The sequence below is a fragment of the Gordionus sp. m RMFG-2023 genome, chromosome 2 (assembly GCF_954871325.1).
Source record: "Gordionus sp. m RMFG-2023 chromosome 2, tfGorSpeb1-WG-v2, whole genome shotgun sequence".
Classification (NCBI taxonomy): Eukaryota; Metazoa; Nematomorpha; class Gordioida; order Chordodea; family Parachordodidae; genus Gordionus; species Gordionus sp. m RMFG-2023.
The window spans coordinates 25,672,204-25,744,292 of record NC_088776.1 but is presented as its reverse complement, the minus strand read 5'-3'; the positions used below and the strand labels follow the sequence as shown (position 1 = coordinate 25,744,292).

The 72,089-nt window shown below is 26.0% G+C and overlaps 3 protein-coding genes across 4 annotated transcripts; 2 read left to right on the top strand and 1 right to left on the bottom strand.

Annotated features, from left to right (window-relative positions):
• The first annotated feature begins 25,051 nt into the window (after positions 1-25,051).
• LOC135923617 (vesicle transport protein GOT1B-like) lies at positions 25,052-35,886 on the top strand. Of its 2 annotated transcripts, none has more exons than XM_065458462.1 (5): positions 25,052-25,159; positions 25,227-25,318; positions 32,726-32,904; positions 35,407-35,488; positions 35,526-35,886. In XM_065458462.1, exons 1-5 carry the CDS (start codon positions 25,135-25,137, stop codon positions 35,535-35,537), a joined length of 390 nt encoding a protein of 129 aa, XP_065314534.1. In that variant the 5' UTR covers positions 25,052-25,134; the 3' UTR covers positions 35,538-35,886. The 2 variants fall into 2 exon arrangements, with proteins under 2 accessions (XP_065314534.1, XP_065314533.1); XM_065458461.1 differs by having other exon boundaries at positions 35,548-35,870.
• A 2,675-nt stretch (positions 35,887-38,561) lies between these two features.
• Positions 38,562-42,820, bottom strand: LOC135924214 (uncharacterized). Its single transcript, XM_065459261.1, has 7 exons — positions 42,764-42,820; positions 42,652-42,714; positions 41,280-41,350; positions 40,619-41,067; positions 40,118-40,417; positions 39,351-39,524; positions 38,562-39,157 (listed from the first exon to the last, which is right to left on the bottom strand). Exons 1-7 carry the CDS (start codon positions 42,818-42,820, stop codon positions 38,562-38,564), a joined length of 1,710 nt encoding a protein of 569 aa, XP_065315333.1.
• Positions 42,821-46,392: 3,572 nt separating this feature from the next.
• Positions 46,393-64,371, top strand: LOC135924213 (small ribosomal subunit protein mS29-like). Its single transcript, XM_065459260.1, has 12 exons — positions 46,393-46,557; positions 46,602-46,709; positions 46,750-46,861; positions 46,978-47,073; positions 52,344-52,480; positions 55,387-55,467; positions 62,194-62,273; positions 62,359-62,437; positions 62,669-62,728; positions 63,647-63,745; positions 63,849-63,963; positions 64,236-64,371. Exons 1-12 carry the CDS (start codon positions 46,393-46,395, stop codon positions 64,319-64,321), a joined length of 1,218 nt encoding a protein of 405 aa, XP_065315332.1. The 3' UTR covers positions 64,322-64,371.
• The last annotated feature ends 7,718 nt before the right edge of the window (positions 64,372-72,089 follow it).

Below are 72,089 nucleotides of genomic sequence, written 5' to 3'. Positions count from 1 at the left end.
TATAGTAATAAAAATAGTTAAAATAAGTCCTTACATTTATTATTTACACTATTCATTCACATAATTTAGATAAAATTATTTTAAAAATTCGTAAATTTTAAAAAACTTATAAATACATCAAAAAAAAATATATTTATATTTAAAATAAATAAAAAATAACATCATGAAACAATCGATTCCTTAAAATTAAAAAACTAAACAAAAAAAAATTACAAAAAAAATAAAAAAAGAATAATATATCTCCCGAAAAAAGCGAGAAAATTATGAAAACTATTTGTGAAGCACTCTACTCGTTAGTGAGTAGTCGCGTACCTGTGCGCTAGCTAATTAAGAAGAGATTGGACTAAAAAAAGGCCTATGAACATTAAATTTATTTACTTTATGGAGTGGGGGGGGGGGGTTTAAGAAGCATAGCGATGGGATTTCTCCCTCTTAGAGCAAATAAATGGTCCAAATGCTTCAAAAATTGATGTTATTAAATAGATGCCTTTTGAAATTATTTGTCACAGTTGGGTGTTTTTGAGATTGGGGGATTAGAACCTAAATATATAAAATAGAAATAAAATATACACTAAAACTATAGTTTTGAATCCTTTATCAAATACTAATACCAAAAAATAATTATAAATTATATAAATTAATATAAAGATAAAACATAACCAAAAAAAGAAAAATTAAAAGTATAAAATACTAAAAATTACATACGAAAAATTAAGTAAAATTAAAAAAAAATTAAATAGTGGAAATGCTTTAAATTATAAAAATTGTGTCTTTTATATATAAAATTAACATCATCCGAATAACGTAATAAATTTTGTCTTATTATAATCAACTTCAAATCATTATCCAAATATTTTTTCTTTCTATAATATAATACTCATTATTAACGTACATATTCAAATTTTACAGGAACTCTAAATATTCAATTTTATCTATAAAAAAAACTATTTTCCGTAAATATTAAAATTTATATACACAAGATTTTAAATTTTAAATCAAAATAATGCAATCACAACTTCCACTTAAGTTAGATCCCTTCCGTGAATGAACTCCTTTCTTTCGATCTTGACTTTACTGATCCTGTATCTCTACCAAATAAGTTCTAACGATGGTTGTCCATTGTCTAGTATTCTTCACTTCTAAGGACTGTTTGTATCCGATTACAACCTGAAATTATTGAATCCTTCTGTTTCATGTCAACCCCCTGGTAAACGATTATCTTGATCTCTATCGGCAATTGACGAACTCGATTCACGCCTGCTATCACGATTCACGATGACTTCTTCAAGTCTCTTTTTTAATTATATTCCGTCTTGATTCTCTTGGTAAATTACTTTGCTTGTTTCTAACGGTTTCTGGTAATTAATAATTAGCATATTATCTGGTAAACGATAACGACTTTTGTTAACTATTGTAGCTTAACAGCATTGACTTGTTATTCTTGCTAGTCACCTATTTCTAACGTTCTTTTGTATTAACCGATTGGCTCTTTAACTTTGTAAACGTCTGACGATAATTTATCTGCTAATAACGATTGTTTCCAAGAATTGTGGTCTCTATGATCATCAACTTTCGTTTCTTAAGCTAAAGTTTCCGTCAAAAATTGGCGATAGTAGTAAGCTATTAACAATTGCAGCATGAATGTCTCGAACATCTGTTCTATCTAGTTGTTTAAAATGTTCTCTTGTAATTGATTAACGCTTTTTCTCGGTAAATAATTACTATGGTTACCACGAATTCTTGTCTCTATGATCTTCGACTTTTATATCTTAGACTAGAGGTTCAGTAAACACTTGGCTATATTGGTCAGCAATTAACGATTGCAGCGTGAACGTCTTGAACATCTATTCTATCTAGTCTCTCGTTCTCTTGTAATTGTTTAGCTCTTTTCACCTAATTCTTGTAACTGTATCGATCTTTTAGATTTCCTAATTTTCTACGACAGTTTGCACTTGCCAGGATATCGACTTTGTCTTAAGATATCTTCTCATTGATCTTTGTCTTAAGGTTTCAGGTAATCGCATCTAATACATCTACCTAAAATAATCTATTTAACCCTTTATAACTTCTGAAATATCTTTTTCTTACATTCATTCTCAAATTTAAAATGCATCTAATATATCAATAAAATATATAATATGTCCACTTAGTCTTAATGTATAAGGTTATCGCCTCTAATCTAATTTTTCCTTACATAATCTATTAAATACCTTAACTTCGATATACTTTTTTTTTATAAATTAAATCTTAAAATTATAATACATAGTCATAATACGCTAAATGAATTATACCATTATGTCAAATTCTATCATTCCTCTACCCTCAATGAAGCCCAAATCCATATCTTCAGACATTTGCTTGTAGTTGTCTTTTAAATCTAAATTTCTTTTGATAATCTTGAATCTATTGTAACATTATTTTCTCCTACTTTATACACCTTTGGGCGCTCACGTCTTTAAAGCAAAATAGTATCTATTTACGTTCTTCTCCTCTATAGCGTTTACATCCTTTGAAAAAAAACTGCTGAAATATATAATCTCTTTTCGCACATACGTTGTTGAAAAACTAATGAAGTCTAATCATTATAGTTTCACACCTACGTTGTTGAACAACCACTGAACTCTATCATTATGGTTTTCACACCCTCGTTTTTGAACAACCAATGAAATCTAATCATTAAAGTTTTCAACTTCCGTTGTTGAAAAGCAAGGGACATATATTTGTAAAGCATGTTTTTCTTTCTGCTATTATTTGAATAATGTTGCATAATTAATATCAAATCTTATTACTGATTCAAAAAAAAATTAAAATCCGATCTCTAATTAAGCTCAATTGCGGCATAAATTTCCTAATGACGAAAGCCGTTTCTCCTTATGAAGATTTTTGGTTAATCAAAAACCTAACATTCCTATATCAAATCCTTAAGGCTGTTTTATCTCTTGCAGCCCTTAAAATAAAAGTTAAACGTAAATCTTCAATAAGATTTTAATACAACATCAACTATTTTCTAACAATAAATTTATATTCTAATCTTATTCCCCTAATTTTTAAATTATTATATCTTAGCAAACTATTAGTTTAATTTTAATCTTCGCAATTAATGTTTCTTTTTCTTTGTCATAGTTATTTCTAGTGATCAATTTATAATAATTCTAAAATCTAAAATATCATAGTCTCTATTAGTTTCAAAATTCAAATGGTTTTTAGTTTACCAGTAACTTCTAAATATAAAATTCCTAATTATCACCTTTAAATAACTAAACACAAACTTCTTTATATCTTGTCTATTATGAATGCTACCTTTATAATTCTTTGTTTTTAATTTTAGATATTATATTCCTACATAATATTACCTACATCTTTAAAAATAAATCTAAATCTCTTTTTTTATCCAAAGATAAATTTTCTTCTTTTTAGAATACTTCTTTAAATATTTTTCCTACTTTTATTTACATATTTTCTTACGTTCTTCTGGAATTTTTTTTTGTATTAGAATACAGTTTGACACGTCTCTTTGTCCCACTGTATATGTTGATTTGCATTAGACTGAAAAAGAGAACCTGGTTTTATTTGTTAACAAATCCTCTCTCCAGCATCACTGTCACAGTTGGGTGGATTTGGTATTGGGATATTAGAATCTAAATATATAAAATAGAAATAAAATATATACTAAAATTATAGTTTTGAATCCTTTAATAAATACTAATACCAAAAATTAATTATAAATTATATAAATTAATATAAAGATAAAACATAACCAAAAAAATAGAAAAGAAAAAGTAAAAGTAAAAGTATAAAATCTACGAAAAATTAAGTGAAAGTAAAAAAAATTAAAAAAGTGGAAATGCTTTAAATTATAAAAATTGTGTCTTTTATATATAAAATTAACATCATCTGATTATAACATAATAAATTTCGTCTTATTATAATCAACTTTAAATCATTATCCAAATATCTTTTCTTTCTAAATGTAATACTCATTATTAACAATGTACATATTCAAATTCTACAGGAACTCTAAATTTTCAATTTTATCTATAAAAAAACAATTTTCATAAATATTCAAATTTATATACACAAGACTTTAAATAAGTTCAAATCAAAATAATGCAATCACAACAATATTTTTTTTGTAGATTTTATTGAATATTAAATATTTTATAGTGTGTATTCTGGAAAGGTATCACTATTGAATTTATATCAATCTTTCTACATATAATTATCCTTCTCGGATCATAACAAAGGTCTTTTAAAATCTAAAAATCATGCTTTTTCCTCAACACACATAATTATGTAGCTAGAATGCCAAAGAATATTTAGCTATCATGATGGTTATTCTGACCTCTCAATATAATTCCTCCCAAAATTACGCTGTACTCAACGATAGCCTATTATTCAGAAAGAAAAGGAGGATCTAGATCACTCATACTAGAAATGATATAAACAAAGGCTCTGAATTACATAGGCTTAACTACTTCACCTCAATTAGCCACACAATCAAATGGATAACAATAAATCAAAATCCAGCAGACGAGTTCTCAAGAATCTAGTCCACAAGATAGCAAATCGCCCTCAAAATAGATCTCTAACACCATCATTTTACGATACAATATTAAACTTCTGGGATCATAAAGATCCTTTTTCGTTATTATATGTCGTAGATTTACAGTATATCTAATTTATCAATTATCATATGACAATCAAGTAACCAATATAGCAAAATATATATTTTACAGAAAACTATAAAATATTGATAAGGACATCAGAAAATATCTTTTAAAAACATTGTGGGATAAATAATATGAAGATTAATTTTTTATAATTTTATTTAAATAAATAGATGGCGTTAAATAATTGAATGCAAATTGTTGCTATATTTATTATCAAGAGCATTGATTAGTAAAATTTGTTAAAATATTAACTGTAATATATTCTCTAACTGTCAAATATGTCTGTGTAAGTGGAATTTTACCTTGTATTTTGTAACTAATTCTATATAATAGAGGAATATCAACTATATGCCTATTTACTTTTTCTAAATAAATTTCTTATACTTGTTTTTGTTTGGAATAAATTATTACCATGCTTTTATATTAATGTATATACAAGTAATTTATTATATTTTATATAAACTAATAAAAAATATATTTCAAATTTGTTTCAGGCTTATTTTTTTTATTAAAATTAACTTCCTATCTTGTAGTCGAAAGGCTTTGGAGGGATATAAAAGCCAACTACAAAATACATGGGGATAATGATAATATTCATGAATATCTACTAGAATATAGATATTTTAGAAAATATAGATTGTTAAATCGTTTTGATATTTTTATTCTTTTATGAATCAACGAATTAATTTCAATTTAATGAATAAAATTGGGCATTTAATACTATATTTCGTATATAAATTTTAATATATTTAATTGCGTCATTTAATACTATATTTCAATTTAACCCTTCACTAGAAAGGTTAAAAACATTTAAACTTCAAAGGTGGGGTCTATTTTATCCCTAATACAAAATTAAATAAAAATTTGTAGACTTAAATAAAAAATTAAATTTGTAGGCTAAATTCTCCTGCTCCCTCCACATATATAAACGATGCGGAATTAAGAATTCCTATATTTTTTTTACCCCTAATGCAAAATTTTGTAGTAATAACTTTTTCAAAATATCTTAAATAAAAATTAGTAGAAAAAACTTTTTTAAAATATTTGAAATAAAAAATTAAATTTGTAGGCAAAATTCTCCTAAATAATCTTAAATAAAATTAACCCAAAAAACAATATTATAAAAAAAATAACATAAAAAAATACTATAAAAAAAATAACATAAAAAAAAAAATAATATACCCCCCGAGAGTGGCAGTGCCCGATATATAAACCAACATAATTTTATTTTAAAATATAATATTTTTATTAAAATAAATTTTTTTTTTAATTTTAAAAAATTGATTACTTTTATAAATTATGGATCAGGATGACATTATTTTCACCTCATCAGACAGTTTATCATTCTTGGATGATTCCACAAATTTCTTTGAATCTTCACTATTGAATAGTCAATCTCAATTTGGTGAAGATCAACAGGTAATGTTAGCTATGCTATAAAATCATATAAATGATAATTTTTTAAAGATATTAGATGAAAGTTTGATCCCGTTGAAATTTAGCAATGATCTTTGCAAAAAAATATTTGTGGAAACATCGAAGAAAGGGCATAGGTAATGCTCCCTGTGTAATAGAACATATTGCATAAGTACATAAACAAGTAAATTTTACTTTAATACATAAAAGACATAAAATTATTAGGCCAAAAATTTGTAACGAACTATGATTATAATTAATATATTTTTTTACCTTGTTTAACCTTCGTTTTTAAGTAATAAGATTAGTATTGTTAAATAGCTGAGCCAAGCCAACTTAGCCCTAAACTCAGTCAGTTTTCGAGTCGAAAAATCGACTCAGACTCAAGTCGGCTCAGGAGTTGGCTCAAGCCGACTTTTGAGCAGAAATTTATTTATTTGTGAAAAAGACATTTTATTATTATAATTATGTAGAAATAGTGTGCCATCTCTATTTTGAGAGAAAAAATTTAAGCTAGCTCGATGAGCAACATGAGTGGGCTAGCTAAATTTGTTCCATAACTTTTAGATGGCACTATACCCCTGGCCCCAACCCTATTTTTAAAAAAATAATTTCGGTTAGGGCCTAATATATTTTTTCGAACAGGGTCGGGCTTAAATTTTTATCTTGCGATATCATTACATTTTGTCAAATAAATTGATATATTTAATTCTTGTTAGAAGCCAGGCTCTAGAATATATTTTTTATTTTAAATATTTGCATATAACAAAATTTTAGAGAATATTTTCATTATAGATTTTTATTATTTAAAATAAACTTCAAAATGTAGATATTTTATACAGATTATAATATTAAAAATTTTTACTGTATAAAAACTCTAAAAAAATCGAATTTAACAATTACATAAAATATAAGTGATTCTTATGCAAATAATGATAAAAATATGACGATATTATCAAATATAAATAGTACACAGTACTTTGTATTTGACCGGACAAATACGTTTCGGTATGACAAAATTCAAATAAATGTTTTTTTAAGTCAATATTAACTTTATTTTGAATATACTAGTAGAATGAATCGATATTATCAATTTTTTAAATTCACTGTAATAACTAACGTTTATCTCTCGTAGCAGAAATTTGTTCTGATTCATATTCAATATTATCATCTTCTTTAATTTTTTTAATCAATTTTCCTGATGTCAAGATCTTCAATCGATTTTTGTTTTTGTAAGAATATCACAAATCAACCTATTTCTTTCTAAAGAAAAAGTAAAACTAGGAATTGTTAGTCTCTTAATAGGCATGGTTGGCAAAGTATTCCACGAACCTTAGGTCGGAATTGATTATTTCTTACGGAAATTACTGATTACCATATAACTATTAAACATGTCGTTTATACTTCTGAAATTAATTATATCACTTAAAATATTTTGGTCACCACCACCTTGTAAAATAGCTACTTCACTGCCAGTGATGCTCCTCTTGATATCGGGGACCTAAAAATAATAAGCATTATTATCACATGTATTTATATCATTTTTCTCTTTTTAAATATAGTTTTAATATTTTTTTTCTCCAGATTTTTTTAGAGTGTTTGACCAAGTCAATTGACTGAATTTGACCTGTCAATTGACAGACTTGCCAACCCTGATTAATTGCATAAATTTTAAGAGTTAATACAAAAATTATATAAATGTTATAACGAATTCATTTTACGAAAAAATTTGATTATGAGGTTGTTAAATAAAGAAAAGTTAGAACTAAAATATGATACTAAATCTTTATAAAATACTTAAATATAAAGTGAAAACATAATTATAACTAATAAAAAAATTAAAATAATATAAAAAAATTAAAATTAAAAGATTAAAAATTAAGTTCGCAAAATAATCATTTTTAACAAGTAAAATATCCTCGATTATATATACTTTTCTATCCTATTCATTTACATCGTCTTCACTCAAATAATATAATTCGTTTCGTTTTTCTGTTTAACAGTCGATTTGAATATTACTTCTTTTTTCTCGATTTTATTTTAAATTAAATTTACATATTACAACAGAGGTTACTTTTCTTTGAGATTTGGCTAATTCATTTAGAATCAAATTTTTATCTAGAATAATCTCCTTATAAATATTTAATAGGGGCTACATTTAAATGTTTTTCACCGGTGTTATCTCTAAAATAGGTTTTTAACCTTTTTAAAGTTGAAAAAAATCTTTCATTAGTGCAGATACGAATTGGTAAGGAAGCTAAAATAATAAATAATGTTTTGATATTTTAGGTAGGGAATCTAAAGTTAAATACTTAATTTAGAATACTCATTCTAAAACCTCCTAAATAACATTTTTAAAACTTAATTGGTGAGACTAAATTTAAATATTATGCTTACAAAACAAAATTTATAACAGTTATTGGAGTTAATATAAATATTTATTTAACATTTAAAAAAATAGAAACCTAAGAATTTATAATTAATAACACATATCGTTGCAAAATAGGCATTTTTAAAATAGGTTTGTTACAAGGTTTTACAAAGGATTCGATGATATAATAATTAGTTAATTTAAATATTTTATATCAAGGAATGCGTACATTGTACCAAATCTAGCTACAGAAGAAATCGAAGAATACCTAGCAGATCCGGTAACTCAAACGTCCGTTGATATAGTGGATTGGTGGTCTAGAAACTCGAAACGTTTTCGAAAGCTCTCGACAATGGCCAAAGATTACTTATATCTACGTCCGTAGCCAGCGAACGTATCTAGGGCCGGCGCCACTATTACTAAGAAAAGGAATCAAATGTCAGCGACAACTTTAAAACAATGTCAATGTGTGAATTCGTGGGATGTTAACATTTTAAATTTGCGTGAAGAATATTTTATGTAATTTATTAGTCAATTTATGAATATAAATTTTTATTTTTTATTTATGAAAATAATAAAGATATTGATAATGTGGCGTATTATATATTTTGTATTTGCAAATTTTTTTTACTTATAAAATGTAAAAGCCTATTTACGATAAATAAATTATTCTAAAGATATCTTATAAATTAAAAATTGTTATTATAATTTCCAAAAGAAGGGAGAGGGGTTCATAAATAAAAATAATTTAATTCCTAATTAGTAGCATCTCTTAAGATCTAAATATTTCAAAATTTTGTCTATGATAATATTTTTAAGCACGAATATTATGCTTTTGGATAAGTCATTTACACAATTACCAAAGAAAAAAAAATCAATTTAAAATTATAATTTATAATGATGCATTAATAGTAGATAGTATTTATGGGGTAAGGCCTGTAGTAGTGTTGTTAAAACGTCGCGAGTCGCGACCCCGACCCAAAATATGGGTCGTTTTTTTCGACTCAGACTTGAAGTTTGGGTCGTTTTTTATGACTCAGACTTGAAGCTTGGTCGTTTTTTCTACTCAGACTTGAAGTTTATTTTTTAAGGCAAATATGTAAAAATATATTTTGCATTGCAAACATGTTAAATTAAAATTTCAGTGAAGATGTACCATAGGAAAGTGACAATTGTCATAATCGTCATTTTTGAACCTTTTTCTATTTTTTTAAGGCAAATGGGTAAAAATATATTTTGCAAACATGTTAAATTAAAATTTCATTGAAGATGTACCATAGAAAGGTGACAATGGTCAAAATCGTCATTTTTGAACTTTTTTCAATTTTTTTTAGACAAATGGGTAAAAATATGTTTTGTAAACATGTTTTAAAATTTCATTGAAGATGTACCATAGGAAAGGTGGCAATTATCATAATCGTCATTTTTGAACACTTTTTGAATTTTTTTAAGGCAAATGGGTAAAAATATATGTAAACATGTTAAATTAAAATTTCATTGAAGATGTACCAGAGGAAAGGTGGCAATTATCATAATCGTCATTTTTGAACACTTTTTGAATTTTTTTAAGGCAAATGGGTAAAAATATATGTAAACATGTTAAATTAAAATTTCATTGAAGATGTATCATAGGAAAGTGACAATGGTCATAATCGTCATTTTTGAACTTTTTTGAATTTTCTTTAGACAAATGGGTAAACTATATTTTGCAAACATGTTAAATTAAAATTTCAGTGAAGATGTACGATAGGAAAGTGACAATTGTCATAATCGTTATTTTTGAACTTTTTTGATTTTTTTAAGGCAATTGGGTAAAAATATAATTTATAAATATGTTAAATTAAAATTGCAATGAAGATGTACCATTGAAAAGTGATGTCATAATCGTTATTTTTGAACTTTTTTGAATTTTTTCTAAAGTGTTGTTAAATGGCATGATTTGAGCCGATTTTTAAAGCGGTTAATTCATTATTTTATTGAGAAGAATATTACGAGAGCCATTTTTCTCATAGATGGTATAAAGGTCTAGTATCGTAATCTGAGGATTAGTCATTATTTTTCTGTCTAAATTATTGACCTGACGGTTTCTAAAAATAGGCTTGAAACGAGCTATTTTACATATAAAATACATATACAAATTATTAAGATATATTTATAAATAATTCTAAAATCTTAATCATTTAAATTAATATTAAGAATCTACATAATCTAGTTATTAAAATAATTTAAAATATCAACGATAGAGATATAAATTAGAGATCTGCAAAGTTAGGCCCGGCCCGTACCCGGCCCGAGTCCGGCCCGTCCCGAACTGGCTTCGTGCCGAGCTCGGGCCTAATTTTATTTAGAATAATCGGGTTCGGGCCGGGCATAATATTTTTAAAAAAAATTCGGGCCGGGTCGGGTCGGACCTTGGAAATTTTCTTAAAATATTTGATTTTATTTATTGAAACTAAACGACATATAACATTTCTTTTATTTTGATAATTTCCATATTTAAATAAATTCGGGCCGGGTCGGGTCGGTAAATTTTTTTTAAAAAAAAATCGGATCGGACAGGGCCGGCAAAACTTTTTTAAAAATTTTCGGGTTCGGGCTAGGCCGGTAAAACCTTTTTAAAGAAAATTTCGGGCCGGGCCGGCTTGAAAAAGTAGGCCCGATGCAGATCACTAATATAAATTGAAGATAAATTTGGTATAGATAATATATACAAAGTTATTTCCCTGTTACAATGATATGTAATTCCTTCCAGATATCGCATAAATTTTAGTCTCGATAAAAAAATCATAAGGTATAAATTTCATTGTGAGATGTGCAGGTAGGTTTTATCATAACTAGTAGCTTCAACTAGGAAATATTTTAATTATAACATTAATGTGTAGTCCTATACTTAATCTTTAAAATAAAATATGAATCAAACATAGATGAGTTTATGTGATAGTTAATTTTGTGACCCAGTCTCTGACCATAAGATATTTAAGAATTATATTTTAAATAAAAAATACATAACATCTTATCATCTATTTTAAAAATTATTATGTGGATGTTTGTTCACCCAAGTTTCAAGCTAAATGACTATATATTAATTAGAGTGAATCTAAGGACATTTTAGTAGGCTAATGATAAAGCAAATAATACAATACCTCACCTGGATAGCTTAGCTATCTAGTATAGAAGATATTTCAGAAAATTTAAAAATACTCTAGCCGCTATATTATAAATCTAAAAAAAATTTAAATTAATATTTTTAATGATTTTTCTATAAAAATTTTATTATACTAAATTAAATAAGAAAGTTTATTTATTCAGATTATACTTTCTGATCGATGCTCTAAAGTTGGGGATGACACTCTATTATTATTAAGATACAATAAAAAAAATATATATTTAAAATTTTAATCATATTTATTTTATTTGTGGAAATAGAGATATTTAAAAAAAATTTCGAAGTATTGTAAAAAGTGGTTAATAAGACGATACTTTATTAAAAAATAGCGGAAACTCTTATAAAAACAGGCTTTGAAATATTAATTTTAAATAAAATCAGTTTTATAAAAATAAATAAGTATTTATATGAGATAGTTTGCCAACATGAATCTATTTCTCGGGTTCTTCTACACTAAAATATTAATATAACATGTTTTACAAATAAGATTTTTACTATTTGATTAAATAGAGTTTAAAAATAATTATGACTTTTATCACTTTTCTATGGCTTTTATTGAAATTTTAATTAACTAGTTTATAATTTATATTTTAACCATTTTCTTCAAAATATTATAAAAAAATTATCAACAAGGCTATTTTAATTTTTTCAAGGTTTTTCATCACTAAAAAATTGATTATTTTTATCTATCTGCTTCAATTAAATTGGAAAAAAATCAAAAATGACGATTATGACAATTGTTACTTTCCTATGGGACATCTTCAACGAAATTTTAATTTAACATGTTTGCAAAATATATTTTTACCCATTTGTCTAAAAAAAATTGAAAAAAGTTTAAAAATGACGATTATGACAATTTTCACTTTTCTATAGTACATCTTAACTGAAATTTTAATTTAACATGTTTGCAAAATATATTTTTATACCCATTTGTCTAAAAAAAATTGAAAAAAAGTTCAAAAATGACGATTATGACAATTGTCACTTTCCTATGGTACATCTTCACTGAAATTTCAAGTTAACATTTACCCATTTGTCTAAAAATAATTGAAAAAAGTTCAAAAATAACCATTATGACAATTGTTACTTTCCTATGGTACATCTTCAATGAAATTTTAATTTAACATGTCTGCAAAATATATTTTTACACATTTCCCTTAAAAAAATAAACTTAAAGTCTGAGTCGGAAAAAACAACCAAACTTCAAGTCTGAGTCAAAAAAAATGACCCAAACTTCAGTCGAAAAAACGACCCAAACTTCAAGTCTGAGTCGAAAAAAACGACCCATATTTTGGGTCGAGGTCGTTTTTTTCGGCTTGAACTCGGATCGAGGTCGTTTTTTTCGACCTCTACCCAAAATATGGGTCAGCTCTGTTCGAGCCGACTCGGCTAAGCCGATTAACTACACTCTCTGTAGTAATAGGAATTTATTATGATTTATGATTACATATTATAGATATTGTGATATGTTTTATATTGATTATATATATAGATATTTATGAATTTAATAATTTGTAAGGTTCAATACCTAACAGATATAAGGGGAACATTGTTATTTTTATGATGTAACTTCATATGAATGAATAATGGACGTCCGAGAATTGCATGTATGGAATTTAAATACACTAATATTACGAATGAATGGAACATATAAATTGGCGTATTATGGCAGAATCAACTCGTGTTTTAAATAATAAGTAAATATAATATATGTTTGTAAAACTCACAAATTATAAAAAATAGTTCAAAATTTGTTAAAATTATTTCCAAGATCTTAAATCAAATAATTATAATCTTGTGTTTCAAATTTTCCAAATTTTGATGTAAAATATGTATAGTAACTATATAATACAAAATATTTTTAGCATATTTTAAAATTAGGGAAAATTCATTTATCCGAATGCCGTAAATTTAAAAATGGGATCCTTGCTGAACTTGTCCCGTCTTTTCTTATTAACTACCAATCTACTAAATAGTTTCAAATGGTATACTACTCATATTTTATACCAAAAATTTTAAACTCAACCCAAGTTAAAAAAAAAGAATAAAATAAAAGCAGTATCAAAATTTTATGAGACCCTAGGGTTTAGAATATTTTTCTAATATCAAAAACTTTTTGCTGGGCTCAAAACAAGTACATAATACTTTATTTATAGATTTTTACGCGTGAAGTTAAAAAGTAATGAAATTAGAAATTACTTAATGAACCCAAAAGTTTTAAAACATCTTTCCAATATCAAAATTATATAAATAAACTTAAAAAAAAGATCTAAAATAAAATTTTTCGTCATGGAATAAATTATAATGGCAGTGACACCCATATTAATACTCCAAAGGTTTAAAAAAATCTTTATAATATCAGAAACTTTTTATTGGGTTCTAAACATAAAGAAATAATTTTTTTTATCATTTTACATTTCACACATGGAGTTTTGAAAAATGGCACTATAAATTTATTTATAAACATAAAAGTTTTGAACATCTTTCCAATATTAAAAACTATTAACTAGGATGAAAACAAAGTTTTATAAAATTTTATTTTTTCCCCGTGGACTAAATTATATGCAAACTTGAAGGGCCAAGAATCAGTAAGGCTAGAGGTCATTATAGAAAAACAATTATTTACACTTGATTCAACCCAGGCATTAATTACAAATTATTTTAAATTAATTATATAATTTTATAAAAATTATTCATCTTTTTATTGTAAATGTGTACATATATTTTGAAATCAGGCGCGTACGCAGGAATTTGGTCTGGGGGGGATAATAAATTTTTTTAAGAAATAATATTTTTAATTAAAAATACTAAGCATAAATTTATTAGGATTAATAACTTTTCTAATACACAATTTTAAACTAATGTGAATTAAAAAAATTATATATATAAACCGGCATTTAAATGTGAATCATAAAATATAAAGTGAATATAACCCACGATATGAATCACCTAAATGACCCAAAATTGAAATTTGAATTTTTTGAGCTTTTAAAATATATAAAGTATAAAAAATTTAAATGTTGTAAATATAAATTAATACACAAAAAGTTTCTTAGGAATAATTGTATTTTGTATGTTTTGAGCTAATTTTTCAATTATCAATCCTTGCTTGGCGTTAAATGTCTATGAATATTCAAAAGATCCAAATCATTCAATCTACTTTCAGATGTTGTATTTCATAGGTATGTTTTTCACAGACTTGCAGGCCCGGCCCCTGAGCCGGACCGTATTTTAATTTTTTAAATATACCCGGGCCGGGCTATTAATTTTTTTTTTAAAAACACCCGGGCTGGGCCTGAAATTTTTTTAAGAAAAAATATCCGAGCCGAGTTGTATATTTTAAAACCAAATATTTGAAATCGCCATTATTAGCTATAAATATCAAAAATAAATATAATTTATTTTAAAAAATTCAGGCTAAGCCAGCCGGGCCGGGCCTGAAAATTTTTTTAAAAAAAACCCGGGCCGGAAAAAATTTTAGAATAAAATCTGGGCCTGGTCCTGCAAATGGTACCTCTGCAAGGCTCTGTTATTCTTCTTAAAAAAGTGAATGTTCTCTCATTAGTTTACTAAAGAGCTGCTAATATATATATATATATAACCATTTTAATAATTGGGAGTATAATCTAAAATGTGTTTGAAATAAAAAGCATCCATAGCATTTTTTGGGACTGTATCAACCATAGTTAATCTTTTAATCATAGTTATTCAGCTAATAAGGCATCATAAGATATTTTAACATCTTCATGATAAAAATATAACAAATATTTATATTTTTTTTCTATCACCATATGAAAAAGGTTGGGAGAGGGGACATTTGTTTTATAATACTCTTCTACTGATCCTATATTAATGTTTTAATGATGAGCTTGCTTGCTGCAAGTCGAGGGGGACAAATATTAAACACGTATACCTCTGCTTTTGACTCAACAATAACATATAAAATATGAAATTCTTCATCAACATTAGCTCTAATTTCCTTGAGTTCTAATAAAATGCTCTCCGCTATTCTCATTTTCTTAATCAAGTCAATGTTATGTTTTTATAAAATAGTTGTATAATTAAATAATACATTCTAATGAGAAAAAAAATTTGGAATAAGTATTGAATCCAATAATTTTCTTGCTTCTGAGGAAATATTTCTTTCAAGCCATTGTGATATTTCAGTAATAGCATTAATAATCAGCTCTTCAAACTCCAAAATAGCTGTTACTGTGGCGGAGACTCGATCTCGTTGGACAAGCTTGCAATTTTTTTCTCCCTGTTGGACAAGGAGTTTCAGAGATAATTATTATTTTATTAGAAATTTAGATAAATATTACGCCACTAAAATTTGAAAATAATAGGTAAATTATCCCAAGGAAAACTTGAAATCGAAATTGATTGATAAAATAACTTAGTAGATGAATGTGATAAATAAAATATATATATATATATATATGTGTATATATGAGATAAGAATAAATATTAACAATAATATTTTTGAAAAATATAATCCGGCATCTGCATTTTTTGGCTTTGGGGGGGGGGGGGAGATTTGTCCCCCTGCCCCCCCCCGCTGCGTACGCGCCTGTTTGAAATGTTTAAAAGTATGCCACACTATAAATTCACATTTTTACAAATTGGTGTTTATAAATATTATAACTATAAAATATAGAATATAAGTAGCTGTGATAAAAATTACAAATTTTACCATAATAATACATATCTGTGTAAAAAATTGTAATGACTTGAATGAATATGTATTATTAATCATACAAAGTATAAGTTATATTTGAGAAATTCTAGGTGATTATGATAAATTATTAAGCATAAATAAAAAATAAATCTGCTGTTATATTTATTTTTTGTAAATTCTCCATGTCTAAAAGAATATTTCTTTTTTGATATCTGCTGAAGTTGTTGAATATTAGAATTGGCTTAATAGTTGAGGGGTATCATTTAAAATATTGATTACATTTTTCTGATAATCATGATTTTCAAAATTTGTTGTTTGGGTATTATTGTTGTATATGGATTAATAGAATCTAGGAAAATAATTCCCCAGAAAAGAATCCCCGGAAAATAAATCCCCGGAAATAAATTCCCTGGAAAAAAATCCCTGGAAAAAAAAATCCCCGGAAGATTACTCCCCAGAAAAAAAAATTCCCCGGAAAATAATTCTCCGGAAAAAAATTCCCTTGGAAAATAATTCTCCGGAAAAAAATTCCCTTGGAAAATAATTCCCCGGAAAAAAATTCCCATAGAAAATAATTCCCAGGAAAAAATTTCCTCGGAAAAAAATTCCCCATTTTTTAAATCCTATAAAATATTAAATTATTTTTACAAAATTAACAATATAGGAAAAAATTTTCCCAGAAAAAAATTTCTAAATATTTTTTGAGAAAATCTTCAACTGTAAAATTTTTCCAAATAAAAATTTTCAAAATAAAATTGTACTTGTGATTAATATTAAACCTAACAAAAACTTAAATTATTAATTAATACTAATAAATATAATGTATAATATTATGGACTTATCCCGAACACAGGTTTAATGAAATTAAACAAAGCAATATTTATAAAATAAACGAATTTGATACCTAGTCTCTCTGATATTATGCAAAATATTATGACCAGCTCAGATTTTTTATTTTAGCCCGGATTTATAAATTCAAAAATTACCTAGTCTCTGTAATATTAAGCTAAATATTATTATAAGTTAAGTAATGATAATGGCCAGCTCTGATTTTTTATTTTGGCCCGGCATAAATTCATATCATTTTTTGACCCGGATATGCTCTGCACTATTTAATTAAATAGAAATGTTTTTTAAAGTCAAATTCCTTCGAGGATTTGAGGTTTTAAATAAAAACGAAAGTTAAATAAATCTAGTTCACCTTTACACATTTTTATCAACTTTTAGATATTTATTGAAAATCAAATTTTTACTTTAAAAAAAAAATTATTTTTACACAAATTTTGATCATTTTTTTAGAAATATATTAAAAATTTAAATATCAGTTGGAGATAAGAGGCTTTTCACAATTTACTAACTCTTAAATAGCGCCCTTTTTTGTTTTTATAAGGATAAGTTATTAAATAATATAATTATAAATTCTGTGGAGAAATAGGAAATTTGCAATTCAATCTGATCCCCTCTATTTGATAAAAATTATTTTACTGAAGTATTTACCTACTTTAAGAATTTAACTGACTGAATACAAAATCAATATAAAACTTGAAAAATTATATTTTTTACTGTCCAATTTTAATTAAATACTGCCAAAAGTAATGAAAGATGCTGACCATTTTAATCAAAATACATCCAGAGGTGATTATTAGCAGTGAGTATTATATTTTTCGAATCTAACAATTATTATTTTGCTTATAAATTTTTTTTAAAATTTACAGAAAAGTAATCATTATAATTTTATTAAATGATATATGGAATAATAAATTATATAATTCAAATGAAACAATTCTAGAACGTATATATTCTCCAATTGAAGAGAGAAAATTAGGCAAGTCCCTTCTATCTTCTAAAAAATCAATACATAAATTTTTTGAAATATTTTGTTTCGTTACATAACGACGATTTTTGGGGGGAGTGTATGTCCCAATATTCCATTGGCCGATTTTGCCCATGTCGACGGCTATTTTCATCCTCATTTTTTCGATTAGTTCCCATATCTTAGGTTTTTTGTGGCCTATAATATGCTGAAATCGATTATTCCATCCTTCACATACATTGTTTGTTCGATTTTCCCCAGCAATCGTAACGTTGAACACATTCCATGTTTCAGGTGGGAATAATGGCTCTACTTGCCTTTGAGAGTTTCTCCCATATCTCAATTCTCCATTCACATAATTTTTATCAAAATAAATCAATAATTCTTTGTTTTCACCCGATACAATGGTTTTTAAATACTCCATACCTCGTTTGACATCGTGTATAGGTAAGAATGCTAATCCATCGATCATAGCTGCAAATAAACATAACGTTGGATCATTCCGATATGATAATTCTAACCCCAATTCTTGAATCTTCCTATGAGTGGATTGAGTTAGATGATAAAAACATCCTTGGATGACGATATCTCTACCTAAAGGTTGAAAAAATATAGATTAAAATTATTGTATAGGTTTTATTTAATATTTATGTCTTTATCAATTTTCATTAATTACTAGAGGTGGGTGCGTTCATCCTACACTCATAAAAAACCCGTTTAAAATATTCCTAAAAACAAAAGAAAAGGAAAATAGAATTAAAAAAATTTCAAGGCCACGGTCCAAAATACATTTTTAAATCAAGGTCCTAACATATCACGACAGTATATAGATGTAATTAAATCGTAAAAAGAAACCTAGAGTATTTTCGACGGCATTGATTGCGGCCTTTTCAAAATCCATATTAATTGTTATCGGATCTATGACTAAATTCCGTTCTTGGGCTTTTTCGAGTAAAATATTTAAAAATTTCTTCATATGTTGTATACGTTTTTTTTTGTAACAAAAAATATTCCGCTGTAATAAACAGTGTTTTAAAGGGTATTCTAATTACATATAGCTGCAAAAATAAATGAGGAGGCAATTTAAAATACCGTCTATATACCAAGTTTTCGTTTCAGCTAACATTTTAAGCATATAATCGGTGGCAAATATAATTATTCGTTCATTAGAATCTCCGCCATTATCATGCAAAAGAAATCTCTCATTCGTGGGAGATCCGTTGTAGCCCAATCCTCTAATATTAAAAGATATTTTCAATTAAAAAGTTATTTATAGACATAAATATGATTTAACCTGAAATGCTTAATTCTTCCAATGTGGCCGGAATAGGAGGAAACCTTTTTATTTTGTGATTTTCTAGGTGTCCTCTTGATACTATCTTCATTCGGAAGTCTTTTTCTAGATTCGGGAGACAATTTAAACATTTCTTCTGCGTATATTTGGCAAGTATTTTGATTTGTTTCAGAGGCTTTTCTTTTCATCGTGCTTATAGCATTTTCAATTTGATATTCATGTGGGTTTATAGGATGAATATGAGGCGTATTTTCCAATGTATAGTCATTTTCATTGTAATATTTTCAGCATTATATAATGTACTTTTAAAATTTTTCGTAGTTTTATGATAATTGTAGGAATAGCCCTCATGAAAAATTTTAGCATGCTTATTTAACGGAAGAATAAACATAAAAAATTTATTAAAATTATCAAAAATGTTTAAAATAGTAAAGGAAAATTTTCTAAAAAGTAATAAAAAAACTAAATGAAATTGGTTTGTTTCAAAATTACAAAGAATATGCCACCCAAATATATAAATTTATTTATTCTTGAGCATAACTTTCCTTTCAACGTTATAAATAATAATAATATTAGGGAACTAACTGGGATTATGTAATAACATTTCTGGAGTTGGAAACTTTCAAATAAAAAAGTTTATATTTTAAGATTATAGTCCCTCCTGTGTTTTCTTTGATGAATTAAATATATTAAAAATTATAATATTTATAAAAATAAACAAATATTATTTCGAATAAATAGTATATTTTCTGGTAGCGTTCAATTACTTGAGATGTCTTTGAATTAAATAAGCTTTTGTGATCAATGATTAGGATCAATACTTTTTTTGAAAATTTATAATCAAATACAATTTTTAAAATCAATAGTATTAAACATAAAAAATTTCCATTATGTTATTTTTATCCGTATTTCAAAGTAGAGACCTTCATGGGCCGGGCCGGCCCACGGCCCATGGGCCAGGCTTGGGCCTAATTATAAATTTTCTAGCGGCGGGCTTGGGTTTGTTGGAAATTTTTGCAATAGGGCTTGGGCCTAAATTTTTAAATTCAAATTTAGCCTATTTTAAGGATATTTAATAGGACAAATATAACAAATCATTCTGATTTTATTAGTGTTATTTATCAAATTTCCTATACACCTTGGGAGAGTATATATTTTTTAAATCGGAAATTGGTATAATTTTACTTAACTTAACACAACGGCCTGGGCACGAAACAGCGAAAAAAGAAACAGCGAAAATCAGGGAATATTCCCAAAAATGTTCTCAAAGATGGCCAACATTTTCGATATGACATATATTTTCCCAAGTTAGCGTCAAATTCAAAGCAAAATCCCAACAGTAGCAGAAAATTCAAAAACAATTGTTAGACGTAGACAAATAGATATTCAAGTAAACTTTTTATAATATTTGAAAATAAAATTTTAATTAGAAAACTCAAAAAGGACATAATTTCATAAACTATAATGGTTATGAATATATACACCATAAAAAATCATAAGTATGAAACATGATATATCTTGCAAATCAAATTAAGGTACATAAATATCATAATCAAATTATTGCAAAATCCTAGATTGGGAAGAAGCATGAAAAAATCTTGCCAAAATTGGTAAGATTAGCCAAAAAATTCATGCAATTCCAGCCTCTAATGTTTTCAGTGAACGGAATTTCAGTACTATTGGAAGGGTTATTGAAGAAAGAAGAACAAATTTAATTAACGAAATTGTAGATAATATATTATTTTTAAATGATAATTTGAAAATATTTGTTTATATCATTTATTAATAATATATATATATTATTACTAAATAAAATATTTTATTTCTATTAGTATTACGCATAAGTTAAGTATACATAAAATAATTTTATGGGCTTGGGCCGGGCTTGGGAAATTTTTTAAATATTATAGCGGGCTTGGGCCGGGCTTGGGAATTTTTTTAAATATTAAAAAGGGGCCGGGCCGGGCCTGGGCTTAATAGTTTTTTTACGATAGGCCTGGGCCGGGTTTGGTCCTAAAATCTAGGCCCATGAAGGTCTCTAATTCAAACTGATATAAACGAACGGAACAGAATAGTGTCATATTATTCATTTTAATGTTATATATATTTTAACCTTAGTGGCGTGTTAGAAATACCCCCCCCCCCTTCTTCATGGTAAATATAATGTGGTTTAATTACCTGTTTTCATAATATCTATTCAAGTCTAGATGAAAAGTGGATTATGAAAATAACCTTTCTTTTTCTAGGAAAAAATTTGCTTTTACATTTTTCTTTTCAATTTTAAATTGTAAAACCTCTTTCATAATTTTCATATATTTCGTCACAAATCTATACTTTTTATGCTATCTACTAAATTATAAAATATAAAAGCTACCAACTGATTTATCAATTCTCATTTATAGATTGCCCTTTTGGAATTAAAAAAGAAATACTCTCAAGGTTCAGAAAATACTAATATAATTTTTTAGAAATATTTTCGTTATTTTAGCGGCGGGATTATTTTTTGATAATTTAAAAGAAATTATTCGGGGAATTTTTTCCTTTTTTTTCGGGGATTTATTTTCCCCCATATTTAATTTAAAATCTAAAAAATGGGGAATTTATTTCCGGGGAAATATTTTCCGGGGATCTATTTTCTATGGGAATTTTTTTCCGGGGAATTTTTTTCCAGGAATATATTTTTTTGGGTAATTATTTTCCAAGGATTTTTTTTCCGGCGAATTATTTTCCGGGGAATTATCTTCCAGGGGATATTTTTTCCAGGGATTTTTTTTCTGGGGAATTATTTTCCAAGGGGATTTTTTTCCGGGGAATTATTTTCCTGGGGAATTTTTTTCCGGGGAATTATTTTCGTGGATTTTTTTTCCGGAGAATTATTTTCCGCTTACCGGATCAATATGCCTTTTTATTTTTCCTTAGAATATGTGTATATATCTTTAAAATATTTTAGGAAAGTAATATCTTTATCTTTATTTGCACGTTGGTCATAGACCTGCCCAAATGTGAGCGTACGTGAATAATAGGAAGGCCCATCTTTCATATAAATATGCCGATTTTTTTTTTCAAGGATACCAACAAACCTTCTAACCCAGATATGAGGTTATAAGAGGGTGGAACCAGCGTCTACATTACAAGATTTTCACTGGATGCAAATCCCCTTCAAAAACCTATGCCTACCCCCATAAAAAATATTCGCCGCCTTCGACGGCGATGTTTCCCTATTTTTAATTTCACATATTAATTATAATACTCTTTCAGAAAATTTAAAAAGAATAACTTAAATTATTTTATCTCTACTACCAACTATCTACATTTGTGAATATAAAGTTATTTTTTAGATAATAAATTCAATTAAAACCCCTATCATTTACAATAAATTCATTATTATAGCAACCTTTTAAAATATATTTGAAAGAATAGCAGAAAGTTTTATTTGGAAAATAATGTCAATGATTGTTTGCACTATATCGATTTGGTTGATGAATTGTATTATAATAGGTCTATAATAAGTATTAATTTTTACAGCAATAAATTTTGTCCTATTTGATCCTAAAATTTAATAGATAACCTCAAAAAATTTATCCTATCCCCATTAAAGCCGCCTACCCCCCTCAAAAAATATGATGCAAACTGTTCCTACCTCTCTTCCAACCCGTTCATGTAAACGCTGGGTGGAACTACATCGAAGCCATATATATGTTTAGTAATGTGTATAACAAAGAAAGAAGTAGAATATGAGAAAAAAAAGGCCCTTCTTTTAAAAAATTTATAATTTAATAATTATTTAATTTAATAAAAAATTTAATTTTTGTAAATATTAAGTTAATATATTTATTTATTTTAAAAAAAATTTATTATATAAGTATATTATAATATTAATTATTATAATGATAGTAGATTTAAGTGTCACTAATAATTTACATAAAGATTAATAATTAAAGAAATATAGGATAATTTAAGAAATAATTTTAGTAAATCAAATTACCTTTACCATCAACATTAATTCGTTAGATGGTCATAAATTAACTTCATAATCTTTTGAACAGACATCTATTAGTAGCAGCCCATTAATAAATTCCCAAGTAAGATCCATATCTGTTAGGGATTTAGAAAATTTACCAAACTGCTATTTTTATAGGATAAGAATGGTTTTATGGAAGATTCTTTAGGGAAAACTTTATCTAATGCTTTATAAATAACCTATTAATTTTGTAACTAATATAACAGAGTTTGAATGAGGTATAATTTTTAAAATTATTATATGCTAATTGCATAGATTCACAAATTGCAAAAATAATATTCTTAGTCCTTTTAAAAAATATTTTAATAATTATTATTCTATAATCATTTAATAATAAACAAATGCAAAATAAACCTTTAGAAGAACATGATAGGCTTGATAAATCCCCAAAAAAATTTTTTTGATTATCCCAACTATTAGAAATATACTTCTAATATTGACTCCTCTACAGGTTTACAGTATATTAATGTTTGTTTAATTTCAACAATAGTTTATTTATATTTGTGGCTGATTTCTTTATTTGTCTAGGCTAACCCCATCTTAATCCCTCACATTGTTACAAAACATGATGAATCTATTATTAAAGATAAGCAAAGAAAAAAATGCCGATTCAACAAACTCCTTACCCGTTCTAGAGTTACTGGTGGCCAAGATAATAAGGAACTGTGAACTTCTCTGGAGGTTTATTTTGTTTTTTATCTAATGTTTTATATCTATATGTTTATTTTATATTCACCCAGTTGCCTCCAAATGATATTTATATCACCACTACCACAATCCCTATGCCACCTCTGCCTAATTTTTAACAAATATAAGCATTTAATTCCACTATCACACCTCACTAGTCTTAATAATAATACATCGTATAATTATACAACCAATTTAATATACTTTGTAATATATTAATTTTAACAGCACAAAATTGGTTTATATAATAAATAATTAAAATTTAGTCTTTCAATAACGAAAAATCGGATAAGTGCTAAAATTTTTCAGTCCCAACGCTTCGCAATTATCCTATTTTGACTGCATACATTTAATAAAATAATTAAAATATTTTTTGAATAAGAGATCATTTGTTTTATGCGAACGACAAAAAAATAATATGAAAGAAGAAATAGTTTAGTTTTCAAGATCATGAATTTTTCGTAAAGTGTAATCCCAAAAGCCTTGAGGTATGCTAATATTTTAAAAACAAGTAGGGGCATGCTAAAATGGATAAAATGTAAGACAGATTATATAACAATTAGATGAGAGGTTATTAAAAACGCAGATTAATTTTATATATTATTTAATAAACCATTTGAGAAAGATTTTTAGTAATTCTTTTATTTATATTTTTTTGATTAATATATTATAATAGAATCATAATCTGTTTGATGAGAATATTAGGTGGTATATGTCATTAGCCATAAATTCACTTATATTTGTGATAACTTATTTTTTCAAATTCTTATATTTGAAGTGAAAAATAATAATATGCTTCTAAGAAGTGATTATTTAAAATATCAATAATATAATATACAAATATTATTTATGATTTTAAATATTTATAATATTAATATTTTGATTTCATCATATTATAGATATTTATAATGTTCATATTTTTATTTTCGTTTTGATGCCAAGTTACCATAGACAACGTTGTGATCATTTTTTAAAATATTAACATGAAGTTTGAGTTAATTATCAGTTACCATCTTGTATGATCCAAATTTCTGATTTCCAAAGTATAGAATTTAAAAATAAAAGAATTACTCACATTATTTAATATATTTTAATATACATTCTTTTTAGAAATTGGTGTTGGGCTTGTTGGATTTGGGATATTTTTCATATTATTGGGTGTCACATTTTTCTTTGATAAAGCCTTATTAGCAATTGGAAATGTGAGATTTCTATAATTTATATTCAAAATATTTTTATTTTAAAATGACAACTATCATGCTTTGATTATATATATAGCATCTTCACTTATCCTGATTTTACATAAGACCATTAAGGTTATCACATTTCTAGTGCATATTTTTAAACTATTTTGTTAAATAAATAATTTTACATTTAATAACAATATTTATTGTCATGAATAAAATCTTTATAACAACTTTAATTTTTCATCATACATTAAAAATCTAGACATTTTTAATTATTTTTTTAAAGCTATTACCATTTTGCTTCTCTAGATAGCATTAATCTTAAAAATACCTGGCATTTTTTCAATATGGAAAGATTGATTTTTTTATTTTATAAATTTTACCTAGAAAACCTATACAAGCAACTTATTATATGAATAACTTCTCATAGAAAACCTGTTCTCATATTTATTAAAAGGTGATAAACCAAGGTTGTGTATAAGTCAAATAGGATTCGATCAATTGACCATCAATATGGTCATATTCAAATGTTTTTTGACTATACTAACTTTATTTTATATCTAATAGAATATGAATCTATGTAATATTAAATTATATTTTTTAAATTTTATAATAATTCACTCTCCATGGCAAAGTCTTGTTCTTCTTTATATTCAATATTAACATTTTTTTAAATATTTTTAATCATTCTAAAGTTATGATATATTATTCTTACCAATCTGCTTGTCAAGATCTTCAATCAATTTCTTTTCTTCATATGAATTTTACCCCAAATAGACAAATTTTTTTCAAAAAGAAGTATAACTCAGATTAGAAAACTTTCTAAGGTAAAAGGAAGAATTGGGGTGTTCAAAGTGGGCAAAGCTTATTCCAACAATTTAAGCTCAAAATCTGAATATCTTTTATGAGTTACTGCTTTTCACATATTTTGGCTAGCTTTTATTTCTGAAATTTATATCACTTAAATATTTTGATTACATCATCTTTTAAAATGCTTAATTCCTCTATTATATTTAGACCTGAATGGTCGACCACTGACTTTGTTGATTATGCCAAAAATGCCACCATTTATGAAAAACACATTGGTGTGCTACATTTAATTTTTTCATATTTTAAACATTTTTATTCTAATAATTGGTCAACATCACTGTTGTAATTTTTTAATGTCAATCAGGATCTTGATGAATTCTTATTTTCTACCTATTTTAAAATAATAATTATTTTGACATCATTTTAGAATTCAATCAATCAAAATCCAAAACTTATCACATTTTTACATATGGATGTAATTACATTTAATAAATTTATTAATGATATTATTATAACAGTAATTAATATAAAAAAAATTACTGCGGGAATTTTTTTGTTTTTCTTATAAAAACAAAAAGAGATAATAAAACATGGTATTAAAAAGGTGCCCTTTGTTGGAAATCTCATTAAAAGAATTAGAGAAATTATTACTTATCTAAGATATAAAACTGCATAGGCTAAATTTGAATTCAAGGCAGATCAAAGGAAATGGTGTACAATAGATCACTGATCCAACCCTTTGGCAATTCTAATGATAATAATAATTCTACGCATATGTAAACCTTAAAATTAAATGTCCCAACAGCCACAATATATTAATTATGATAGAAAGCATATCTAGAAATAAGAATTTAATTAAAAATGTTTTGAATATTTCCACAAATATATAATATCACTAAAATTTTAAATATATTTAATTTTTTTTATTGCATCTCAATAATAATAATATTTCATACTGTCATCCCAAGTTCAGAGCGACGATCAGAAAGTATAAACTATCACTTAATAATCGTTCAGCACTAGCACTTGGGCAATGCAGTATTAAATTTAATATACATGCTTTTTATATAAGAAAAATCATCAAAAATATATGGGTATTTTTAGATTTAAAATAAAAGTATTCAATAGCATTATTATTATTTCAAAAAAATTATCTATAGTAGATGGCATTTGTGATCTGGCAAGGGTCAGTCTAAAATTAGAATAGTAATAGTTAAATTATATATAGGATGAGCAGATGGTCATGTTTGCTAAATGGCCAGGCCACCACTCTAAATTTTTATTTATTGAACCAATTTCTCTCAAAATTGGTTAAAATGTGAAAAGATTGAAATAAGTTTTTTTTAATATGTTTTGATAAAATTTATAAATAGATAAGTGGTTAATTATGCATGCTTAACATCCAGATAATAATTTATTAAATATGAGTAATGATAAAATGAAATGCTAATATTATTTATTATTTTAATTTATAATATAATTCTTGAATAATATCATATGGCCAGTTGAAACATCATATTTGGACTGGGCCAGAAAATAAACTTTCACATAAACTCATCTAACTCAAAAACTATTATAGATACAGCTTTGATGCAAATTTTATTTTAAGGATTAAGAATTGGACTACACATTGATATTAAATTTGTTTGATATATCGCTTTTAATTTTTCATAGAACTACTAGTCTTATATGATGATAATACCCTCCGTCTCATCTTGCGATGAATACCCTATGTTAATTTTTTTTATCGAAATTAAAATATTTTACGAATTCAGGAAAAGGAAATTCCATATTATAATCATTTTCCAGGGAACTCTATCATCGATATGATCATTACCAAAATTATCTTCAATATCAATCTCTATGGTCGACAATTTTAATTATTTAAAACTAGATTTATACTGCATATTTTTAAATATAAATTTACAATTTCAAAATTAAATAAAATAAGATTTTAGAATTAATTACAGGGTTGTGCATTTGACCGGTCATATATGATCAAATTTAAATAAATGTATTTTTACGCCAATATTAACTTTATTTTGGATATATATAATATAATGAATCTATGAAATATTAAATTTCATAATATTTTTTTTAATTCATCCAATAGTTAATGTTTCGCCCTCCGTGGCAGAGTCTTGTTCCGATTTTTATTCAATAGGGATGTGCCGATATTAAATATCGAATCGGATCAGCACTGATATTTAGCGTTTTCCAAAAATATCGGATCGAGCCGATACCTGTAAAGACCGATTCGATCTTTTTACTTTACTTTTTTTTTAAATTTTCTGTTATGTATATTTATTTTACATTAATAATATTTTCTAAATAATTTTATTTATTTTTTAAAATAGATTTATAGTATTTTAGTTTTTTTTATAAAAATAGAAAGGAACACCCAAAGTTTTATTTTTTTTAAATAATAACGCCAATTTTATAAATAAAATTAAATATGGTGTCTGAATTATGGAAAAAGTCCACAACCTAGAAACTTATTGTCAGAAAATCTAGAGGCTCTCATATTTATTAAAAAAGATCTAATATATTATAATTTTATATATTTAATATTACAATTTTATAATTCATACCAACATAAAATGGATAAATTATTAAATATATTTATTTTATTTATTATAATATAATTTTTTAAAATTATTGTAGAAATAAAAAAATTAAATTAAATGCATAATTCGATTTTTTGCATAAAAAATATTGATTTCCTAATTACATTTGGTTCAAAGGGGGGTGGTGAAAATTTAATATAAATATCGGTATCGGATCGGGTTTAAACTAATATCTGAAAATATCGGATTGGATCGGTGAAAAAGTCGATCGGCACAGCCCTAATATTCATTATTTTTATTTTCTTTTAATCAATCTTAAATTATGATCTACTCTTACCAATTTTCTTGCTGTAAAAGTCTTCAATCGATTTTTGTTTTTCATATGAATATTGCGCCAAACCGACCAATTTCTTTCTAAAGAAGAAGTCGAACTAGGAAATGTTAGTAAAATATTAGCCACTTCTCTTAATGGGCAAGGTGGGCAAAGCGCATTCCACCAACTTGAAGATAAAATCTAATTCTTTTTTATGGAAGCTATTACTTTCCACATATTTTGGCTATTAAGTCTGCCGCTTTTACTTCTGAAATTTATTATATCAATTGAAATATTTTGATCATCGCCACCTTGTAAAATATCTAATTGGTAAATTCTTGTATTATATCACATACTTCATCAAATTCAGTACTAGTAAGATGCTCCCCTTGATATTGGGGGACCAATAAATAAGCAGCATTGTGAGCACATGTATTTAAATCATTTTTTCTTCAAACATGACTTTAATTTTTTTTACCTCAGATGGAGAAAATATAGAATCATGGCATGATTGTATTATGTGTTTTTCCAAACTAAGCATCTCGTTTTTTTACATGGGAGTACATTTATTCCCTTGCACTTTTAACAATGAGGTAGCCAAAGGTTGGAGTAGAGCTAAAAAATTTTAATTTTTCGTTTAAATTATTACTTCATTTAATATATTATCGGTAATTTCTATGGGACAAATATCACATACAGCTTCTTCAACAACTGATGCTTTTAGAGTCTTACATATTTGTATTTGTTCCATACATTTTATTGACAATGCTCATCTTGTTTGGCTAATTGTACTTAATGCAGATGGAATACCATGTTGTTGAAAATACTGCAGCTGGCATGTGTTTATTCTTGAACAATTTTTTTAATTATTGATATATGGTAATTGAAGGCGTTTATCTTTTAAAATCGTGTAAGAATAACTGCAATGTATGTGCTGCACAACCATAACATTGTTTATGATTATAAATAGATTCTGATTTTAGAAATCTCCAGGGTGCTTTTATGTTAGCGGCATTATCGGTAACTAAAAAATATACTTTTGCCAGATTCAATATAAGAATTACATTTTTAAATTCCTGGGCAATATAATTTGCCGTATGGCGATTTTCCTCAGTATTTAAAAATTTGAAGAATACTGGAACAGGCGTCTCTATTATATCTGCAATTCTCGCCTCCATTTCTCCTGAAGCTTTGTCTAAAAGATATCCAGCCAGCTGCCTTCGCCTGGGTAAAGTATAAATAGGACGTATTTATTTTAAAAAAATTCTTGGATGTAGGGATTTTCAGTGATGTGAAAAGGTAAATTGCTTACAGCCTTTGCAAACAATTGATCGAGCTCATTTTTTTTCTTTAGGATTAATTCTGTATATGAAACCGGTTATACAAGATAAATTTACATTTAATCGCCTTGCTTGTAGATTGATCAGAGATAATGGAATCAAATTTTACCGAGTCACAAAACAAAATATTGTCAATTTGATAATCATTCTCACTAATTTCACCGAATTCTTCATTAGAGCTAGAAGTATTACAAATTACATTTGTGTGATTTTTTGAAGAGGTTTTTATTTTGGAATTTGAATAAAATTTTTCCTTAATTATGACAGGGCACATAGTATAGCTGCTTAATAAATGCTTGACCATTCTATCATTGTGGGTAATATAGGACATCTTGCAAAACCTGCATACCGCTTTAACTGATTTACCATCGCTTACTTCTTGAAAATGTTTACAAACTTGATGCTTTGGTTTGACCATAATTACTAATATAATTATAAAAGATTTTGATGTAAAGTTAATCAATCTTAATTATTTTATAATTATCGACCAATTATTTCAATAATTTTAATGTTATAAAATATAATGTATAATTTTTTTTACCAGAATTTAATAAATTATTTTGTAAATCTGACCAGAACAACTAAAAAGAAAATTAATATATAAATTCAAATGCAGCAAGTGGAAATAAAATAAATGAGAATTAATATCATGGATACTCGGCTAAATATAATATAAAATTTAAATTAAATTTATTAAGAAATTAACATTCTTTATTTATCCACTTTATCCCTCCCCCCATACCCTTAAAATAATTAAATTATACTATGGCTTTTGGGTACTCTTTTATTGCCCCGTTCTTTTTTATTAAGCATAGAGACGTTTGAGCAATATTTTTCGAAATTGCGGCTTGCCAACAAACGTGTAGAGGGCTCCTCATATTTTACTTTTTCACCCAAATTAATTTAGTTCCAAATAGATGGAAATAAGGAATACCTAGATTAGCTCTGTTGAACCTTCAACGTCAGAGGGCAAAAGCGCTAAAAATCACGTACGTAAAAATATGACCTAGCTAAATTATTATATTTTAACATGAAATTTTACATTTTAATATAAAATTATAATTAAAACGATTCCTTCATGATAAAATATTTTTAAATAAATTGTAACCTAATAAGATTAATAAACATGCTTTTAATGCCTACTAGTTAATTATATCAAAATATTTATTCGCCAATAATATTTTAAAGCATTTGATCGTATTTGACTGGTCAGTTGACCGACATGTCAACCCTGATTAATTTTAAATATATTTTAATAATTTTTATGTGTATTTATTATATAAAATTAGTAGCGAGCTATCGATATTTTTTTAAAAAGCCGCAAAAGTTATCGCTACTTAAAAAAAATAGCACGCAACTTTAACAACACTGGTGAGCTAGAATATAATTTTATAGTATTAGTAAAAATTTAGATCATCATTAAAAAACAACATTCTTTAAGGGCTTAACTTAATAGGATAGGACATATTTACTATACCTCTTATAAATAAAAACTTTTTTACAAATTTAAAGACATATTTTTAGAATTTTAAAGCCTTGAGACTTTTTTATGATTTTTTAAGAGCCGGGATAAGTGAATATTCTGATAACTCGCCTTTTAAAAAAATTTATACACCGATTTTTATTCCATTATATTATATTATATAAAAAAATCAATGTAAATATTGACATCGGATCAGTATCGGTGCCCTTTGAAATAAATATCGGATCGGTGAAAAAATTGTGAATCGGTGCAGCCTAATAAATGATATTTTAAAATATTATTAAAATATTTTATTATATATATTATAAATATTATGTATTAGTGTTTTAATAAATAATTTTAAAAAAAATCTAAATGACTCGAAAAAATTTGAGATAGCCTCTCAAGTAGTAAATTACATGCCATATATTTAGAATGATGTTTTAGTTCATTGAAACAATCAACATATATATGATATTTCTCTATATAATTGGTTTATTTATACATTTCCATTCATATTGTTGGGTCAAAAAATTCTTTAATAGCAGTTGGGGGGGCGATCATATCTGAACAGGGTTGGAAAGCTTATCTTGACCTTCCTCATCGACTTTATAGCTTATCATGGAGAAAGAATAGATAAACTTTTTAGAAAAATTATCTTGTATCTTTTTGATATTTTTAATAAGGTACCTGTATCTATATACTGATAAATTTTTTTAGTCTAGATTTTTTTTAAGGACCTACCCAACTCTAAATGTTAATTTTCACTTAATTTGTAGGTCTTGGAATGTTAAGGGTGTTTATTTAACATTTCATAACGTAAATATTTAATATGGGTATTAAATAAGCATAATTAATATATATAATAAAACTGTAAACGTATTAATCACTCTAAAAAACGAAATTATATTTGTTATAATAACTTAACAGCTCTTATTTGTGGTGGGACTTGTCTGTGTTATAGGTGTTGAACGAACAATCAAATTTTTCTTCCAAAAACATAAATGGAAGGGCAGCCTCGGATTCGCCACTGGCGTTGCCTTAGTTTTAGTAGGATGGCCTCTTTTGGGAATCATTATTGAGGCATATGGATTTGTTCTTCTCTTTGGGTTAGAATTTTAATATTTATTAAATAATTATATGCCTTTTATATAGAAGAGTTATTTTTTTAAGGCTAATATATTTTGCTGTTTGAGGGGCAGTCTGACTTTAAGATAAGTGAGCAAGCCCATGGGGCTGCAGCAAAATACAGAAATTTTTAAGGCCGATTAAAAAGAATGGCTGAATTAAACTGTTGAAATCAAATTTGTAACTTTAAAGGTTAGGACACCATATCTATATAGTTAAGGGTTAATTTATATTTAAAGGGTATTTACCTTTATTTTGATAAAATTTGAATACTGTTTAGTAGGTTACTATAGATATATGCTGTCCAAGCACGGGCATTATCATTGCCCAGATATTAACACCTCGGACTAAGCCAGTATTTACCTACGTCAAACTATATAATGGAAAACTGTAATCCTTTTTGCAATAAAGAAAAAACTGATTTGTTCATAAAATTATTATACGATTCCTCTTTAATGTGAGCATGGCATTGCTCTCCATTGTGATTTGTATTACAGAATCAATTCAACATCATTGCGCTTATTAATGAGACCTTAGTTTGTATGCAAAGAAAAAGATGACATCCAATTCAAAAATATATTCTACAATCTTTTGATTGCGATGCAAATTAGTGATCTGCATCGGGCTTAATTTTTCACGCCCGACCAGAAGCTGAATTTATATAAAAAAAATTGTAGTGTATATCTAATAAAATAGTATTTTATTGTTTTAAATCAATTAAAAATTGATCTATTAATCATTTGATTTGATCTAAAAACGGCTAAAATTAATATATAATTAAATTTGAAAAATATATAATAAAATAATGTATAATTTAAATTAAATGATAGCTCAACTAAAGAATGGTTTTTAATATAATTTAATTATTTTTAGTGACAACCTGTTATATCTGAAAATACTATTGCATTGGATCAAATAAAGAAACACAGATATAAAAATATACATATAATTTTTATTCATAAAAAAGGCTTATTTGTCTAAACAAAATGGACTTATTAATATCTATCAAGTTATAACTTGAATCATGAGACGAAAATCTTATAAAAAACCAGATTATATTTTGATTAAAGAACTTGGGTTTTATTTCCTAAAAAAAATAATATGACGGCCTTTTTTAGCGAAAAATTATAATAAAAAATTAAAAGTTTTTTTAGATGTAATTAAAAAAAGTTGAAAATCTTTCTTTTTTTAAAGTTTCATTTTTTGTGAAAATGACTGATGACAATTGATTTTCTGTTCTGGATATAATGTGTTTCTCCTTCAAGAAGTCTAGAGTGTGAAAGCCTGAGGAAATTAATATAGTAGCTATGATGAGCATGGATAAATGTTTTTAAAGTAACGCAGATGATTTGTCATATGTTTTGTGTTGGCTATAGCATCATGATTTGTATGAGAGGGTGTGAATGGACGCACTCGTAAATAAGCCGGACGTTTGCTACATTTGTCCCAGAGTCCGAGGTTGAATATCAGCAGATTTTATGGCGCGTGCCATATTTTAATTGAATTTGTTATGCCTTAAAAATTTGCCGCTACATCATTTTCAATGCAGGGAATGATACTTTTTGAATTAACAGGCATATGTCGGATTGGCTTCTCTATACGGAGATAGAGAAAATCTCAGTTTATTTACATTAGATTCGGTGGGGGGGGGCAACTAGGGAAGAGACTTCCAATGATCGATGGTGTGATGGAGTGCAGAAACCGAATGCAAATTTTTTTCATGTGTCTCTAAAGGGTGTCATGTTCTTTAGCAAAATTATCTCTGCGGCTGTGGCTATTACGTCACCGCACACAGTCCATATTGTGTAAATTAAATAACTCAATTATTTCTGCTTTTATTTAGATTTTATATCGAATCAAATTTTTTCAATATGAACACTATCATTTTAAATGCACTCATGAAAACAAAATGCAAAGTAAAAACTCTCAATTTGTAAGCACTATATTAGGCCGATAAAATTGACCGATATTCAAAATTTATTTAAAGTCTCTACTGTAAATATAAATAGGCATATCAACAGAACCATAACTAAGAATTTTAGAAGGGGGGGGGGGGGGTTCTTACTTGTTTTGATCAGAAATTACATATATCGGATTAGATTTGACGGATTATTTCAATCACTTTTCGTCACATATTTATGGTGAATTAACAGATTTGATTATAAATTACATAAAAAATAAAAATTAGTTGAATTTAAATAATTGATAAATTAGCAATATTTTGTTGAGGGCCCTCCATATCAATATTACACAACAAAAATAATTTTTTTTACTGTTATATTTACTCATAGGTCCAAAGTCAAAAAAATTTTCAAAAAAAAACAAATGATTCTCGCATTTATACATTAGACGCCCGAACTCGATTTAGTAAATTTCAGTATTGAATTAATTTTTTTTAAATGAAATTTTGACTTTGGACGCACCATATAATATAAAATGTTAGTTGTGATTATTAATTTTAACATATAACATTTAATTTTTAGGGGATTCTTCCCAGTCGTTATTAGCTTTCTAAAAAGGGTTCCAATCATTGGTACCATTCTTTACCTACCCGGGATAAACAAAGTAATCCTTTATAGTTTTATATAATTTTTATTTCTAGTATTTAAATTAATTTTCAACAGATTGTATGTTATCTTGAAGGTGGATCTTCTAAATCTTTTGTGTGATCTAGAATGACATCTAATATAAAGATACACTTATCAAATCATTCAATAATCTTCGGACATTGTACATACATAGATTATTACCGGTTTTATCAATTATTTTCCCATAGCTTTTCGTGGCAAATAAATTTTTTTATTTGTTTTAAATGTGTTTCAATATAATTATAGTATTTTACTTTCTAGTGCACCCACTTTCAAAAAATATAGGTATCAAACTTAAAACCTACAGTGGGTTGAAAAATTAACATTTTTTATACTAGATTAATCGTATTTCTTCATATTTTTTCAACATAATATAATTACAATGTAAATAATTTTATAGTTATGAAACAATAAATAATATACATAGATTTTATTAAAATTTTTATAAATGTCTATTAATTATTTAAATAAATTGACCTTTTATCATAATTATTTGAATACCCGATCCAAAATTTTTAATTAAAAAATATAATGTTAAATAAAATAAAAATCTATTGCTACATAATCCCAAGGAAGTCCTAATTATCATTTTATTTTATTAAAAATAGAGGAAAATATTTTGTTTGGCTTAAATATTTTAACACTGGCTTCGGATTGTGCAGGACTATATTCAACATAACAATATAATTTATCATGAATGTGCCTCTAAGATCATCATATTACAACTTTATTTGTTCTTTTATGGTATAAACCAGGGTGGAGGATGTTACTTAAAAATTTATGGTTACCGTTATTTAAAGAAAAAATATAACAGTTAAATTATCACTGTACCTCAAAAAAAGTTAATGGTTACGTTACAGTTATTTAGAACGTGAAATAGTTACAGATGCTCTTCTTTACATAATTAAAAATCAGAATAAATGAAATGCGATAAAAAAAATTCCTTATTCATTTCTCTCTAAAGTTTAAGATAAAAAAAAATTATAAAGTATAAACATACCATTTTATTAATATTTAATTGTTTTAATATAATTCAAAATAAAAAATGTCAAACATTATTTTCTTTCCTTTTACTGATCTTTAATCTAATCCTTTATTCATCTAACATTTTAGATATATCTGATGATGAATTTTTCTTGATCATTTACTTTTCCACATTTAAAATTTTCTTAGTAATCAGTTATTTAAATTGTATAATTAAATCAACATAAAGTAAGAGCTATTACTTTTTTAAACCTTTTATGAAAGTTGATGTAGATTTCAATCTTTATTAATTTTTTATAAGCTTAAGAAATATTACTATTTTCTTTGAGACAATGATATTTTACCATCAAAAGATTAAAATATAAAAATTATAATTAAAACACTCATTATGTACCAAGACATTCATTGTTCAGGATCTAATATAATAGGTAATAACCTGATAGAAATGAAGTATAAATTATAATAAAATATTTAACCAGAGCCTAATATAACTTATAATTAATAAACATAGTTTAGAATGAATTTATCTATCATTTTAAATTAGTTTTTTTTAAATAATAAGTGTTATGTTAATAAATTTAAGCTAGGCTAGCTATAGAACCTATGTTTGAATTTTCGCCAAAAATTTGTATCTAATGTGAACTCATTTTCGTATGCGAGAAATCAACTGTTATTTCGTGGGAATATTATGCAGCCTAATGCCCCCTTATATTAAATATGACATCGCAATCATTGCTCTGCTTATACTAAATACATAATGTTAAATTATACAAATGTCGTCATTTAACGACGAATTACACATCGCGGGATTTTGTTTACTATAAATGAGGCATAAGACTATTTATATATATCAAATGATATTTAAGATCATAAGTTTTAAATCGATAAAAACCCCTTAATGTTTTTAAATTGCGTTTATAACTTGGGATAAAACCGATGATTTATTAATTAAGCATTAAATATTGGCGTAACCCATTCAATGCTTCTATATTTTTTTTCTTATTTTACCAATAATGCCTTTTTTAAAACTTTCTACCAAACGGGTTCAAGCAATAAAATATATTAATAAAGTTCGAATTAATGTTAATTTTACTGATTTCACACAAGTCGCGATATCATGATTTTTATTTAGCTTAAAATGGTTACTATTTATATGTTTGGCGAAACTGATCGAAGAATTAATAAATAAGGTAGTAAATATTTTAAACCCGATATTTAGAACTTTTATGTTTTCCATTCAGGCATGATGCCAATTTTTACAGTTTATTTTCTATTTTATAGCCTTTTTTCTCTTTTTAAATTACCTACCAAACGTATTACTACTACTAGAACGTACTACTTAAGCACTACCTAATGGTTATGTATTAATTTTGTAATTAGTTATTTCGGTTAATCATTTTTATTTCAGAAGTCCGATTCGGGAATATACGGATGATCCGATCCAAAAATCTTTTTTTAAAGACCCAAATCCGATGCTAATTTATTTTAGAATAGATTCTATCAAAAAATGCGGTTTAAAAAGCCCTATATTGCAGCGAAATATAAACATTTTTTTCTGAAGATAGTTGGCTCTACTTTTTATTATTTTATTGTGAGTTATTAAAATAGATGATACTATTTCTAATACCTTTTTTGTGTACCGGCTATACTTTCGAAATATCAATATATCATAGTTTTTCTCAGTACATTTTCTTTATCGGTATAAAAAATTCTAAACTTTTCCTATACTTTTTATTTTAATTTTTCATTTTTATACAAATTTGGAAATATAATAAAAAAATTTTAATTTCACTTAAATTAAAAAAAAAATTTATTAATCCTAGATACAACTGATTTTTATTAAATAAATATAAGTTTAGTGTGTTAAAAATTATATTTTTTGTGACTAATAATGACGAATTAAAGAAGATTCTTTTGATAAGATAGCAAAATAATTGAAAGATATCCAAAACAATATATTCAACACAATAACAGAGTCAGATAATAGACTTAACTTCATCTTTTAAGCATTTTTTTATTCTGCGTTAGAATGTATAAATTGAATTCAGTAGTAAAATTATTCGTCGTCATTTTTTGTATTTCAGGCCATTTACTAAAACTATTATTACTAGATATATATCTCCGTTAATTGGTTCGGCAAAATCTAAATGAATTCTTCCCCATGGTTTATTTGCGGAGGGCCATTTCCCTATGATCGTTTTATTGCCAGGATTATTTGTTTGACATAATTCACAATTCTTACCGTGTAATTCGATATCTTCGTTAATATTCGGCCACCAAACATTCTCTTGTGCCAATAATTTTGTTTTAGTATAACCCTGATGCCCCATATGTAAAAAAGACAAAATATTTACTTGTAATTTTTTTGGAATTATGGTTCTTAATCCCCATAATATACACCCTGCCTCCATCGTGAGTTCATTTCGGCGCTGGAAAAACGGTTTTAGATTTTCCTCTATTATCTTTGGCCATCCAGTTGTAAGGTAACGTGAAACCTTTGATAATACCGGGTCATTTCTTGTGTGTGCTTTTATATCTAACGCTGAAATAAATTGTGGAGCATCCGATACTATTAAATTAATATCTAACTCTTCCCAAGCCGATGGTTTACCGTAAATTGGAAACCGGGAAAGCATATCCGCATTACTATTCTTTTTCGTCCCTCGAAGTTCCAATTCATAATCATAATTTGCTAAGTAATGACCATCTTACTAATCTTGATGACATATCTGTTATTCTTTTATGTGGATTAAGTAACGATATTAGGGGTTTATGGTCAGTAATGATAATGAAATGCCTGCCAATTAAATATTGTTTAAATTTAATTAATCCAAATATAATTGCTAAAGCCTCACGCTCTATCTGACTGTAATTTCGTTCGGCAGCATTTAATGTTCGAGACGCGTATCCAATCGGTTTTTCCTCGTTGTTAATGATATGAGATATAACTGATCCTATTCCATGTTGAGACGCATCAGCAGCTAGAATTATCGGTTTTTCCGGATTATAATGTGTTAAAATTGGTGCTTCTGATATTAATTTTTTAAATTTATTAATCACAATTGTTTCATTATTTGTCCATTTCCATGGCACATCTTTCCTTAAAAGCCTATATAATGGAGCGGAAATAGTCGAAAAATTGTTTATAAATTTTTGATAATTTATTATAACGATGAAAGCTTGTAATTCTTTGACGTTTTTTGGTAATGATGCGTCTAAAATTGCATTGACATTCTTATTTGTTGTCGTAATTCACTCTTCGCTAATGGTATGGCCTAAGAATTCAATCTTTTCTTTAAAAAAATCACATTTTTTTAGATTTAATTTCATACCGTTTATTTCTAACGTCTTTAATACATTTATCAAATTTTTTTTATGACTCTCAATTGATTCCCCCGTAATTATTATATCGTCCAAATATACCGTTATTCCAGGTAATCCATTTAATAATGAATCCATTGATTGTTGAAAAATCGCTGGCGCTGAGGCTACCCCAAACGGAAGTCGTGTGAAACGATACAATCCACTAGGCGTTGATTACTAATAGTTTTTTTGCCTCCTCATCTAGCTCTATTTGAAAATACTTCGGAAAAATCTAATACTGTATATTTACACCCATTACCTAGTGTGTCTAATAATTCATTAATTCTGGGTAAAGGATATTTATCTATCAAAATATTTGCATTAACCGTTTGTCTGAAATCACCGCAAATTCGTAAAAATCCATCTTTCTTCAATACGGGTACAATCGGAGAAGCGATATTCGAGTATTTTAGTCTTTCTAAAACTCCCATGGATTTCAGTCGTTGTAATTCCGTTTCGAGTTTTGCCTTCCACGCAAATGGTATCGGTCTACTTTTCATACACTGAAACTGAGGGTTGGATTTTACCGCTAAACTGGCCTTAAAACCTCTTAGTAAACCTAATTTTTTAGTGAATAATAAGGAAAATTTATATACAATATTATCCTCCCAAACCTCATTAACTATATTACATTGATTTATTTTTATTAATTTTAATTTATTTATTAGGTTTCTACCTATCAAGTTAATCCCATTGTTTACAATAATAAATTCATGATATATAACTTTATTCATATAATTAACGGGTAATATACACTTACCTTTAATATTGATCATTACATTATTATAAGATTTTAAAATAATATCCGTTTTTGTTAATGGTATTTTTAAACGGTAAACGTCTTCTATATTCAAAATGGAGACTGCCGATCCTGTGTCAATTAAAAATTTAATATAAATTTTATCTATCAATAATTTCACCTCAAATTTTTCTCTAGACTCCTCTGGAAATTCCCAATCCTCAAAACTTTCTCGCTCATTTTCTGGAACATCTATCTTTCGAATATATTCTTTCTTCCCACGATTCCTTCTGCATACTTTTTGTAAATGTCCTTTTATCCCACAATTATGGCAGATGGCATTCAAATTAGGGCACTTAGGTTTTATGTGATCTCCTAATCCACAACAATAGCAAATAATTTTTGATACTGGTTTGTACTTCTCATACTGCTCCCTTGTTACTGTTTTTGAGATTTTATTATCTCCTTCCCTGCAGATAATTTTTCATACGACATCATTTCTGTAGTCTCCATTGCGGTCGCGATTTGTATTGCACTTTCCCATGTCAAGTCCTGCGTGTTAATTAATTTCATTAATATTTTTCCATTATTAATTCCTGACACTAATTTGTCCCGCAATACTGTATTATACATATCTTTAAATTCACATGTCTTTGCCTTTATCTTTAATTTATTAATATACTCTACGATGGTTTCATCTTTTTCTTGTTCCATTTTAAAGAAATAATATCTTTCTAACATGAAGTTTGTCTTCTTCATATAATAATTTTTTAAAAATTTAATTATGTCATATGATATTTCCTCTAATGTCTTTGGCAAACACAAATTAAATAATTTAAATTTAGAATAAACCTCTAATCAAATATTCGCTAATAAAAATGATTTTTTGTCTTCTATTTTTGCGATTTTAAATATGAACTAGTAGATAGCCCGTCAAAAATGACAAAGAATGAAAATTTTATTCGTTTTTTAAGAAAGATGTTACCTTTTATTTAAAAATCATATCCAATTTATATTATTTTTAACCCCCCCCCTCCCCATTTAGGTCAAGTCCAAGCAATGTCATTGAGTCCAACCCATTAGGTCTAAGAGTGGAAACTATTATTTGAGTCAAAATATATTTAAATGAGCTTGTACCCAATACCAAAATTCTTTGTAAATATATTACTGGTTACATAAGACTAACATTTAACATTAAAAAATTTCAAGCCAGGTCCAAGCTCATAATATTTGGAAAAAATTTCCAGGCGTTCAAGACTTTATAATTTATAAAAAAATTTCTCAAGCCTAGCTCAACCCATAATAATTTTGAAAATTTTTTCCTAGCCCGGCCCATAATAATTTGTATAAGATATTCCCAAGTCAGGTGCAAGCAAATATTAATCTTGAGGAATATTTTTCAAGCCCAGTCCATCCCATATTAAGTTTCAAAACTTTTTTCCAAACCCGGAGATAGTTAAATTTCTAAATAATTTATCAACACATGAAGGGGAAATCTCAGATTTACCAATTAGTGGGTTAACTCCTTTTATCAAAAAACTTGATAAGGGCTATCTATATCTATTGTTAAGTACAAAAAAATGCTATCTATTTAAATTACAAAAATGCCATTCAATACTAATGAAACTTATATGCAATTTATTTATATATTTTTTAAGAAATTTGTTTTTCTTGCCATATAAATTTAGGTAATTTTTTAAAAAAATGATGAGGATTAATTATTACTCTGTGTGTCTGGTAAAATTAAGAGTAAATCCTTTATGAAATTTTAATTTTTGATGGAAAAGGAGACAAAATAAATCTGGGCAGTCGTCTGCAGAAGAAAAAATTAATGTATAATATCATCCCATTTAGGGTTGTAGGTGAAAGTAATGAATAATGACGGAATACCTCGCTATCCCTAGTGCGTTTCTTTTTTTGATTGATCTGCCATCTTTTTCTTTTATTAATGACGCATAAATCACCACCTGTACAATCATTAACTTAGGTTAGGACATGGCTTGTTACCTAAAATAAAAACAAAAGAATAAATAAAAAAAATAAATGCATTGAACCTGATGAGGAGTCAATATACCACCTGTACAATCATTAAGTGAGGTTGGGACATTGCTTGTTATCTAAAATAAAAACAAAAGAATAAATAAAAAATATATTAATGTATTAAACCTGAAGAGGAGTCAATATTAGGTTAACCTCTCTAGATATAGTGGGAATATCATCCATCATAAGCTAAGTATTCTAAAATGAAAAGTATAAGCATTTTTAGTATATATAGATGAATAACTTTATTTTGCATATCGTAGATTTTATTGGGCTTCATGTCATATGACCCAGTATATTTCTTTTGCTTGAATATGATTTGAATTAAGAATTGAATGACATTATTTTTTGATAAGCCCAGCTTTCGCCTAAAGTGTGTAGCCTAGGTATGGAAATAAAAGAAAATTAAAGGGAACGAAAATAGGGAAATTAAAAGGGAAAGGAAGGTAAAGGTAAAGATAAAGAAAATTAAAAAGTGAAGATAGGAAAGGGAAATGATGAGAAAGGGGAAGGTAATAAAAGTAATTAAAAGGGAAAGAAAGGAAAAGAGAATTTTAGTATTTTTTAAATTTAGATTTTTCCCATATTTAAGAATGTTGTTAAAATAATGAATGTATGATATCTTTAGTAAGGATACATATGTTGTCAGCATAGCATAATCAGTATACATTTTGTATGTTACTGAAAACTATTCTTTGAGTTCAAATATATATCTTTATAAAAATATTAACATAAGACTAACATTTAATAATAAAAAAAATCCTAATATAGGTTCTACCCTACAATTTCTGGAAAAAATATCCAAGCATCCAAGACGAACATTTAATACTAAAAATCCCAATATATGGTAAAGCCTACAATATCTGGATAAAATATCCAAGCATCCAAGATATTAATATTTAAAAAGATTTTCTCAAGCCCACCTTCCCTAATAATTTTGAAATCAAGCACAGAGATATTAAATTTATAATTAATGAAGGGGAAATCTCTGATTTACCAATTAGTCTACAGATAAAATATATTACTTTATAAAAATAATAACATAAGACTAACATTTAACATGGAAAAAATATCCAAGCATCCAAGACTAACATTTAACATTAAAAAATACCAATATAGGTTCAAGAAAAAAGCATCCAAGATCTTAATATTTAAAAAAAATTTTTCTAACCCACCTTCCCTAATAATTTTGAAACCAAGCCCAGAGATATTAAATTTATAATTAATGAAGAGGAAATTTCTAATTTACCAATTATTCTACAGGTAAAATATATTACTTTATATAAATAATAACAAAAGTCTAACATTTAACATTAAAAAACCCAATATAATTTTGAGAAAGAATATACTTGAATTTACGAATAATTATGATAACTTTTTACTCATCTTCGTAATCAATAATTAGTCTACAGGTAAAATATATTACTTTATAATAATTAAGATTGAGAAAGAATATACTTGAATTTACGAATAATTATGATAACTTTTTACTCATCTTCATAACCAATAATTAAGAGAATATTCTATAAAAATATTTTCTATAAAAAAAATAAAATAAAATTAATAAAAAATAAAAATAAGTACATACCGATGACATGACGTAGCAATGACATGACGTAGCGATGACATGACGTAGCGATGACATGACGTAGCGGTGACATGACGTAGAGATGACATGACGTCACGATGACGTAGTGAGGACATCGGAAAATTATAATATAGACTCCATTTTTGATAAATAAACTTCCATATTTCACTCCTTTATATTATATTTCTCCATTTGAAACGACTGCGCCATTGTGATGAAACCAATTTTTATTATAAATTTAACATCTTTTACCCTTTGTACCGCAGTATATATATATTTTACTAAACAAACAAATAATCGTCGTACACAATTAATAATATATATATTTTAAATTCATCATATATTTAATTGCCTTTGAAACTAATTGTTTCTGTTACAAATATAATACCAGGTCCATACCCCAATCACATATATAATACCTAGACTGACGATTCATTCATTAAAATGCATTTTATAGCGTCGTTAAAAGAAAATCAGATAGACCCGCCATTTTGGTAACGCATATAGTAATTATTCTCATGTTAAAAACTACTATTAAATAATTATTTAATAAAGTTTGCATCAGATATAGGAATAAATTAGACTCTCTTTTAAAATTTAATAATGATTAGTATAACCAAGATGGTGTCTCCAGCTGATTTGCATTGATGTACACTTTTAATGAATCGTCAGTCTAGGTATTATATATGTGATTGCCATACCCAGCCCATGAAGGTCTCTGAGCATTTCATATAAAATATTTTATATCTAAAAGAGAAAGTTATTTAAAAATTAAAATATATTGCATTAAAATGAAGTAATTTTTTAGAATGCATTTCATAAATATAAGGAAAGAATAGTTATATTATTATAATATAATACATAAATCGTAGCTTACATTCAGCAGTACTACACAGAATTGTTTTAATATAATTATGAAACTTCTTCAAATCACGGAGGCAATTATTATTGATAAAATTTCTTGATTATTTAAAATGTGTGTACAGAGTTTTATTATAAACTGCCTTAACACTACGATCTGCTCGACATCCATCTTACATAAAATACCAACAGCATAAATGCCAAATTCAGACGCTATCTGATCAACGCCTTTTGATTATTGTTAGACCGGCTTTAAACTATAAATTGTACCAATAATGGCTTTAAAGTGATTAACGCCTGTTTAATGCCTTGGACGTCGCTCATTTTAAACGTGATATAATATAAATAATGTCTATGTATGACCGTTAGATATATTGCGCAAAGGGGCGTCACCACGCAAGCTTTCTTTCTAGTCATGACAATGGGGTCATTTATAACAACGTTATTTTAGATGATTATTAACTTTCTCTAACTTTTCCTACTAATTCTCCTCTATAATGATATAAAGGGGGTAATAAATGTGTGGGGAGAATTATTTTAAAATGATATCTACGAGAATAGATAAATTTTTGATGGAGGAGGGGGGTGGGTGATGCCCCTGCTACAAAATTTTCAATATTTCACTTTCTATAAATCAAGATGCAATGTATTCCAATTATATAGTATATTAATACATTATCATTTACAAAAAATCTTATAACCTACTATTAAATGCATAATATTTTACTTTTCATAATTAATATAAATTAAAAATATTGCATAAATTGAATATATAAACCAGGAAATTTAGAAAAATGCGAAAATAAAAAAAATAATTTATTATTTTTAAAATATTTTAAATAATTTTTTTTGACACTAGAACCCTTTAATCCGACACTTTTAAACTGAGTCCGGATTTGGATCAAGATACGAGCCTTCAGGACAAGGGTGCCATTAGGCTAAATCATAAGTGTCACAAAATAATTTTTAAATTTTTTTTAACATGAACTAAAATTACCTTTTTTTATAGCTATCATTATCAAAAATAATTCTAAATTTTGAGGAGGCCCTTCAAATTTTTCAGAGGGCTTGAGCCACTATGCCCCTTCCCCAGTGAACGCTACTGATTCAGGAGGGTCAATCCTTCGTTCTCTTAGATAATTCATAAGAATGTACGATGCGCGCTTCAACTCCTTAATCCATTTTATGCAATTTTTGGCGTGATAATAAATGAATGAATTCTAAATACATTATCAAAAATAATTTTTCATACTAAATCCCAAATATATTTTTTAGTTTTATCACTTTTACATGCACGGTTTTGAACATGCGAACTGATTTTTTAACAAAAATCCCTTTATGTAATACCTATAAGAAAATTATAGGATTGAGATCTAACGTAAATTGGATACCAAAGAAACATTTATTTGAAAACTCTGAATTGTCAGATGATGAATTAAATAAATCATTTAGGATCTCACTAGTTAATCCAGTTTATATGAATATTTTTTAACTCAATTTATATTTATAAATAAGAATAAACATAATATTGATCATCTTAATAAAATTTACCGGGTGCCCTGGAGTGAATATAAAGCACTATTTAATGTTGGCAGAAGCTTTCGAAGAGAAATTATAGGCCAAGTACTATAACAAATTAAATATGTATCACAAGTTTATTTAGGTTGCAACATTTCAGGAATTTGCATTAATGATTAGAAAGCCTTCTCTTGAAATCATTCATTATCTGCAGAATACTAATATAGACACATCGTTAATTAATCGATATATTATTTGTAATATTATAATTAATATAACCATTTTAGCTTGTTATAAGATAAATTTTTTTCAATGCTTTTGAGATTATGAATTTATTAATATATTTGATGAAAATTAGTATATTTTTATTTAGATGGTCCTAATGGTTCTGGTAAATCAATGATGCTATGCCATTTATTACATTATGTAGTGAAAGTAGAAGATTGGTTTTTGTTTCATATTCCAAATTGTAAATTATTATTTGATATATATAACATATTTTCTTTATTGATCAATTTAGCTGATAAATATATAATACTATATTTTTTGGTGTTTACTATTAAAGTAGTTAATTCATGGGACTAATTACATGGGAAAGTGGCAAATCTATCACCCCATTTTGTCCCTTGCAAATATCAATTAAGATAATAAGAAATTTCCCCATACCCCCCCCCCCCAATCTATACAATAAATCATTACAAATAGTAAGGAAAAATAGTAATATGAATAATATTTAAGACATTTTTATAAAAAAATTGAAAACCCAAAATTATTTTATAAAAATATATTGTAACCTAAAATTTGTTAAAATACCTATAACTAGTTTTAGTAAATGTTGGGCCAGAGTTATTAAAGTAGCTCGCTTCAAGTACTGCACTATCATTTTTTGGTAGCTATAACATTTTTTCAATTATTTATTTTTTTAGTGCACTCCTTTTTTGAAAGTAGCTAAGTAGCACGATATTTAGCTTTCTTTTAAATATATATAGATGTAACTATAAATGAAAATTTAAATATAATATTATAATTAATTTTAATTTATTATTTAATTTTGAAATTAAAATTTATATTTTTAATTTGTATTATAAAATTATCTGGTATAACTTTAAATTATTTAAAATGTCATCACTAATGGATATCCTAATCGATTTAAGTGAGTCAGACAATTATGATATTAATGAAATGGAAGGTACTCTGAAAGAAAATGTTCTTGATAACAATAATACAAATTTTCCATTTCCAATTTAAAAATATTTTCAAATTAATGTAAAAACAAAAGGTTCCTTAAAATTTATTTGTTCGAACTTAAAAAAATATATTCTCAAACTCCTAAAGGTAATTGTCATTTTTAAATTCTAATAGCATTTTTATTTTGTAAGAATGTTCATGCCAACAGTTTTAAAGAGATAGAAAAAACGATTTTATAATTGATACAGTTTCAGCCAATGTCATTGGTTGATAATCTATCATTTACTATGATGATTAAAATTTGCCCTGGTACAGCAATTAGACACTAAAGATTGAGATAGCAAACAATGCCCTAGTTAAAACCGTAAAAACGACTTCCTTTTGATAATTTCTTTGAAATAAGGGTTACTAATATAATAAAAAATTCCCTAGACGCGTTTTTTAAATCTAAAAATACAAATGAATATTTTTGATAATTTTTTTATATTAAAAATATAAATAAGATTATTTAGTAAGGCGATAACATGTAGTTTAGTTTCTGATCGTCGCTCTTGACTTGGGGATGATAATATCGAAATTATTTTTTTATTAAAATGCAAAAAAATGAATTTACCATAAATAGTTATTTTTATTACATAAATTCTAGACTTTTTACTTAAATTTTTTTATAATCTAAACTAACTATATTTAAAATATTTAAAAATGATGATTTTATATATTATTATACTAAGCATTTACATTATGAGAAAAAAATAAAACAAAATTATTTCTAAATTTTTTTATAAAAAGTGCGCTAGTTTTTTTTTGATTTAAAAGATTTAATTTTCACTTATAATACTACCAGTAGTGTTATTGCAGGCTATTATTAAACCATAATTTTTAATATCAATTCAATGTATTTTTTTATATTTATATTATTTTAGCAAAATGCTACAAAAAATTGATTTGGATTTATGAATAGAGCAAAGGATATTGTTGAAATATTAACAAATATCAGAGAGAATGAAATTTCATGAAATATATGAGAAAGTAAAGGAGATTGCTAATATGTTTGGGATTGAAATTTTTAAACCTAGAGTAGTTTCTAGACAATCCAATGGCTTAAATATTGATGCATCTACGATTGCGGATTTTTATAAATAAATATTTTTATTCCCCTAATGATACATTTTTATTTCAATTAAAGGAAGATTTATTTGTCACAATTTTATTTTAGAAAGCTTTTATTTTCTTTTACCGGTTGAGTCTAAACTGTTGATTACACTTGAAACACGGGAGGATATCAAAAAAAATCTCAGAGATTTATGCTGATGATTTAGTAGGCTCATATGATAAGTTACTTTGTCAAGTTGGATTTAAGTTACTTTATGATGTCGGATTTTGGTATAAAAATCTTGACAGAATAGAGCATTCTTTGAAACCAAAAAATGCTCTGCAGGCCCTTTCCATGTGTAATTCCACTTTAGATTTCCTGCTTAATATCAAAACATTAATTTATTAGCTACCTTACTAGGGCTGTGCCAATCTACATATTTTCTACCGGTCCAATCCGATATTTTCCAATATTAGTTCAAAACCGATTACCGATCCGATATTTATACTGATTTTTCACCACCCCTCTTTGAACCAAATTTAATTGAGAAATCAATATTTTTTATGCAGTATTAAATGAATTTTTCATTATTCTTCCCCGTGAAATAGAATTCCGCAGATAACGCATTTTGCAAAATTCTATTTGTCTTTTGTAAAATATTTCCATAATTCAGATACCATATTTAAAAAATTCTTTTATTTAAAGTTTAAATAATAAAATTGGTGTTATTATTTAAAAAGATTTAAAATAAATAAAACTTTGGGTGTTCCTATAAAAAAAACTTATAAAATACTATAAATCTATTTTAAAAAAATAAAATTTAGGAGGTGGTGTGCATTTGCATTGTTTCAAAAAAAATTATTTAGTAAATGTTATAATAATGTAAAATAAATATACATGACATAAATAATAATAAAAAAGAAAAGTAGTAGATCGGATAGGCTTTTTACAGGTATTGGCCCTAATCCGATATTTTTTGGGAGAAGCTAATATCGGTGCCGATCCGATATTTAATATCGGCACAGCCCTATACCATACTAATTAGTACCTGCACTAATGAAAGCTCTTTTTCAGCTTTAAAAAGGTTAAAAACCTATTTAAGAAATACCACCGGTGATAAATGTTTAAATGGATTAGCCCTATTAAGTATTTAGAGAAAAGTAGACCTCGTTTTATAAATTCAAATAAAAAAATTGCAATATGATTATATTAGTTTTAATATATAATATATGGTTGCTACCTCTCTCGGAGGGCTTATTTTATTTTTTTAATGTTATTTTTTATATAAATTATTTTCTGTTTATTTTTTTACATTAATATTCTTTTTCTGGTAGGTTAATTTAGTTTTGTCTGAAATTTGTCTATATTCCTATTTAACCCTTTACTACAAATGTTAAAAAAATCTCTTAACCTTCAAAGGTGTGGTCTATTTTACCCCTAATAAATACAGATGTTAATTTTCCCAAAGTTGCTTAAATTTTATACGGGATCTTCCTTTAATTATAGTATTATCACCAAAAAAATTTTAAATATAAAATTTTAAATTAATATTTATTTCCAGAAAAAAGTTATGCTTATTTTCCTAAAGTTGCTGAATTTTTTTTTATTTATGGGATCTTCCTTTAATTATAGTATTGTCACCAAAATTAAAATGCAAAGTTTCATCTACCAAAAATTTACCTTACCATTAGCCTACCTCCTTTAAAAAAAATTTGTAGGCACAAATAAAAAATATAATAAGCTCCCCCCCCCTTCCTGAGAGAAGCAGCAACCTAATATTTATAATCAAATTTTTTTCATAAAATGAATTCTTAGTTATAACATTTATTTAATTTTTGAATTAACTCTTAAAATTTACGCAATTAATACTATTTTTAATCAAAGTACTATGTATTATTTATCATTTGATAATATCGTCATATTTTATTAAATACCATTATTTGCATAAGAATTACTTATTTTATGTAATTGTTAAATTACATTTTTATCTATATAAAATATCTACATTTTGAAATTTATTTTAAATAATAAAAATAAATACATGATGGGGACGCCACTGAATTCTACAATAAATGTGTAATATATTATAATATTTTAAGGTAATTGATTAACTAGTATTAAATAAGTTAAATAATCAATTTGTGTCATAAATTATATAATCAATCCGTGAAAGGGAATCAGTGCCGAGAGCATGAAAAAATACAAATATTATCTGATACGAATAGACCTAAGCTCCAAAATCTCAATTGGCAGCTTTTTAAATTTTTTTTATCTGCGTTCAACAGTATACCGAATTTGCTGCCTCCTAGAATTGGCGGCAATGATGGTGGCGCTACATATTTTAAAAATTAAGAAAATGAATTTAATTTATTATTCTATTTATTACATTTTTGTAAATTTATTTAGGCACTCTTAGTACCAACATTGTTAATATAGTTTAGTTCGGCTATTTAAACATTGGGAATTAATTAAATATTCCCAGGAATTTTAGTGGAAATTTTGAATTTCTTTCCCGAGAATATGTCGGAAATATCTGGGAATGTTTCCTGCTTTTACATTAGTAGAAGAGTGACATGTTCAAAGTAATTTTTTTTTCAAATCACTTATATAATTTTTTTTTTGGAGCTTCTATTCGGGACATTGATCAATTTTGCAAAATTTTTGACAATTTGATGGATGCTCCTGTAATTTATTATTTAGGTCGAAGTTCCACAAATTTATTACAGAAAATTTTATAACAAGGTTGAGTGAAAATATATGTATTAAAAATCGATTTTATTTAGTAATATATGTATTAGAATGTTTGAAGAATGAATGAATAAATTTTATCAGATTAAAATCTAAAATTATTGCGCCATCTATATTTTTTGAATAAATGAATGAATATTTTTTGAAAAATTGACCCAGTCGTTCTAATTATTACAGAAATAAACACGAGAAACAAAAAATAGAAAAAAATCGAGCCCGTAGCCATTTTGAAGAATTATTTTATGGATAAATAAATGACTAATAAAACAAATTTTTTCAGTTTTTACCCCATAATTACAAATCTTCAACCTTGTTATTAATATTAAATTCAATATCCAAACCGATTTCAATAATATTCGTAATGGGTAAGGTACAAGAAATTGAGAGCTATAATATTGTTTTTACCCAACTAAAAAATGTAACAGCTCTCTAAATTTTGATCAAATTAAAAAAACGGGCCTACCGCCTTTCTTGCTCATTTGACAATAAATTACCCCATTATGTTATTATATTTATTTAAATTCTTTTGATTAATATAATTTATAAAGTAACTTTCAATGTAAATAATTACTAAAACTAGTTACTTTTCAAAAGTTACTTATAACAATATTATATTTTAATATAAAATATTGGAAAATAAGTTATATTTCGTATCATTATATTTTTAGAGCTTTCAGACATTCTTAATTAATCTTCCTCCTTTTTTTAAGGTGCTGCTATATCGGCAAAATATAAAGAGGTTGTTCCATCGACAAGTAATCCCAACAAATTTGACCTTCCCAATGAATCAAATTTTTTGCTCAAACATTTTTACAATCAAAATGAGGAAAAATTGAAAAAATTTGACGTTAGTCTCCTTAAATATTACAATATTTTTTATACCTTACTATTCCATTATCTGCAAAAAATTTATGTTAGGTTCATTTTTTCCTTGGGAATAGAAGTGAATTGAGATTTTAGTAGTGCTCAGGCTTAGCTCGGATTTTGCCATACCTTTTTTAGTCACATATTATTCTTTTTATTATTTTTTATATTTAAAGATTACACTGACTAAATAAACTGTAAATCACAATCCGTTTTTTTTGAAATGATATTATTAGAAATAACTTGTTTTTAAATATTTACTTTTCAAAAGTGTGGTTAGCTTTGCCATTACTTATCATTCATTTTTTATTCGGCTCATTTAAAAAAAATAATTATTAATCTTGCAATTTTTTAAATTACTTGAGCTAAGTATTCATTTTATTTTAATTTATTAATACAGAAAACCCAGAGTTTGGCTAGACCAAAAAGATTAGGGTTTTGAATATTTAGGAGATTAAGTTGTGGCTCCAGGCTCTGCAATTACAAACTTTGTTAACAATTTATAAAATTTTCGAATCTTGGGTTGAAAACCATTTCAAATCAAAAGATTCAACCCGATTCCCTCAGATTTTTTTAAAAATTTGTATGATAGTATTGGTAGTATATATAAATGCTACATTTACAAACTAGCTATCTTATTTTTTTATGAATTTTTTCCAAGTTTTAGAGTATTTTATGATTTTTTAATATATTTTTCTCCTTTTAGTAAAGTTTATATATTTTCCTCTTTATATACTTTTTGTATTTTTCAAATAATTATTTTGATTATTTTATAACTTAATTTTTCTTTCATTATTATACGGTTAGTTTTATATTTTTTTTTCTCTGATTTCAGAGTAATTTATTATATTTTATAAAAAATTTTATCTTTACAGTTTTCTGTTAAATTTATATTTTTTCCATTCAGTTTTTGTATTTTATAATTTTGAAACTTTGTTTTAATTTTCGTGTAATTTGGCATTACCCCATATTTGTGGTTAAGGATTAGCCTGATATATTTTAATTTTTACATGATCTTGTATTTCTAATTTATGAGTCTTCATTATTATTTTTCCTTATTAAACTTATTTTTTCCTTACCTTTTGCTAAATTTTACCCTTTCCCCCTCCCCCCAACTAATGGTTTTACTTGATTTATCATTTAAAGAGTTATTTAAATTATATTTTGATTTTTCTGTTATAATACCATGCTTTCATACTAACTAAACTTTAATACTGACTAATTCACTTGTATCATGAGTCACACTAATTTTCGGAGGCCGACCCGATATTATATTGATATCGGCAATTGTCGATCCGATGTCACTAATCATCCCTATTTAATATCTTTTAATTTTTAAAGAACTCATCAACCTTTTTTAAATAGTATATCTATGGCTATAACATAAGCCATTTAAAATATATAATTAAAATTTTAAAATACATCAGTTCTTTTGTAACTTTTAGTCTCTCAAATTAGTTTTCAATCATATTTTCTAAATATAATAACATTTTAAATCTTCTATCAGGTGAATTTAATCTTATGTCAAAAATGAATGATAATGTTATATATTAGGCTTAATAATAAGTTAACAAAACTTTATCTTAACAGCTAACCGCGTTTAATTTTTTAATGAGACAATTTTATTTATCTTTTATTAAAATTCAATTATGATGAGATTTTAAAAATTATTAATATTAATATTACAAAATTGATTTCATTGAAATATTAATAAACTTTATCAACTGTTAAATAACCAGTGATTATGTCGCATCTATAATAACAAAGAAGGGACTTGGGGACGTTTTACCCCTTCGGAAATTTGCCTATTTTCGTAAATATTATTTTAAGCTTATTTAAATTTTCTTTTCTCTATACCATCGCCTCTTCGTAAAAAATACAATATATAACATTAGTGCTGTGCCGATCCCCATATTTTCACCGATCCGATCTTACATTTTCCAATATTGGTTCAAACCCGATCCGATACTAATCCGATATTTATGCTTTTTACAACCGCCCTTTGTACCAAATGTAATTAAGAAATCAATAATTTTTATGCAAAAAATCTAATTATGCATTTAATTTAATTTTTTTTATTTCTACAATAATTAAAAAAAGTTTATGTATATTTGTAGTACCTCCCCGTAAAATTAGAGCAGATAACGCATTTTGCAAAATAATCATTGTCTTTTGTAAAATATTTCCATAATTCAGATATCATATTTAAAAAAATTCTTTTATTTAAAGTATAAAATAATAAAATTGGCGTTATTATTTAAAAAGATTTAAAATAATTAAACTTTGGGTGTTCCTTTCTATTTTTGTCAAAAAAACTTTTAAAATACTATAAATATATTTAAAAGAATAAATAAAATTTAAGGGGTGTTGTGCATTTGCATTGTTTAAAAAAAAATATTTAGAAAATATTATTAATCTAAAATAAATATACATAAAATAACAAAAAAAAGAAAAGTAAAGAGATCATCTGTTTTTTACAGGTATTGGCCCGATCCGATATTTTTGGAAAACGCTAAATAACGGTGACGATCCTATATTTAATAACAGCCCTATATAACATGTAGACAATAATTTAAAAAAGCAAAGTTAATGATTTTTAAAAATGATGACTATATCAAAATTTTTAGCATCATTTTAATAAAAAAAGTAAGAAACCAAAATTAAAAAAATTGTAAAATACAAAGGCCTGCAATAAGTGAATCTATGGACCTCCAATAAAATTAACTAAAAACTCACGTGCCCCCATCTCTCACCCTTTATTAGCAAAATCATAGCTGCGCCTAATGGTCGCATCGCATACTTCTTTTCTTACTACAAATTCAGTCTTTAAATTTCGTTTATGTTTACGATTTTTTTATATATATTACATTTAAAAATAATAATACATAGATTAAAACATCCCAGGATTATGTATGGAACAAACGTGAGACAACGGTCATGAATTCTCCGCTCCTAGATTTAATCAAACTGGTTTGAATATTTATATATAAAAATGGCGGCTCATATGAATCTAATCCTCCTATTCATCTCTTATATAGACATGCCCATATCAGACTTATAAAAATAATTTTAGACACGAGTACAGGTCTGACACGACTCGGGCCGAGAAATCTTAATAATTTTTATTTTAGGAATGGAAAAATATTTTTCGACTTGTGTCAGGTTTAGATTTTTATAAATTTAATCAATGATATCATTCAGTCATATATAAATAAAACAATATATAATATATTACAGTTATATATTATATATATATATAGATAATAAATAATCCATAAATCTTAGAGTTACCAAGTTTGTAATGTATAAGAACAAAAGAATAAAAATGAAATATATGGGTTAAAGTGCCAGTTCAAAAATATTATTTGCCGTAGGGAAAATAGTTGAAAAAGGGAACTTGTTTTTTCTTGATCCAAATGTTTTAAAAAGTTGATTTATTATCTTCTTGGGCCTAATGCTTATTTATTTATTTATAAGGACTAGAGATCTGATAGGCCAGGCCTGATTCGGCGCGTTATATATTTTTGCACAAGTTTTCCTTAAAAAAAATTTACCCGGTCCAGCCCTTTGTAATTTTACGAAAAGTTCCATTTGTTAAATTTTTTGTTCAAATTTTTCAGCCGTTATATTTTTATTTCTATATCTAATTTTTACCCAATGTCGATTAAAAGCTCTTATATATTTACTCTAAGATATCTATTTTAATAACAATTGTGTTTCATTATCTATAACAATTATGTTTCGTTATATATATTGTGTATTTATAATATACTAGCTGATAGCCCGTCAAGAATGACGGGGAATCAAATTTTCTCTTTATGGATAAATAATAAATTTTACCTTTATTTGATGATGGATGAATCAGAATAGCCAAATGAGAGGAATAGATTATCCTATTCATTCTTCCAAGATTTCTATAAATTTTTAGAGAAATGGCCAAATACATCATGGAAAATATGGAATAAAAAATATATGATTTGTGAGTTATGATATTTATAAATTCTTTTAACAAATTTTCAACATCCAGTTGCAATGGTTTTTGCCCTCTCACTTCGTATAAAATCTACATTCATCTCAAAAAATCATTTAAATGTTTTTAAAACCTTCCTAAATACTCTTTTAAAAAATACCTGCCATCATAGATTCGAATCAATTATAGGGGCAGACCTGATTATCTCACAAACACTGTGGTGGTATCCACCCCATTGCAATGGGCTATTTAGAAGATTATTAGTAAAAAATAATTGCCACGGGTCAAAACCCAGGGTCTTAACTTATTAAGTATACTAATTAGGATTTGGTGTTAAGGGAGAAGGGAAAATAGCCTCATGCCATTTGTATTATACCCAAAATCCTCCTCCAAACATGGCTATTATCAAAGTAAGACTTTAAAAATGCTTTCAATAGCAAATTTCGTGAACATTTCATAAATTGTTTTTATCCTAAATTTCCTGATTATTCAAAATTCCTAGAAACATACTATAAAATTAAAACTCCTTTATTCAGCCCACATGACATAGATTCTGACGAAAGAATCCAGCAGGGGGCACATGTCCCCGTTTATTTTACCATGGTATTCATGATCCATCCATTATACTCAATCTAAATTTGATTAGATATAAATATTTGGTATCTTGATGATGGAACAATCTGTGACGCTCTTCCTAAAATAAATAGTTTTCAATTTCTTAAAGCCAATTTTAAAAGACTCATTTTTAATTAGTCCAAATCCAAAATCTGTTTTTATGATAACAATATACAAAACCCTCATCTAGCAAGATTAAATTTTTGATTGGGTACATAAATAATAAAAATTATAAAAATAAGAAAATTATTATAATTAAAAAAATTATATTCAAACATGTTTCTAATATTTGTTCATATTGAATGCAATAAGTATACATATATACTTCTCTCACATATTTTATAAGAATAATGAAAATTTTGGAATTATCTCTCATCAAAATAAGTTAATTTTTTTATTCAAACCTCATATAGGCTATTTCTGATTTATCCATAATCAAAATAAGAAGAAAATACTAATTCCTTGTCATTCTTGTGGGATTTCATAAATTATAGTTAAGTAAAAAAAAAACATGAAAATAATACATAAAGAACCTCACAATATAATAATTTTTAAACATTGGACAGGTAAGTCAAACAAAATTTTTAAACAAATGAGCAGGCAGGTGCGCCAAAACCTGCCCATTGCACATCTCTAGTCAGGATTACATCGGAAACAGTAGCTCATAATGGATTTTACCTCTGACAGAAATTCATTTATAAATGATATGCGTCTGCCACTTTTATTTTTTCATGCATTTACCGCCAGAGGTCTGCAAATGACAACATTTTCAGGCCCAATAGGAATTTAGTTAATGCCCATCCCAAGTTTGGCTTAGCCCAATTTCAATTTTTTAAAACAACAAAGATATACAATTGTATAAAATGCAAATATTTATTAGATTGTGGAAATATTTATAATGGAAGCCACAAAGCACTCCTTGTACAATGTTTTCCAAAGTTTTGAGATTTTATTTATCTAAATAAAATTTGAAAAATTATACTTTTGAAAAATGAATATTTCACCTGCACCTCTAACTTGTCATTTTTTGGAGTAGGAAGAAAAATTGGCAAAATTTATGAATAACAAAATCATTATTCATAATTCATATTTTGTAAAATAATAAAGGAGAAAATTCTAATTCCCTATCATGTAAAAGCACATATTTATTTGTATAAAGAAATTCATGATTAATGCATAAAAATTGCTTTTTAAGGTGTCAGAAATTTAAAGATTGTAACAAAGATATATAATTGTATAAAATAATATTTGTAATGGAAGGCACTACTCCTTGTTCAATGTTCTCCAAAGTTTTGAGATTTTATTTATCCAAATTAAATTTGTTAAAAATTATATAGAATGAATATTTCACCTGTAACTTGTCATTTTTTGCAGTAGGAAGAAAAATTAGTAAAATTTATGAAGACAAAAACACTAATTTCATATCATTTTGAGATCCAATGTGAAATATTTATTAATAGAAAATCATCGGTAACATAAATTACCAATATCTTATCATCTTCTTATAAGGCATATTGGATTGAGTATATAAAATCATTGCCATTAATTAATATAAAATGTATAATATGTAAATCACATGATAAAATTATTATTGAAATAAAATTGTTATAATGATTATCATTGGACGAATATCTTTTAAAAGGATACTATTGTATAAATATAGACTTTTTAAGAGGATTATTTATTATCATAAATATAAATTTTTATGGATTTACTAGTTTATTTATATATTTAGTATTTTAGTTAGATAGCTCTTAAAATGCATAGAAATTAACATATAATGTATTTTCAAATAGTATTAATAAAAATATTAGCTTGAAGTTAAAAATATATCAAAATTTTAATGTCCGGGTTGACCTATTAGTTTTACGAAAAATCAGAGATATGCGAGTATAGATGTAAAATTCCCGGGAAAATTGGTTCAGGGGAAATTTCCCCGGGAAAATTGGGGAAAAAACGGGAAATTAAAAAATAACCACAAAATATACTTTAAACCTTTCAATTTTTTTTATGGAATAACTTTATTAATTTGGGGAACTAAGGGAAAATAATATAATTAAACAATAAAGACAAAAATAAATACACTATAAACATCATTTTTTGAATAACTTTATTAATTACAAAAAGCATGTATCAGAAATTACATTTAAAATTCTTGGGATGCTAATGTAATAGCATTAATATCTTCATGGGATGAAATTGAAATATCATTATTATCACTTGTTGATATTGATAAATCGGAATCTGAACTCTTGATGATATCCCGAACTTGATGTATTTGTATGATCCTTTAAATGTATGTTATGCCTTATTGGTATTAATTTTTCGACTCTTTCATTCTTTATTCTATTTCTCGTTTTTGAATGAATTTCCAAATGCTGACCTGACGAGGCACTTGAGGATGGTATCGAAAGACATCTTACTGCCACTTGACAAAGGGGTTGATTTGTACACAACCCTTTCCACCATATGAGTGGTTTGGTATGAATTGAGCTCTCCCATATGCCAGCTCCTTTATAGAAACCTTGTTTTGAACGATATTCTGCTAAATTACCTATAATTTTTCCAATATCGCAATTAATTTGGCCTGAAATAATATTTATTATATTTAAAGCTGCTGTTAATTCACGGTCTGTTAATTTCACACCATAATATCGAGGATCCAGAAGATTTGTTGCATAATGATATTCTCGGCAACAAAATTTCTTTCGTTTTTTAATATGCATATAATTTTCTTATAAATAAATTCCAAAAAGGTCAGTACAGACTCTAATTTATCCCAGTATCCTTCTTTGTCTAATATACTAAGCCTTCTTTGTTTGTTTGTAAATAAACTGGAAATTGCAATTTCTTGCAAAACTTCCTTATTTTTCACAACACTTTGCAACATTATAACAAAACCTCCCCATCTTGTCGGACTTGGAATTTTTAAGGAAGTTAGTAATATTTCTAAATCTATTTATTTTTATATCTAGTGTCTTGAAAAATATATAAATATGCAAACTATTCAAAATTTATTTCACATTTTTATTAAAATATATAGATTATTATAAATATATAAATTAAGGTAGGATAAACAAAGAAACATTTATTTGCATCCAAGGCCACAAAAAAATTTGAAAACCCTGATTGAATCATAAATTCTTAGGAAATCTAAATAAACAAATATAATTAAACTTCCTTATTTTACCTTAAGGTAAGAAATACTATTTTTGTTTAAGAAATTATAAAAAAAACTTTAATAAAAAACATACTGCTTTCAATCTAAACAAAGATGCGTTACATTAACAAACATACTGCAAACGTTCAATTTGTGCGCACTATTATATATCAAATCTAAATATATCATTAATTATTAATAATTCTATAATATATCACATTAATATTATGTATGAGAATATAATGTGAAACATTTTACCTTTATTTTTGTACTTTTAAAATTATAGATTTGAAAAATTGCACTCAATGATTGCACTAATAAAAAAAAATAAGTTTAAAGACTCACGAGGAAAATAAAAATTATTTATAAATTATAATTATTGAAATAAAATATTATATTTTATAAAATATAAATCATAATTTTTGCAAATAAATAATATATCTATATTAAGGGAAAATTCGGGAAATTGATTTTTAGGCATAAATTACCTGGCCTCCCGGAATTTTTTTTTGTGTACATATTACCCGACCCGATATATTATATTTTTTTTATTTTTCCATTTGGCTCGCGGGTTGGGCTTTGTAGATCTCTAAAAGATTAGCTCTAAAAATCGAAGAATATAATTAAAAAATACATCTTTTCGTAACATTGGCTGATTCTATGCCCATTCAGATTAATTATTTTATGAAAGCGATTTTAAAAAACACATTTTTTGAATTGTTAATTCTATAACTTCTTTGAAAATTTTAAAAAATTTATTTTAGAAAAGTGGAGATATAACATCGTATTCAATTTTAGTTTAAAAAAGGTTGTTATAGGTCCTATGTCCATAGATAAAACTTTAAATAGAAAATTATTATTAAACCTGAAATTTCAAAAATGTTATTTGTAGATGGATGTTGTGGTACCATATTCAAGTAAACCTGGGAAAAATATCACCCCTCCCCTTTAATATATTTAGTATTATCGCTCTAAAAACGCTCTTTTTTTTAGCCCAAAACGTATGATTTTTAAAGTTTTTGCTATACTTTATGTTTAAAGCATTCTGGATCAAAAAATGGCCTATAACTTTGTAATAATAATAATTTATCATAATACTTAAGGGATATATTTAGACAAAATTACTCAAATTTTTAATATCCAAGTTGGTCATGGGTAGAATGAAAGGGGTATTATAGTAATCCAACTTTAGATTTATAAGGAGATAAATTCAAAGAAAGGGAGAGAGTAAAAGCTGGGATATATGGAGTAAAATTCTGAAAGGGTGCCTGGGGTATAATAGCATATGGAATATGAAATAAAATATCTATGAAAATAAATATTAGGTGAAGAGGGGAGTGAGAGAGTTTAGAATAAAGAGAAAAGAAGCTTGATGGGTTCTTTTGTATAGGGGGGGGGGCGTAAGATGAAATTTAATATTTATAAGAAAATTAAGTTCAGGGAAAAGGGGATAGTATGAGGTTTGAATATAAAAATCAACAAATAGGTCTAACTGAGTAAGGCCTAACTCAATTTCGACTAAAAATGGATAACCCTATATTAATCAACCAGCGATATTTTTAAAATTTTAGATTGCATAAATTATTAACATTGAAATTTCGTGCATTTTTAATTATTTATTAGTATATTTGGGTAAATTTTTTTATATTTTATTGTCAAGTTGGGTTTGAGAAATAGGATTTATTTTTGGTTAAGGTTGGATCGAGAATTTGTTTTTTTTTAAAAAATCTGGGTTGGTCGGGCCCATCTCCTTATACTATGGGTGATTGAAATTGTTCGCCTGCAGGTTCCAATCATGCTCCATAATCTTAAAACAATATTATTCTATAAAAGTTTAAGGTTTCGCGTGACATTTTAAATATGCTTAATATTTTTTTATTTTTTAAAATTAGGAGAAATCTAAGTGTTCAACCTTTTATTTTTAATTTCTCATTATTATTTTTTATGCAAGGGCATAGAAAGGCCTCTGTACGCCACTGATATTGTAGGTATATTGTTCAAAGAGCTCAAACTTCAAGCGTGCACACTAAAGTAAATATACGATATAACGATATCATATTTTTTCCAAGTTTCTTTTTATTATTACTACTTTGATTAACACTAATAATTAAACTAGATTCAAGATAATTCTAATAGCCGATGTGGTCAATGCCTTTTTCGGTTCATCTCGGATACCAGATCAAAACAAGCGATATGTACATTTCACTTTAAATAAAAAAATCAGTTCGTATTTTGTTGCGATACCTTAACTTATAATATATCACATTAAAAAATTCTTTGCTTCGCACAATATTTCTATTCAGTATGTTATATTGATAATCTAATTACAAATCTTTAAAACTTAAATTAACTCTTTTTTTTTGTTATTCTCTATGTAATTAATTTTTAAACATTTTAAAATGACATGTTTATTTTCAATTTTTTAGATCGATTGTAACGATGTCGCTTTAATATATCACATAAAGAAGATGCTGAAAAATGATTGGGTATAGACCATAATTTATTTTATATCGGGCAGGGCTGTGAATCCTTCTTTTTTAAAAAAAGGGTTCGATTTCTGGTTCAGTGAAATATAGCTGAACCAGCTTCGTGTTCAGATGGGTTCAGGGACAGAAAATATATAAAGACTTATTAAAAATTTATTTTACTATATTTAGCACTTCATAAAAATAATTTACAATTTAAAAAATAATATTCTATATTTTAAAAAATTTGTATTCCAAAATCGAAATGTAAATTAAAATATCGATTTTTTATGCCTAACTTTGACAGTGCATTGCAGCTTGCATTTGAGGCTATTTTACCTTGTAATTTTGTTCTTTTCCTTGGTCTTACTTTTAATTTAATAATCCATAAAGCAACAATAAATATTCCTAAAATATATATTTTAAAAAATCTTACAAAATATTATGGTATTTTAAAAAATTTTACATAAAATGGACTACTCAAAAATATAAAAAGGATTTCACGAAAAATAATTTTCATAAAAAATTAATTTTTATATTGAAAAATAAAAAAATTTATGTTTTGTATAAGTTAAAATTTACATACTTTTTATATTAAATTTTAATATAGTTTTATATATGTTATTTTTAATATATTTTTCAAAATAAATAAAAGTTTAATTTTTTCAAAAAAAGAAGTTATTTTGAACCCTGAACCCTAAATTTTGTTTAATATTTCTTATTGATATGTAAGAAATATTTTTTACATACATTTATATTTCAAAGAAAGGAAATATATACAGTTATATAAAATAAATAAAATCGAATATATCCATTTTTAATGATTACCTTTATGTTCTGATTAGTTTGAAGCTATATAACTTTTATAGACGAAATTAAATTTAAAAACATTATCATATCTGCATTGCGATAAAAACAAAATATTTTGTCTTTTTGAAGGTCGGTGGAGCCGCGATTTGCACTATAGACGATCAATATCTAAATGAAAAACGCGAAAAAAATCATTCTTTTATGCCTAAATATTTATTAAAATCCGAAGTAATTTTTTATTTTTTTTAAATATTGAACTTGAGTATTAATACTATTATAGTTTTATTTTATTATATACTATTGTATAAGTATTTTTTTAAAATATGGTTAGGGATTCGAATTCTTTGATCCTTTTATGCCCGTAAGCCTCAAAAATTTTAACCAATCAGAAATGTTTAATATGATAGACTATTACATCGAAAGAAAATGGTTACAACATCCTTCAGGTATTATAATATTATCGTGAGATTTTCTTATTTTGAAAAAAAACTTTATCTTCATAAAAAGAATATTGTTAATTAATAAAGAAATGAAAATGAACTTCTAATAATCACCAACCTAATAAAGTTGATAGCCCAGAGCTTAACCTCTAAAGCCTTTTTTATTTTAGGAAATGGAATATAATTTAAACAATTTACAAAATTTAATAACTTGTTATGAATGGAATGAATAATAACATTTATATTATTTTATATATTTTTGGTTTGATGAATTTTAGCTGAAACCTATGATTGCAAGAAAGAGATATTTTATTTGACCGGAGGCAATGGATTAGATTTTTATAATTTCTCTAGAACCTGGTGATTCCTGCAATATGCTAATAATACTAAGCTATTTATATTATAAATTTTAATGTTAATTATATGAAGTAAATATACTATTGTCTTATTATAATATATATTAAATTTGACAAATTACTAAGAATAAAGTATTCATTAAATTTTATTTTTAAAGCTCATCGTATCAGGTCAATTCAGCGAAACTTTTATCGTTTAAAGAAAAACAATATATTCAATATTAAAAGTTCTTTAAATCCTAAACGCGAAATGTTTTAAGGATCTTTTGTTACTTGTCACCTATCTGATTAAATAAAAAGTAAATTGGCCAATTTCTTTCTGTTCTCTTCTCACTTATGGTTGCAAATACAGAGGAGACATTTTGGTTCAAGTTTTTACCCTAATAAATTTACACCCCTCCCTCTCTCCAACATAAATTTTAAAAGATGTATTTTATACCATTAAAAGCAACTTTTAACAAATATTCTGAAATGCTTAGAATTTTTCCCAATCAAGATAAAAATGAAGTTAAGAATTTTTACTGTTTTTCTAAGAATATTTTTAAAAATCATAGAAGATTTTGCTTAGTAATTTTTTAAAATATTCTCAGAATTTGTTTTATTAAATTTTTCGAGTTCATTTTTTAAAAAGATTTTTCTAAATTGTTGTATAAATAATAAAAGGGAATCTTTTAAAAATATATTTCTTTAGAAAATGTTCCTTTATCGGAACCCGTAGATAGAAATATATAAAGTCTAATATGATTTATTAAAAAAAAGTTTTATGGAGATTATAGGGGAGACTGGGATATCTTTCCTGGTTTGGCATATTTTGCCAAGAACCCGTTTTCACCCAAAAATTCCCTCAAATTAATTTTGCTTTTAGCAAAATATAATTAAGGGTAAGAATTTAAAATTTTGTATACATGTTCCTTAAAGCCATAACTATAATATAAAATTTATCGGAAGTTTATAGCTTAACTAGAAATCAGATAATAACGATTAGCACAATATAAATCACTTTGGGGTAAAATTCTTAGGATAAAATGGTTCAAATGTTCCATCTCATTTAAGCTAAAAAAAGATATTTTTCGGCAAGAAGGAACATTAATAAATATCTTCTATGTTATTTGGAATAAAATTTTAAGAATAGTCATAAAGGGGGTGAATAATTGAAATGTACGATATACTCAATATGTGTCATTTTTTGATATAATTTTTTATATTCCGGTATTGTATTGATTAGTATATATTTAAAAGTGATGAATAGATGTCAAAATTGCAATATTTTGTTAAATTAAACAATATAATTAAGTTCAATTTTATTTTAATCACTTTATCCCGATGCTTAGCCACTTTTCACTGGTATGGGGTAAAATGGCGAAAATGTCACACTCACATAATTCACAGCTAAAGTTTTAAAGATAGAGAACTAAACTTTTTTATTTTGTAGATGAGGGATTTGGCTACATATAAATTTATAATTTGCTCTGTTTTATTATGTTTAAAAATTTTATGCCAAAATATCTCTTGTTTTACCCCGTTCTCCCCTACCACATTTATATGGCTCCCAATGATTATTTTTACATAATGCACATCGATATAACTTTTTGATATGATAGTAACTACATCTAAAAGAAAGAAAGAAAGTTTATGTTTTTCGCCATTTTTTACTTTCATTTGATGCCCATGTGGAAAATGTTATAAGTATTTTAACCTTCCCTCTCCTTAACCAGACACAGACTTGAAACAAAGTGATAGTAACTATGAATTAATTATATTTTTTAAATTAGCTTTCATTTAATACCTTTATAGAGATTTATTTCAGAGTAGGTTTTTACACCCCCCCTCCCTTCTATCAATGAGCTAGATCAAACTTAGAGGGATAATAGCATTCAAAGAATATTTTTATTTAATGCCCTTGTCGGATATTTATTGTAAAAGAAATTTAAATCTTTCCAAACCGTGAACCCAGGGCCGAGATAGAGTGATAAGTAATTTTAATAGTACTAATAATCATTTTATTAACTTCCATTTGGAACCCTTTCCTAGATACCTTTTTGGAAAAATGATTACCCCCACTTCTTCATGTAAATCAGAAAATATAGAGCAATGATTAATTTTAAAACTTAAAAAATCATGCTTATGCATTAAAAATAAAAATTGTAAAAATTTCTGAGCGTTATATTATATTTCTTAAAAAATTAAATTCTGAGAAAATTAAAATTTTTATATAGCAAAATCAGCTTGGGAACAATAAAAATTACTTTAAGTATTTTTAATTCTGAGTAATTAAGGGGATAAAATATATGTCGAAGCATTAATCCACATGTATTGTAATTAAGCATTACATATTGGCCAAAGCTTCAAAATTAATGCTTGCTAAAGTTTGTCAAACTTCGTCTTAATATTAGATTCAGATTCCTTTCAAATTTTTTGAAAATATAACTAATATTTTATATCTAATTAAACAATAAAGATAAAAAAATATATAAAAGATCGTAAAAAAGATTCAAAAATATTTTGATTAAGAAATGCCTTACTTCACTTAGATGTAATTTTATTTTCGAATCGCCATTCAAAATTCGATAAAGATAGTTTAATGAGTAACTTTTTATTTAGCTTATAACTGTTTTTAGTTACTGACTTGATTGATAAATTTATAAATATTAAGTACTCATTAGATAATATTGGCACAACTCAGATATGAACTCAATGATTAATTTATTAATAAATCCTAAGTTCTTTGTGCGCAATTCTTAATAAGACTTTAATTAAAAGCATAGGACAGGATAGCAATTTTTTTTTATTACATCAATAAATTTTATAACCAAATCTAAGTTCATTAATTAATTTTTAAAAATTAGAGAGCTGCAGTGGTACAATTTACAAGGCTCAGACCAGAATTTTAAAAGAAAATTTTGTTTTAGGCCCTGCCAAGCCCAGTCGGTCCTGTCCGGATATATATTACATTTATTTTTAATTTTTAAAGCTAATAGTGTTACCGGGTATTTTGTTAAATAAATTAGACCCGACCCGGCCCGGGTATTTAAAAAAATATCTTTAGGGCCAGGTCCGGGTATATTTAAAAAAATAAAATTCGACCCGGCTCGTATACCTGAGCTTAGGGCCGACCTGCAGAACTCTTATAAATATTATGATTAAAAGAAAATTAAAAACGATCATTGAATCAATTTCATACCTATTATTTTAAAAATATTATTTAATTGATCATAAAAATAAATGTTTCAAAATAAAATAGTCATTTAGCAATTATCGCGATGTTGACCTCGCGATATAATATCTTCGTGATATAGTTTAGCGAAATAGTTTTCGTTATATTATTTTCACGATAATGACTTTGCTATAAATTTTTGTGATTATTGATTCGCTATTTTTCGCGATAAAGGTTTGGCAATATTGTCTTTGTGGAATAGTATTTGCTAATGTGAATTCGCGATAAAAGTTTCGCAGAATTGGAATGGAACCGAGTTCATTCATGCATTAATAAAGGTATTTATTGTTTTTAACCTCGAAATCTCTGATTTTTTTTTTAGAAAAAATGGCTATATCGAGATATTCGCTTTTAAGGTAATATTACTTTTAAGCCTTAAGATTTTTCCAGGGCTAAGCTAAACCATCTTTTATGGGGGTCAATCAATATTTTTTTTCTGAATCTAGCCGTTTTTCAAAAATTGGCTAAATTGAGGTTTTTAACAACATTATAGGCGATAACAAATTTTTTAATTGCGAGGGCCTTAGAAAGATAATTAAATGATATATTATACTGGTGGTAAATATGGAACGAATATTCTTCTATTACAATGTTATGTTTGTTAAAATCACAAAACGATCCTTTTTTGTGATTGTGAGACTAGCTTACATTTAAAAAGGGATCTGATTTAAATGCCAAGCAAGTTTAAGTTTTATTAATGATAGTAAAAAAATATTTAATAATTTACTTATTTTGTTTATATTCCTTATCTCTCAGTGTAAGTCCCACAACCCGCTTAATTTTTAAGGTTTCTTAAAACTGAAAACAGCAAAAGCATTAATAAAACAAGAGTTTAAAAAAAATTTTGAACGAAAATTATAAAAGAGTTACGCAAAAAAAAATTTTGAAATTTTTAGGTAAAAATTGATCAAATTCTGTTTTTCAAAAAAAATCTTCAGACTTTTGCTCAAAAATTTCTTGAAATTTTTGTTTCAATCTGCAAAAAACTTTGCAAAATTTAACAGCATTTTAATAATAACCGAATACTCCATTTAATTTTTTTTATAGATTTTGAATTGAAAAACTGAGCATGTAATTTGTTCTCAAGGGCTTTTATAATTTCTTTCTCTATAATATTATATTAGTAGTCCAGAATAAAAATTTACCACTTAAGCAATGATTTATTTTTTGAAGAATTAAGTTACTGACAAAAGTTTTTTCTCATTTCACTGTGATTTATTTAACGATTTCTTTTCCTGAGTTTATTTATGCCATAAAGTTCGCTGTTCTTAAGGCATAAATTAAGTTTATTAAGTATTTCATTAAATTTTGTTATTATTTATTGTATATATTAGTCCCATTATAAAGTATATGATTATTTTGTTATATAAAAAAATCTTGAAAATTTAAAAAGGACATAAAATATAAATATCCTTGAATTTCAGTGGATTAGATGCTTCTCTCGGTATTTAATTTAATTTGATATTAATTTATTTTGAGGGGGCATAATTTAAACTGAATTTTCTTCACGATTTAATATTTTTAAATAATTATGTTCTAGTAGAAGAGAAAGACTCGAGCGAAATGGGTTTTCCTATTTCTGGTGCTTATTAAACATCGATGTCGAATATATTGATTTCTTATCTTAGATTATTGATTCATCGAAACTATCAAGGTTATTATTAGCCGATAGTTGATTTGATGCCGGGGATGTATTGGTTGACAAAAATACATTTGATGATATAGGCGAGCTCTTTGTAGTGTTGGTGATATTTATAACGATTGCTTTTTTAGGTTTAAGTGAAGACTGAGGAGTTTCTTTGTCAAAATTAGATATAGTATTACCATTCACATGATGAGTTTGAAAAAAATTGCCATATTTCTGGCTGGATTTTGATGATTCATTGTAAGTTGTTGCTATTTTAAATAACAAAAACAAAGTTAGTAAATATATTTAATAATTTTCTAAATATGAATTTTGTTAAAATTGATAGCTAACCATAAAGGTTACATATAATTTCGGCTCAGGAAAAACCAAAAAAAGAAGATTTATAATGAACCAAGATTAAGGACGTTCCGGGTTAGCTTTGGAACGGAGGGGGTATTTATAGGACCTACCTTAGAGTTTCCATAAAATCAACATTATAATATGATTCTATTTATAGGCACCTTGAATATATACAGAGCGGCAACCAGAAGGGGGTCTTGCATACTTAATCTATATTATGACATAATTTTTTTACAAATTAAGTCATTTTTAAAATATGAATTAAAAAACGACCCTTAATAGAGATTTTACAGAAGGATATTTTAGCTTTTTCATAAGAAATTTATTATGATCGTTGTCTCTACCGATGCGAAAATAGGCTTAGTATTTTTACAGTTTTTTTTATATTTATAATAACAAGGGTTGCCACTGCCAGATTCATAAAAAAAAGCACGTGATTTTGGAAATAGCCTTATTTCAAAAAACTATTATTTATATTTATTTTATTCATTTTTTGGGGAGAAAGGGCTGGAGGAGTAATAATATTAAACAGCTCGATTTGAGCAGATTTTTAAAAACGGTTAACTCAATATTTTATAAATTATAATATCGAATAAAAACATAAGAGAAATATTTTAATACCATTATTTAGCAAAGAATTTTTCGTTTGATCGAAAATTTGGTCGTATATATTTTGAACGCTAGAAATGTCGGCAAAATCTCGATACTCTTTGAATACTTCTTAGAACAGACTAATATTGCGTAATCTCACCTTAATGATAAATCAAATTTTTTTAATATTGGTCTGGGTTAGAATAGGATGTTCCTTCAACATTTCCTCAATGGTTATAAAATTCTTAAACCCCTTAATGTCAGAAAATGCATTTGAACAAAAAAAAGTTTAGAAACCTCTATAAACAACAGAATTTAGATTTTAGTCAATGTCAGTCAGTAAATGACATATTTCAATATGATTTTTGGTGCGAAAATGATCGATAAATATTTTATTTGTTATTTTTTAGAGAACAATTTTTTTACTTTCTTTCAAATATCATTCCAAAATTAATTTTTCGGAATTATATTTTTTCTCGATATTATGGAAAAATTATTATTACGGCTTTTGATTTATTTTAATAAACGAAAGTCAAATTACGTGTGTAAAAATTATATTGTATTACAGATATATTAAACTTAAAAAAATGTTGTCAGAATAAAATTACATAATAATTTTACAGAGAAAAGAGAAAATTTATGCTTTGACCAAATTTTTAAAAACGGAAGGCTAGAAAAGAATTCGCTGTAAGACTGGTCATAAAAGTGACTTAGGTTCGTATCAGAATTAAATAAAAAGCGGAATACTATGTATGAAGTAAATTTGTTTAAAAGCGATGATCGTAGAAAAATAGGAAAGAGCCTTCTAAGTATAAGAACATGTGGTGGTGAAAAGAATGGTATAAAACGATGGCGGAAATTTATAAAGAGATATATTACAGGGTTTTCCATTCAAAAAAGGAAAAGTTTTAATCATAAAAGGTAAAGGTCCAATCAAAAAAGGAAAAGGGTCAATCATAAAAGGAAAAATCCAAAAGGAAAAGTGTCAAACAAAAAAGGAAAAGATCCAATCAAAAAAGGAAAAGTGTCAAACAAAAGAGGAAAAGGTCCAATCAAAAAAGAAAAAATGTCAATCAAAAAAGGAAAATCGTTATTTTTTTAAATTTTTTTTCTTGTCAATTTTTCTTAAATTTTTATTATTCCTTCTTATTTTATTTCTAACTTTATGCGATTTCTTTTCATTATTTTTTTTTACTATCTTTTCTCAATTTATTTTTCTTCTCATTTTTCATAATTCTTTTGTCTTTTTAAAAATAATTTATAAATTTTCCATTTTTTTCTTCATCTGCTCCATTTTTTTTAACAATTCTTTACTTTTTTTTCATCATACATACAATATTCTTTTTATGATTTTTTCTCCTTATATTGTAATTTTTTACATACATTTCTAACCTTTTCAATATCTTTAAGTCATTTTTAATCTTTATTTTTTTGATCTTTTCTCAATTTTTTTCTTCTCATTTTTGATAATTTTTTTTAGGAATTATATTTAATTTTCACTAAATCTTTGGCAGACAATTTTTTTTATATTAGAATTTTTTTACATGTCAAATTATTTAATTACAATTGCTAAATTAAATTAATCGTTTGGTTAGAATTTACTTTTTAAAATTAAATAAGTTTGAACTGTAACACCAAACAATAGGTAAATTAATAAAATATAATTATTTTGAAATTCTTATTTTGAAATTTTAATATTTATGCTATTCAATATTTTTGACACCTTTTTTTCATTCCTTCCATTTGTTGAGTATATATTTTAAAAAGAATTTTTTTTTTGTTTTAGAAAATAAAATTATGAAGATATGTTAACAAGGGGAAAGTGGATAGTATCAAAAATATTGCAGTTTTAAAGTAAGCTATAAGACAGTGACAAATATTAAATACTCTCATCCAGGCGCGTACGCAGGAATTTGGTCTGGAAGGGGGGATAATAAAATTTTTTAAGAAATATTATTGTTATTTAAAAATATTAAGCATAAAT

Coding starts and splice junctions, on each gene's coding strand:
- LOC135923617 (XM_065458461.1), top strand. CDS start 25,135: ATGATCCAAATTTCTGATTTCCAAA. Junction 25,160..25,226: donor CCAAATTTCTGATTTCCAAA/GTATAGAATTTA, acceptor CATTCTTTTTAG/AAATTGGTGTTGGGCTTGTT. Junction 25,319..32,725: donor CCTTATTAGCAATTGGAAAT/GTGAGATTTCTA, acceptor ATAACTTAACAG/CTCTTATTTGTGGTGGGACT.
- LOC135924214 (XM_065459261.1), bottom strand. CDS start 42,820: ATGGATGATATTCCCACTATATCTAGAGAGGTTAACCTAATATTGACT. Junction 42,715..42,763: donor TAATATTGACTCCTCTTCAG/GTTTAATACATT, acceptor TTTTTATTTTAG/ATAACAAGCAATGTCCCAAC. Junction 41,351..42,651: donor GTATATTGACTCCTCATCAG/GTTCAATGCATT, acceptor TATTATATGAAG/AAGACAAACTTCATGTTAGA.
- LOC135924213 (XM_065459260.1), top strand. CDS start 46,393: ATGCGAACTGATTTTTTAACAAAAATCCCTTTATGTAATACCTATAAG. Junction 62,274..62,358: donor CTTCAAGCGTGCACACTAAA/GTAAATATACGA, acceptor TAATTAAACTAG/ATTCAAGATAATTCTAATAG. Junction 63,964..64,235: donor ATGGTTACAACATCCTTCAG/GTATTATAATAT, acceptor GATGAATTTTAG/CTGAAACCTATGATTGCAAG.